This window comes from Microtus oregoni, unplaced genomic scaffold (genome assembly GCF_018167655.1).
Source record: "Microtus oregoni isolate MIOR12 unplaced genomic scaffold, Mior012 000012F_ref0000307, whole genome shotgun sequence".
NCBI lineage: Eukaryota > Metazoa > Chordata > Mammalia > Rodentia > Cricetidae > Microtus > Microtus oregoni.
Genome location: NW_024543071.1, coordinates 26,306,260 through 26,378,348, shown reverse-complemented (window position 1 = coordinate 26,378,348; position 72,089 = coordinate 26,306,260). Strand labels below are relative to the sequence as shown.

Here is a 72,089-nt window from a genome sequence, read left to right as displayed (position 1 = left end):
ATGTCACCAGGATGAATGAAGAGGTGTTGGAGAGGCGAGGCAGGAACGATGAAGAAACAAAGAGATTCTTTTGGCTTGGTTTTGCTCTTGTTTTTGTTTGTTTGCTTTGTTCTGTTTTGATTTGATTTTTTAAAATTTCATTTTGGGGGCGCTGCAGAGGGGAAGGGAGGATATGGGTGCACCGGGAGGTGAGTAGAATTAGGATGCATGAGGTGAAATTCCCAAAAAATCAATAAAGAAATTATGTTTTAAAAAATAATAAAAAGGAGGTAATTGTTCAACTCTCTGTGTGGTAAAGAAAGATGAATACAATCTTTCATTTTCCTTTCTCTATTTTTAAACTTCCATTCCAGTGTTTTATTATATACATTTACTCTAATAATAGGTCATAATACTGTTTCTAAGAATCTGTGTTAACAGAACATCCCTTCCATGTGGACCTAGGAGTAATGGTTCCCAAAAGCAGAAAGAGCACATGCTAGGATTAAGAACGAGGTGGGATTTGGAGTTTTAACGTCTATTGCAAAGGAGAGAGATGTTTTCACAGATTCATAAAACATTATTTTGATAGGAGAGTACCACTCAGCTGTCATAGTGTTTCCTGGCATACTTGAACCCAGTGCACATTAGCCACAGTTCGAATGTGTGTAAATTCATTGTAGAGGTTCTCATCAGTTTCCCCTGCAGCTGTTTCTGAGGAAGAGCTGACAGGGTTGAAGGATATGTGGGATAACAGATCTCAGTGGTAATCTGAAGATGCTTTGGCTAAAGGAACTGGGTACTGTTAGTGCAGCCATTTTCGAAAACAGAATGCTTCTTTCTGAGACAGCAAAACCTATAAATAGAACTGCCATAGTTCACCTGTCCCCACTGCTTGCCATTTCTAAAGGAAATGAAACCAGTAGTCCATAGAGATATCTGTATCCCATTATTTATTATAGCATCATTCACAACATGTGGAATCAACTATCCTGGTTGACAGATGAAAGGATAAAAAATGTAGCACATTCTATATACAATGGAATATTATCCATCTATAAAAAAATAGGGTTCCCATAATTTGTGTCAAGTGGAACTGAAGGATATTATGTTAAATTAAATAAGCCAGGCCTAGAAAAAGGAATAACATATATTTTTACCCACATGAAAGCTGAAATTATTCATTCATTTCATACATTGGTCCTAGAAACTAGGATGGAAAAAGAGAAGTTCAAATCACAGGCACTAATGCAGTTATAAGGGGTGAATATATTTTAGGGTTGTATAACACAATATGGTGACCCTACAGTAGAAAACTCTTATTAAATATTCTATTTAAAAAACTAAAAGTGATATGGACCGGCATATTGTTTCAGTAGGCTAAGGCTCTTGCTGCCAAGCTTGACAACCTGAGTTCACTTCCCAGGACCCTTATGGTGAAATGAGAATTAACTCAGCTATCTTCTGCCTCTGCCATCCACAGGCTGACCATTACATGAGTGAGCAGAGAAAGAAAAGAAGAGGGATGGAGAGACAGAGGGGGGTGTAACTAAATATGAACTAGAAGAGCTCAGAGTCTCCCAACACCAGTAAATGAATACGGAAGGGGAAAGAAAAACTCATTCCCTAGATTTAATCACTCCACTTTGTATGCACAGATCCAGCATCACCATTTACCTAAAATATATGCAACTACGAAAGAAAGGTCTGCCAGTCTGTGTTAGTGAAACAAGCATGGCAAGAGTGACTCATCAAGACCTGACAGAACTAATTTACACCTCCTGATACGATCTCACGGTTGCTCAGGACATTCTCAAGCTCACTTCTTTCAAAACCACCTTCAGAAGATTGTGTCTACTGTATATTTTTGAACCACTTCCCAGTGTATTTAAGAACTTCTTGTGGCAGCGGGACTGATGCATCGCCTGCACCTTTCATCCTGTGCAGTCAGGATTTATTGAATTGTGACTTGGGAACTATGTGCTTGAAACCCTCTGATCCTTATCCCTCCACTATACCCAATGGGTCTAACCTCTGCAGTCCACTCCACATATCTATGTTCTTTATGCTTGCCTGCAGCAATTCTCATCCATCCTAACGTGAACTCAGGCTTACCAGATGTTGAACATTTCGTGAAGCCCACCTTCCAGAGTGCAGCCTGAGCTAGACCTGCTGATGTTACTACATGAGACAGAGCTTCACTGAGACTAAATATTCACCGATGCTGTTTTCCATTCCCCAACAATAATAAACATAGAGAGAGGTTCTTCAGAGAGGCAAATGCGGGGGCATGAGGTGAACATAGACCCATAGCCCGTGTCTTTAACATACTTGTGAGTTTGGCTCTACACCATCTCTGTAACTTCAGTGTGAATTGTGAAAGATATGCTTATTTATTCAACAAATACTAACGAGTCCTTGCTATGAGTCAAGTCCTACTCTTGTCGGCACAACACAGAGGTAAGGTAGGGGATTTCCCCAGAGTTGACTGCTCTGTCCATGTCTCCCTTAGGAATTCCAGAAGGGTAAATACTTCATTCTTGACATCAACAGTGAAATGCTAGAAATCCCCAGCCCACTGCCTTTTCTTTTTCTGTGCTGTGTCCCTAAGTGTTCCAGGCTGTGTTCTGAAGGTGCTGCTGTTGCCCTAGGGATGTGCTGGAGGCAGAGCAAGAAGGGAAGGTACAGCTAGCTCCCTCTCACTCAACCATAAAAACTCCAGCTTTCTCTGGGTTTTTTTTGTTACATATTTATGCTGGATTTTTGTTAAGATAAGAAAGTTTCTAAAGCAATAACTTAACATAGACACATTTTCAAAATTTTATCTTCAATAAAAAAAAAAATCCGTCAAGTCTTTTTAAAGGCCAGATAAGCTATTGATTTAGCTTTTCTTTCAAAGTAGAATTTGTTTTTTACTTCTGTGGAGACTTCCTAATGTTGCGCGTGGTAGCTGCACTAATGGATCTTTCCACTAAATTAGAAGGTCTTTTTCCACAGCTCTCGTTTTTTATTTACCTTGTGAGAACAGAGACTTAGAAACCAGAATTAGGTGAAACCTCAAACATTTATGAACTCAGATTTTCTTTCAAAGCCCCTATTGCATCTCAACCACTTCCGATTCTTTTCTCCTGCTGTTAGCTCAGTTTTCCTGAACTCCTGTCCCATCTCCTTTATTTACCTAATTGTTTTTCTCAGGCTCGAACTCAGACCCTTCTGCAGGCCAGACATTGAACTCATGTTGTCTTCTTCCAACAGTTTTATAACTCAGAGAAAACACAGCCGATTGGTGGTTACTGGTATTAGACTCTTTCCTGACTCCCTGAACTCGGTCAAGGTGCTTATTCTGTGAGGATCTTGACACAGCAGATCACTGACTTTCAGAGAACACTCCAGCACTCACCAGGAAGAAGGTGTTTTGGAATATGGTCAAACCACAGCAGGAATACTTAGTCACATACCTTAATTCTCCCATTTCCTGAACACACATTGTCTTGTTCCAACCTGTTCCAATCTTATCTGGCCCGATTGTGATGCTTAGTCTCCTTTAAGATATAGGTGTTAGTCTTCTTGGAGATACAGATTAGCCCAATTTCTACTAAATTAAATGTCTTTTAATTCACTAAAAACTTTTTTTGTACATCAAGGCCCTTGTTTCAAATTTGTCCAGTTGTTCTCAGGAAACTAGATATTGAAAAAAAGGCAAGAAAGACCTTGCCCTGTTAATACCAGTTGATTGTGTATATTCATATGTGTGTTCCAATTTAGACACAAAGTGCTTACGCTCCCAGCAAGGACAGATAATAACATGGAAATCACAGAGAATACCCCCTGTGTGGGTGTAAGGACATATTTCTCCAAGAAGGTTGCTGTGTGTGGGTGCCTGAGCAGAGACAGCACATCCACACCGGAGTAGCGTTATCTATCTCTGCTGAGGAAAGTTCTTGTTACAGCAACTCCTAATTAACAGCAGCTGATACTGTGATGAAGACAAAAAAATATCTTAGAAAGGTCAGTTTCAAGATAAATTCACTGCCACAGTCTTGGCTTTATTCTACTGGATTAGTCATCCCCAACTCTTATTAGTAACTCGAGAACAGCTTAGGAGACTTTCAGTGCTTTTCAAGTTTATGATCTAAGAAAGCAAAGGATTTGGGTCTCCAAACAGCCATGCAGTTGTTCTTAGGTGTCCTTGAAATTTAGAAAGCCCAACTGAGTTCAGACTTTTATTCATTTTTGTGAACTTAAGGGTGTTTAACATTTATTTTATTGCTTTTTAATTTGTGTGCGTGTGTGTGTTGGGGATGACTCTGGAGTCTCAGAGAGAGAGTTAGAGTCCTTGCTTGTATCTAGAGTTACAAATGGATGCAAGCCACTTGATGTAGTGATAAGTACTAAATTTCAGTTCTCTGGAAAAACAGCAAAGTGATCTTAGCCACGAGCTATCTCTCTTACCCTGACATAGATATCTTGTCTGACATTACTATGCTTTGATTAAAAATCTAGCATTTGCAACAAGGCCTGACATTACTTGTCTATGCAACCTCCCGCATTTATAGCACGTCTGAACATTCCTATTTGTGAAAGTATTCTTCTAAGTCCTTTGTAAATACAAGGGTAGGTGCATTAGTTACTTTTATATTGCTGTGGTAAAACATCATGACCAAGGCAACTTAAAGAAGAGAGAGTTTATTTGCCCTTATACTTCCAGAGGGGTAAGAGGGTGGGGAAATCGTGGCAGAGAGGAGCAGGCAGGCATGGCAGCTGGAGAAGAAGCCGAGGCTCACACATTGAATTGTGCTTACACACAAAGCAGGGGGGAGGGGGAGAGGGAGAGGGAAACACACACACAGAGAGAGAGAGAGAGAGAGAGAGAGACAGAGACAGAGAGAGAGAGAGAGACAGAGAGAGAGAGAGAGAGACAGAGACAGAGAGAGACAGAGAGAGAGAGAAGATTGAAAACAGTATGATTCTTTAAGCTCTCAAAGCCCACCTCCAGCGACACAATTCCTCTATCAAGATCACACCTCTTAAGCTTCCTCAAACAGTGTCAACAACTGGGGACCAAATACTCAAGGGCCTAGGACTAAGGAAGACATTTCTCATCTTAACCATCCAGAATCATACTAATATTTTTGGTAACTGTTAATGAAATAATTAAATAAAATCATTAGCTTGGGCCAACTTAGACCATCGATCTTTTTAAATGCTGTGTAAATTGTCTCTGTTGTCTCATTTTCTTTTGTTACAATAGCCTTAGTTAACTATTAGCTAGTGGAGAAAGTCTTGTTTGGAACCTAGCATTGAGGAAGCTGGCTCATAGTGAAAAAATACACGTCTAGTTGAAAATTATTTCTTCCCTCTAATATATCCCTACAATCATATTTCCCTTCATATATAAAGGCAGGTCTTGCCCCCAAGGGCACAGTTTTTGGAAAATCAGCTGCTAAAATGTTTATTTACTAGAATGCTATCTCTATAAATTTTAATAAGGTAAGCATATATATGCATTTAAGCAAAATGAGAAGTTGATGGACAGAATATCTGATCAGAACACAGAGAAGTGCAGTGTAAAGAAGTTGTTCAATATGATGATGGGAGGATAGAAGCATGCTTTAATTGTTCCAGTCTTAGTGAGGCACAGCGAATATTTCCCCCAAGGTCATTGCTTTGGACAATGGGCAGAGAGTGAGAGACCTTGGAACACGCAGTTCTAAATGGGATATCTCTATCAAATCTTTCCCCTACAGAGCTCATGGAACCCTGAAGAAGAGGAGGTGGAAAGAGTGTAAGAGCCAGAGGGATGGAGGGCATCAAGGAAATAAGCCCCTCTAAACACAGCAAGAAAGACTAACACACATATGAACTCACAGAGACTTTGGTATCATGCACAAGACCAATGTAGGTCTGTGCCGGGTGGGGTCCCCATGCTGAGAGGAGAAGTAGACACAAGCAAGCCCAAGGTGGTCTGCTGTATTAGGCTGTGCTTGGTGTCATGGGGGAGCAACATAGAATAATCCAGGGTGGTCTGCTGTGCTGGACTAGCACAAGTGTCATGGTCATAGAGAAGCCCCACTAGAATAGGCCAAGCCAGTGGTCCAAACAATAAGTTCTGATCGTGAATCACCAGCCCCACTAGCTTCTGGACAGTTGCCCGCCTACCAGGACTTACCCTGTGACTCACACCTGCAGCCTGTTTTTAAATCTCTTTTCATCACCCTTCAGGAGTTTCCAAACCATCCTGCCAGAATAATGCAACCCATGCTTGCACCGTATGTGGTATATTTCTTTGCCAGCTTCTTTATTCAATTTCTCCCTTTCTCATTGGTGAACAATAGCTGCAGTGGCCCTGAAATCCGGTCATAGAGGATCCATCTATTAAGCTTAGGAGTGAATTATATGACAGCAGCTGCCTGTCAGAAGGAACCCTTGTAGGAATTTACAGTCTAGCTTCCTTCTAAGAATGTACAGTCCTTGAGTGAGGGAACTCATCTTTGTCTCACAGAAAGAAGAGCAAGTCTCCAAAGAAAAAAGGCAGAGTCCAGACTTCCAAGAGGTTGTGGACTCATTTTTTCCCTCTGAATTTAGGGAGATGTGATGCAGAATAGATGAGCTACTGAAGGACAGCCGAGCATGGTGAGGGTCGAGGTGGCTTCTGAGATCTGTCAGACTGTGTGGCTTGGATGATTACTAGCTGGTGGTGTTCCTGAACCTCTTTGTGCCGTTCATGAGGGATCAGATAAATGGGTAGGTATAAAGAGAGTCATAGAATTTAATACATTGGGAGTACTTGATGGTAGCTGTAGAATGAGACAAGACAAAAATGAATGAAAGCAGAAGTAACCCAACTGAAGAAGTACAGAAACAGAGATACCAAGCTGCACTGAGGAAAATGTTTGCCATCAGAGGAAGCCAGGCTGTGTGCTAAGTGGCTGTTACCGAGTGTTAAACACTCGGGGATGCCCAGCCGACTCCATCCTCCCACCTGCAAGATATATTAGGAAGTAGAGAGGTGTTCTTCAGGGGAGAAGGAGGTTTGGGTTTACAAGTAGGCACTGACTCTAAGTGACTTTGGGCATAAAATTATGGCTGTACTCTGCATTTAGGTTGCTATAAAATAGTTATCCTTGACCACCTTGGAGATCAGTTGATTCAGATGGGGTTTGCTGCCATGAAATAATATCAAAGCATTCTCTTCATGTTTAGCCTTAAACAACTATGTGGTCAATTGGCCTCCTTCACCTGTGGACCACTACTGTTCTGACCAGCACTCAGTAGGTGATTCTTCATTCTCCATTGATGGAAACCACCTATAACCTCCAAGATTCATTTATACCAGAGGGGTTTCCTCTCCAATCAAAAGACAAAAGGAAGCCAAAGTTTTCATGATGTGTTAAACACAAGAACCAGAAGGACATTTGGTCAACCAAGAAGTGGAAATCACTGGACATCATGACATCTGGGCCAGAAAGTACAGCAGAATTATGGCCCAGAGATGGAATCTTCCATTGAAAAACTCAGAATTGCCAAATGCCCTCAGAACACAACTTTGTCCTACTTTCTTTGCAGGGAAGTTTGTCTCTCTTTTGTCCTCCCTTGAAATCCACTCATCCCTCCTTGATTGGGCAGCTGGATGAGCCTCATCATTTTGGATGATGTGCTCATCACTTCAATTACTTCAGTTCTCTGGCTTACATATCCTATATTTCCACAAAATGGTTTATTTTTTCACACATAGACTAGATTTTTAGGCCAGGTTTAGAAAGCAGTGACCATAATTAAAACTTCATCTAATACAACCATAGCTACAGGGACCAGTATGTGTGGATTGTGTACGGACAAATGTGTGTGGATATGTGTGTGAGAGAGCGAGAGAGAAAGACGGAGAGACAGACAGAGACAGAGATAGAGATAGACAGAGACAGACAGAAAGAGACCAAATCTTCTGCCATATTTTTTACTGCAAAGTTAAGTCTTATAACATGAGGTCCTTGTGTTAATTTATCATCACTGCTTACATCATCATTATTTAGTATTACTGGTACATAATAAAGTACAATTCTTACAATTTGTTGATAGAGAAAACTTGACAAACCCATGCTCCTGTGAAGCCATTGGCACAATCAGGAAAGTATGCACATCCATCATTCCCCAAAGTTTTCCAGCATCTTTGAAAGTCCATGTCTGCACCTTTCCCTGCCTCCAAGTCACTATCAATCTATTTTGTCACCCTGGGTTATTTGATATGGGATTTCCCTCTGTATGCTATTATTACCATCAATGAGTAAAGAAACTGCTTTGGGCCTATAGCAGGGCAGAACTTAGCTAGGTGGGGAAAAACTAAACTGAATGCTGGGGGAAAAAAGGGTGGAGTCAGAGAGAAGCCATGGAGCCCCACCAGAGCCAAATGGGACTTTACCTGGTAAGCCACTGCCACGTAACAATACACAGATTAATGGAAATGGGTTAAATTAAGGTGTAGGAGTTAGTCAAGAAGAAGCCAGAGCTATTATGGGTCAAGCAGTGATTTAATTAATACAGTTTCTGTGTGATTATTCCATGGCTAAGTGGCAGGGAATGAAACAAGCAGCTTCCTACTATGTTTATTTGTATTTTATGTTGAGTAGTCTAATATATATTCTACCTGACTTTTTTCTGCATTTTTAAACTCATCCTTATAATTACATTATTAGTTTTTCATTCCTGTTTTTGCTGAGGGGTATTCCACTCATGGATGCTTTCTTAAACTGTTTAAACTGAACTTCTCTGAGTAAATATGCGACAAGATAGATTGGAAGCATTTCATTAAGATTCTACATGTTAAAAAAAAAGAAAAGAAAAGAAAGATACTCCATGTTAACCCAGCAGTTTGAGCAAAAACTTAGCAAACAAAGTGGATTGCAACAATGACTATGCAGTGTCCCATAATCACTTTTTTGACAGTCAACAGAAGTACGCACCCAGGGACTTTGGAAACCCAGAGTGTGGTTGGGAAGCAGCAGAGAGGATGAGCACAGGTCTTTGTGTCCCAGACCATCTGTGCAAACCAAAAACAGTCACTTCCTGCCTCTGCAACCCCAGTTTCCTTATTTATAAAATAGGGAAACTGGATAGGGTGTCTTGGCCTTAGCGCTTGTGGATTCTCCTAACTTGCCAGGGACAGCACGTGAGCTGTCTTCCTCTAGCAATGCTAGAAATGAATTGTGTCCAGTCCACAGCCTTCTCATGGGACCTGTACAGTAGGAGTGGCTTTGTCCACATGATGTCCAACTCCAAGAGGCTACATTGAAATCCGCTTTGTTGTCAATGTCCACTTCTCTATCACACAGCTGCCCTTGGCTTGAAGGAGAAGTAGGTCTTCCTCCTGATATAGTACCCTCACTCTATCTGGCCACTGACACAGTCTCTTGCTTCCAAAAGGACTACAGCTAGCCAGCCTAGGTGTCAGCTATAGTACCAGATCCAGCCTCTTTCAATTTGGGGTCTCTGTGGTGCCTACCCATTGTGTGACACTATTCTTAAAGAAAGATGAACAAATGTCTATTCACACCATACAACGAACTGACGTCAGACCAAGGTAGCAACACCACCAATGTCTAACTTTCTGAACCAATATGTTTATTGGAGTTATTTACTGTATATGGATGAAGAGTTACTTGCAGGAATGTGGATGACTCAAAAGCAGCTGCATCACCTAGAACATGCAATCTAGCATGGGTGACATCTCATCGGAGCTGCAACCCTGGCATTCTCTGCATTACTTAAAGGAAGTTCCACAGGTAAGGATATCTCCTCATATCAGGATCCCTAGTGCTACGCGTGGATGAATGTCCATCTCCCAGACTACCTTCCGATTCTCCAGGGAAGCGATGAAGCTGAAGATGGGGGATACAAGGAAAAGAGGCCAGAATGGAACTCCAGGGACAGCTGTTGAATGGCAAAGGTAGATCATCATGACATCAGGGATAGACAGAGGGAGAGTGGAATTTCAGATCATTATTTCTGCAGACAGGATCAGATCACTCAGTCAACCCCCTACTGCTTCGCCTCCTTTCATTGGCAGAGAAGTATTAGGAAGTAGTGAAGACTGCTTCTTGCTACTCTAACTTCCACCTACTTCACAGCGATAGAAACTGATGTTTTGAGTGATTTAATGACTGCACTCAAAGCAGATAATCAGCAGCTCAACCACAGGTTTCTCGGGCTCCCAGGCCTGTGACCTCTGAGACAGATAGAGAGCACTTTCCAAAATTAAGGCCCTCAAAGGAAAAAAAGAAAAAGATAAGAGACATAGTTCCTTCTTTCTCAGATTTTCCACTCCAGTCGAGAGAACACTTGCTTAACCTTTTTACAGTGGATGGTAATTACCTCTGAGACCCATATCTGATCTTGGTGTAGAGAATGAGATACTGCCAAATGTTCAACCTTATCTATGTCACAATCACCTCCGCCCAAATCTCCAGAATCTTAGGGAAGAGGAGGCAGAAATATTGAAGCAATGTTTTCTGGACACAGCAGGGAAGTTACACATATGAATTAATGGCAGTTAAAACAACACTCACCAAGACCACCAGCATGTGATTAGGCCAGACAAAATTACAGAATGAAGAGGAGAGATGGGCCCTAAGTCCCAGCCCTAGCTAAGGCAGTTGATAGCAGCTAGAAGAGGAAGAGTCAGTTTCCTTGAGGGTGCAGCCCTTGGTGGGTAAACCACCCTGCAGGAAGGCCACCCACCCAGGAGCACATGAACAAAATAAGCCATTCTTTATTTTTTTATTATGTCACTGAGGTCAGGTTTTTAGGGTTTATAGTCTCATCTCACTTAAAGTTTGTGTTCTCCTTCCCATGTGACCTCTCATCTTACTGCTCTTGTCACCTGTTCTTATGTCTCCCCTGGCATGACAGACTCTCTTCAGAAACCATGAGCCATGCTTTGGCTCATGGTGTTTTGTCACAGCAGCAAAGAAGTAACTGATACATCTCTTTACAGATGAGGACATTGACTCCTAGAGCATCCTCACTGATCACACAGTGAATATGCAGCAGAGCCAGAATCAAGACAAATGCCTGGGTCTGCCTCCTAATTGAAATAAGTACCAGTTATCATCTTACATATGCAGAAACACTTTTCTCCTTTGTTTAAAATGTGCCATCGTGCCTACCAAGCCCTAACATTCGCTTCTGGTCTGTTTTGCAGGTGATCTCTCACAACCCCTGTGACACGAGCAAGTGGGCACAGCACTGAGCAGTGTGATGGCTTAGGAAGAGGTAAGACAAACACTGCCTGCTGCATCCCAGCCCCAGTCCCTGGATGCCTTGACACGAATATGCCTTCAAGTTCCTATATGACTCATTCCGGGCCTTGAGCTTCCTGCTACAATTTCAATATGTCCAGTTTCCTCATCTCTCTGATTTTGCAACTGTCTGTCTCCCACTAGGTATCAGTTGTGCCTGCATCCCTGCTCTTTGAACCCATAAAAGTCTTCACAATTTGGGTCCGATGCCTCCCTCTCTTTGGGATCCCTCAGCAGCCTATTACTGTCTTCCTGATACTGCTTACCACCTCAAATGAGTGTAATGTGCTTATCTGACACTTTTCCAGAGACCTGTTATCTTCTCTAGAACAGGACTGTGCAGAGAGAGCATGGGCTGAGTAAAAGACTGAGTTTGTCTGGTGACGGAGAATGGAGAACATGAAGAAGCAGAAGAAGAAAGACATAACTGATAGCTAAGGTGCATTTCCTGTGTTTTCAGAATCCATGTCATGTTGAGCCGATACATATCAAGAAACAAGTGTCATTCTGGGAGAGGATACAATTAGTTAACCTAACAGAAATGGCTGTGTATGTGTATAAAAGAGGAGGAGAAAAGAGAAAGGGAAGAAAGAACAGAGTATATAGGTAGAACATATGTGTGTTTAAATATCATTTGTGTATATGTAGTATACATGCATAAATTGCATCTATATATAGCATGACTTATACACGCATGCATATATGTTCATATAACATATAATAGATTTATAATATATACAATGTGTTCATTTATGGTACAGATCACTGTACAAATGTCTGCATTTATATATATGCAATCATAGATAGATATCTATATAATTTGAGTACTTGTATGCATAGTGATATACAGTACTATATATTTTGTATATCTACACATATGGGTAGTATGTATGTATGCATGTGTATATGCTATAATGTAATTAATAGGAACATTTTGAGGTCATTAGGAGATGGGAGAAAGGACACTTGTTGTGCACAATACAGACTTTAAAAAAATGTGTCTGTGGTTAGAGAGGATCCACTAATAGGAAACAGCCAGAAAATTAAGCAGTAAATGCTTTAAAGAAACCTCACTGATGACAAGCAAGAATCACATTAAGAAAACACACACACACACACACACACACACACACAAACACCACAATCAATACAAGCTAAGGAAATAGAAAAACTATTTTATTGGGTTTCCTAATTAAGAATATTCCAATGCCTATCTCACTCCTACTCAGAAAATGATACTTTACCTATGTGGAATCTATTCTCCATCTACAATGTGAGCTGCTGGTGATGAGGAGAACTACCCTACCTCGCTTAGGGAAATGTTTCAAAGAGCAAGTAAAATAAAGTGTGAAGAAACATACCAATATGACCTGTTTGTCTTTCTCTTGTGGCCTTTCACTTAACTGAAAACCCCTCTTCTTCCTCCACAAGGCCTTAGCTGCTGAACAGGACTTGGAGAAAGTGTTCCTAATCCCGGCACTCACCATGTGCACAGTTGCTTCATCTCACTTCCCTTACAGGGCAAGATGACATGACACATTGTTACAGACTCTGACAGTGACCCGAGATAGATTGTTATTATGCCACATGGGTGGCATTGGGGTGCCTAGAGCCCTCACAGTAACCAACCGCTTTGCTAAATATTCCACATCTGCCTGATTATCGTCTTCTTTCCCCACTCACTGTGCGCGTGGCAGAGGTGATGAGGCATGTCTATTACAGCCCCCTCCCCGGCATCTTTTTTCCTCTTTTATAAATAAGTGAGATCTTTATGTCCCAGCCTGGTACGGTTGCAGAGAAAGGAGGAAGGAACTTGAGATCAGAAGCCAGGAAAACACATCTGAGTGAACGTGAGAAAATCGGCAGAGGCCGGGTACCTCTCAGCTGCATACTGCCAATCACTGGGAAGACTTGAAGATGTTTCCCAGGATTCTCCTTTGGCAGACAATTTTTTTAAACCCTTCAATAAAAACATTTAGGTTCATATACGATGATCCCACAATTACTTGCAAAGTTACAGACTTCTGACATCTCCCACTATAACTTTAGCCTATGTAAACTATGCCCTCAATTTAACATTAAAGTAACTAAGTGGCAGGTAGGCGGGATGGCTGGTAGTGACGTCTGTATGGCCAGTAACAGGGGATTGATTTTCACATGCAATCTGTGTCCCATCTCCTTTTACAGGTGAAGAAACAGGGGAGTCTCAGACGGAATTTTACTCTTTGGTAAGGAAAAAAAAAAGGTTTTTATATGTTTCACGTGTGTCTTCATTAAGAAAATAACCTATACAAAAACCCCAGGAGACAACGTTCTAAGGATCAGTTGTACCAGCTAAGAATGGGTACTGCCAAAAAGAAAAAAAAATGGAGCTTAATTGATCAGTTTCTCTAATGCACAGACTTGACCTATCAGGTTTGCTAACAACAAGGCATTAATTTACTTTTGATGCTCGGACTCTAAATTGGCCTCACATACCACCCTTCAGTACAATGTCTGATGTTAATCTCCTGTAGAAAAACAATCTGTAGAATATCGTGTACTTCTTAAGGAAAACAAAAAACAAAAAACAAAAAAATAGCCAAAAAGCATTCTGAATCAAAGCAGGCAGACCCAACCCACCACCATCACCCAACCCCACCCCCTCTTCCTACCACCCCACTTCTTCTCTAAACCCTTTCCCTCCCCGAAATAGCCAACACCAGATTTCCTTTGTCATGGCAGGGCAGATAAATGCTTCAAAGAACTCTGAGCAGCCCAGCCCCCCTTCCTTTTTTGCTGTCATGCATCAGGGTCAGCAGGAGTCGGTGCCTATTTAGTTTGTGCTCTTTTTATTTTTAAAATACAAATAAATTTTTTTCAACATAAATATATTATTTCACTCAAAAATAGAAAAAAAATGCTATAACCTTGGTCACTGCCCAGCAGGAACAGGTTTGATACTTAAAGAGTCAGAAATCAGGTCTTGCACGCACCAACACCTGTGTTTAGCCCAGTTCCAGTGTGATTTTTGTTTCTACAAACAAGTCATTCTAGAGATCATAGCGATTCATATAGACCACGCTGAATGTCTAGCTTGTGTCCCGAAGTCAAAGACATTGGAGTGAGTTGAAATTTGACACCAAGACTACAATTAAACTGATGTACAAACATTATATAAATTACTTTTTCCGATTGCAGAAACACATAAAATTTCACAGAGTTTATCGGCTTATAAATTACTTGCTTCTGAAAATAAAAAAATAGCTCAAGTCTGTTTCTTTTCCTGGTTCAAGTGTGAAGCGCACAGCTCTCTGGAGTCCGCGGAACGCAGGGTGCCCAGCATTTTGTCCCAGTGTGTGAAGTACGGAGCAAAGTTGCAGTTAAACTGAGAGTGATGCAGGTCGTGGTGAGCCACGCCTCCGTACCAGCCAAAGGGTACGAGTCTGTGAGTGGACCACGGGAAGTCGTAGCCTGAGTGGTCCTCCACTGACAGCCAGATGTTAACCACGTGAAAGGTAAGGATGGTGAGTGGATGACATTGCAGTATCGCGACGTTCAGCACGTCGAAGAAGGTCAGAGAAAACAGCTCCCAGATGCTCATGTATTGCGTGGCCAGCGCAAAGGAGGACGCGTTCTGGTGATGCACCTTGTGGAAGGCTCGGTACAGCCAGGGCACCTTATGATGCAGCAGGTGCCACGCGAAGATCTCTGTGTCGAAGAGCAGCAGGCAGATCAGGACGTGACTCAGGAGCTGCAAAAGCTCCGGAGCCTCCTGCGGCAGGAGTGCAGGGCTGCGCGCCCAGTGTAGTAGCGTCACCGGGAACACGAACACCAGGTGCTGGTAGAGCGTCTGTCCCAGGCAGGGCAGCAGCTGCCTCGCGGACGGCGAGAAGTCGGGGTGGATTTTGTAACGTCGTAGCAAGGGCACCCAGGGACACAGGACGTCCAGCACCACGAATGGCAGGCAGAAGCCCACGTAAGTGATGATGGAAAAGATGACCGGGAAAAAGGGTGAGCGCGCAAACGCCTCCCTGGTCCTCATGGTGTCCCAGAGGGGCTGTAGGAGCAGCGGACTGGAGCAGCCCAGGTCTTGGAGCTCTGAGCGGTTGTGGTAGCCCATGCTGAGACTGTGCCCCACAGCTGCAGTCTCCCCAGACCCGCTGACTTTTCATAGGACTGCGGCCCCGCCCCCAGTGATGTCAGCTGTCCTTCCCTCGCCTCCCTGCTACAGAATCTTGTTTAAATAGCCCAAAGTTGTGCATTAGGTTGATGTTTCTGTCCTGTTTCACAGCTGCATAGAATCGTTTCTTCCACATACATGCATGCAGCGGCACTTAAAGCCGGTCCCCAGGCATACAGCATTGTTTTTCTCACTTTTCCGGGACGTACTATTGATACAGGAGTGAGCAATCCTGGCTTAGAATAGTTCGCCCGCCATCGCCGCTACAAAGTAGTGTGTTCATCACCACCAGAAAGTGCTGTTTCGCAACCAAAGCTGGATTCTGAGTTTTAAAATTTCCGTTTTGACCGGGTCAAGGCATGTATCTACATCTTGGAGACCTTTGGATATAAACACTTCACCCCAATGCGCTCTTAATGGATGCGCTGCTAACAGTACAGACTCCTTTACAAAGGAAACCTGACATCGTACACAAAAGCTCCCAAAAGGAGCGGCCAGGCTCCAATTAGTGAAAATGATCCTCCCCTCCCCTTGAAGACTGGGTTCCCTGAACAGGAACCAGATCCTGCAAGGCAGTCACTGTCCGCCTTCGCCCTGGGAAGGAGAATCGAGGATGCTGGCCCTAACACCCACCGAGGGTCCCTCATTTGGACCACCGCACCTCATAGCCGGGCGGAGGGAAAGATCTGTGCAATCCTGCAGCCTTCCAGGAGGCCTGATAAGTGAGGGAGATGTCCATCTCCTCTGCCATTTCTTCGGAGGTTCTTTAGGCTCCGACTTTCCCCCAACCCTCATTTTTTCCAGGATTCTCAACCCCTCAACACCCTCTCAAATGCTGGGGCTGTGCGACCAGAGACTGAGCACTGGAACTCAGCACTGTGTCCTGGGAGAGCCCCTGGGGAGTCCAGCACAGAGACGCTACTCGCATTTCCTCTAGGTGGCTAACACTTGGTACAAGAGACCCCAGTGGGAAGCCAGGAGCTGTTCTTCCAGTTTTTCCTTCTTGTGTTTGTGTCCTTAAGGCAGCCCTTTTCCGCTGGCAGCCGACATAGTCTTATGCAAGCTTGCATTTTCCCGTGTTATTTTCGAAGAAAAAAACCTCCATAGAAGCCCTAGGAGCCTGCTGTAAGCCCTGAAGGACAAGTGGTCTACAGCCTCTGCTTACTCCCTGCCAGGCACCAACTAAGAGTGTTAACTGCGACCTCTATCAGCATGGAGGCAGTGTTCCCATTACTGTGCCTTCACAGCCCTAGATCTAAGGGTTTAACACACACAAGAGGAAAACAGACGCACATCATTTTAACTATGTATTTCACAGGTGACAACCAAGATATTTGATTTTTTTTCTTTTTTTTAATTATTTATTTATTATGCATACAATATTCTGTCTCTATGTATGTCTGCTGGCCAGAAGAGGGCACCAGACTTCATTACAGATGGTTGTGAGCCACCATGTGGTTGCTGGGAATTGAACTCAGGACCTCTGGAAGAGCAGGCAATGCTCTTAACCACTGAGCCATCTCTCCAGCCCCAACCAAGATATTTGAAATTAAAATCAAGTAAGATTTCTTTTTTCTAATAATTTTTATTACTTTATAAATAATACCATTCAAATTTTCCACTTCCTCCCCTCCTCCCACTTCCCTCCTGCTCCCCAACTCACTCTTCCCCCCACCTCCAGTCCTAAGAGAGGGCAGAGTACCCTGCCCTTTGGGAAGTCCAAGGCTCTCCCCACTCCATCCACGCTTAGAAAGGTGTGCATTCAAATAGAATAGGATCCCAAAAAGTCAGTATATGCAGTAGAGGCAAATCCCAGTGCCATTATCAGTCTGCCCTAATTGGCAACCACGTTCAGATGGTCCAGTTTGATCCCATGCTTATTCAGTCCCAGTCCAGCTGGATTTGGAGAGCTCCCATTAGCTCAGGCATACTGTCTCAGTGGGTGGACCAACCCCTGGTGGTCCTGACTTCCTTGCTCATATTCTCCCTGCTTCTGCTCTTCAACTGGACCTGGGAGCTCAGCTCAGTGCTCCGATATGGATCTCTGTCTCTATCTCCATCTGTCGCCGGACAAAGGTTCTTTCAGGATCCCTCAGCAACTCATGCAAAATTTCTTACAAGAAGAAAAGATAAAATGATATATTATAAGAAAGGAACACATACTGTAAAAACATAAGACAATAAATGGGCCTAACATAAACCCAGGAAATGTGTGTGTGTTATTATAAACTAAATATATGTGTGTATATACATACATATATATGTTATACACACAATAGGAAGTTCATAATTCAGACTTTCCATTTGCTATGTGTCCCACAGTTATCACTGATGGAGGATTATGTACCTTCTTCATTCATTTTAGTGCCCCTAAAGTGCAGTTTTTGTTCTTATAGAAGCCTCAGAAAAAGATGTAAAAACAATTTTATAAAACCTATTACAACCATTATGGAAATCAAGTGTGGAGATGTCTAAAAACAAAACTACCATATAACCCAGCTATACACTCCTGGTCATATACCATCCAGACCCTATTGATGTGAAGAACACACAGAGTGATAGGGTTGGTATTATAAAGGACTTACTAATAATCGTCTTAGAAAACATTTAGTCACACAAGCGGAACTTACTTAAAGGAGGGCTTTCTTAGAAATACTCCTGCAAGACATAAGGGGAATTTAAGATGCTAGAATATAATTGTTTATATTCTAGCCAGATATTGGCCAGTCGTTAGACTCTGGTTCCCATGACAAAGGAGACAGCTGGCTGACTTATGCCCAGTCATTAAGCCCGATTCCCATACCAAAGACAGACTTCTAAAGGATGGCACACGGCAGGTAGTATAAGGTCACACCACCAGTAAGTCCCAGTCCGCCATTAAGTCCCCTGTGCTCTCTCATCAGGGAAAACATAATTCTGTCGGGCGGGCAAGATGATCTTTGGTAACAACTACATGAAAAAGAACAATGCTGCCGTACTTAAAATAATTCCGACAATACGTAACATCTTTACTGTGTAAATCTCCTATCTGCCTAAGCAGCAGAACTTGTCAACTCCTGTCTCTGTTTAAATTGTTCAGCTGGAGCCAGATCTGACAGAGTTTTAAAGAGGCCAATATATGTAAAATGCATGTGCCTACACATATACAAGCTAACAAAATCTTCTGTTGGAGGCTGGCTCTTCCTTCATTTCTGAGTCTATGGAGTGATTCCTCACTAGGAAGTCATGTTATTTCCCTAAGAGTACCACAGAGATACCCATCCATCCATGTTCCTGGCTGCCCAATTCACAATAGGAAAGACCTGGAGCCGGCCTGAATGTCTATCAACAGGTGACTGAATGATGGAAGTGTGATATGTACACACTGGAATTTGATTCAGCTGTACGGAAAAATTAAATTTTGGAATTTTCGGGAGTTTGGATGGACCTAAAAAACATAATATTAAACAAGGCAACACAAACTCAGAAGACAGCAACTACACATTTTCCCTCACAGATATATGTGTGTGCAATATATATTGTGATATATTTATTGTAATGTATATGTGTGTGTACATACATGGGGATAAATGAAGGTAAACCCTAAAAACCTAGGAAGGATACAAAAAGAGGGTAAAAGGCACCAAGGAGGGTGTGGGGGGCAAAAGAATATATGTGATATGAAAAAAATAAAGGCTCTGGAGGTTACAAGGGAGATTTGGGAGGTAAAGAAATGGGGGAGATGGGAAGGAATTTACTAAAGTACACTTTGTTAGAAAACACTGCAATGATATCTAGTGTCTTGTATGCCAATGTTTTAAAGAAAAAAAATATAAACTCACTAAAGTTCTAGAAAATAAGAAAGGAAGGAAGGAAAAAAGAAAGAAGGAAAGACAAACAGAAAGGAAGGGAGGGAGGGAGGGAGAAATGGAGGGAGGGTGGGAGGAAGGAAGGAAGGAAGTAGGAAGGGAGGGAGGGAGGGAGGAAGGGAGGGAAAGAAAGGTAATAGGAAGGGAAAGGAAAGGGAGGGGAGAGGAGAGGAGGGGGAGGATGATAAGGGAAGGGGAGGAAAGGAAAGGGAAGGGAAGAGCCAAAGCTCTAGAATGCCATGGGAATGTTGCAATCCTCTACTGCTCTATATGCCATTGCTGAGACGGGGGTAAGAAGTGACTTTGAACTTCTTGACAGGCAATGCACGAAAAAGAAAGGAAAGATTTTTTTTTAAATGTCTTTCCAATGGGAAGCAGTAGCAAAAGAAGGGAGCAGAGGGATGCAGGTTTTTAGCCTCCCTATCGGTGCGTTTCCTCCAGTTAGACAGTCATCAGCTCCTTATTTCCTCTCACACAACCATGCTGTTTCCTTCTTCACTTTTAGGGCAACTTAGGAAAGTTCTTCTTTCTTGTCCCGGATAAATACAGCCCTTCTCTTGATGCACATCCCTGGGAAGAGAGGAAAATTTGGGATTTGTTGGGGGGAAGAAAAACAGTTAAAAACGTCTCCTTCACTTTTGGCCTGTTAAGGTCCCCAAGGGACCATTAGAGCGCATCATCTCAGCAGGCACACGTGTGAAGCTCAGCAGACTTCCCCAGCGTTCCCTCAGGCACACATTATTCTTCTGATCTCCCTTTCATGCTTGGGTGTGTTGGGTCTGCTTGCACACTATGAGGTAGGCGGTATCGCTTCATTGGCATTTAACTACTATCTGTGCTCTCAAGCCTTTGTGCTTCCAACACAAAACCAACCCTCTTCATTCTGTTTCAGTGTTTCTGTCATTATTGGTCTCCATATGCTTACGGCATCACACCCCCTGAAGCAAAACCTGGGATCCAGGCCTTCAGAATGTCCTGTCCCCATGTCCCTGCACCTCAAGGCATGTTGAAGAACAGCTCTCCTGAAGTCCCTGCACCTGAGGCTCACAAGACAGATAATTGTGTCCAACGCAGAGATGTAACCACCTCAAGGCGTCTCTTGGTTAAAGTCTTCAGAACCTGCTGCTGAAGAAGCGGGCATAATATAACAGACGACTAATCAGAACTTAAGGAACCAGAACAAAATTGAGTCCTGTATGGCATTTGCTAAAGTGGAGAGTTTTCTTGAATTTGCCAGGTGGATTTTCGGCAGACTCAAAAATGTAATCTTTTCTAAGTGAGTAGATCCTTTTAGAGTAAGGATCCTGGGAGTTATTCACTCAAAGCCAAGACCTCACACACACTCTTTCTTGCTTGCTCTCTTGCTTTTCTGCTGCCCCTTCCCATTATCTCCATGTGAACTAGAGAGGAACCTGGAGCCCAGTGCACACTTGGCATTCCCTTTGTCACTGACCTCCAGCTTCCGCCGGTCCTGAGCTTTATCCTGGAGGTAAAGAATGTTCAAAGGATTCTCCATGTTCATTTTAGAAGCCAGCAATTGAAATTGGAAGATGACAAGAGGTTTCTATATTTCTGTATTTATCAATGTCTATGTATTGATTGTGGAGCACTAGGAGATGCAGTATGGGTCTGACATTCAAGGACATTTGTCCACATGAGCGGATGTTTTGTGATTTCACATGTTATCAGGACTTTGGCCACGCTATGTCTTGTACTTTTCCATTTGATTTAGACTTTTCACCCTGGCTGGAGCCCTTGGACAGCCTTCAAGGACAAGAATCTTTTCCCCTCCAGTTATTCTCAGAGTCTGAACATAGTTAATTCAGTCTCAACTATTTTTTGATACCAACTCACCAAAAGTCTTCAAGTAGTCCCGCCAAAAGAGCAGGTAGCTAACAAAGTCTGATGTTAACAATATCTTCTTTTGAAAAATTAGTTTGGCAGTTTCTTTTCATTCCCAACTAGGAAAACGTATGCAGCTATCTGAATAAAACAGTTCTGCTTGGATATAAAAGATTAGCAGCAAGACCCAAAGAGGTTTAAATGACCTCAAAGATCAAAATATGACTTCACATTTCAAAGATGAAGGGTTAAAGATTCAATCTCAATACGTCAAGAATATCTACGTCTAAACAATAAATTACAGTTGAATCAAGAGACAGCGTCCACCTCAGTTCTCTCAGTTCTCAGTTCCCACCAGGGTTACTCTCAAATGTAACATTGAAACTGCTTCCATGTAGAACTTTTCAAAAGGCTCAGGAACCATTGATTATCCTTGGTAAGCAATAGACAATAGTAGGACATGCTAATGAAGAATCGGAGGATGTTACCTCTAGCTGCACCCCTCAAGTTCCCTTCATGACCCTGCCAGCTCAGATGCTGATCATATGATTTCGGGTTTTTTTTATTTATTTATTTATTTATTATGTATACAATATTCTGTCTGTATGCCTGAATGCCAGAAGAGGGCGCCAGACCTCTTTACAGATGGTTGTGAGCCACCATGTAGTTGCTGGGAATTGAACTCAGGACCTTTGGAAGAGCAGGCAATGCTCTTAACCTCTGAGCCATCTCTCCAGCCCCCATGATTTCGGTTTATCATGTGGTTTATAGGTCAGTGCTGTCCGTACTGCTGCACCTGTCGCCGGTCTCTCTGAAGCAGTCAGACATGGACACGTGTTCTTAATCAAAACTCTCACCAGCCCCTTATGCCTCCCCCACCAAATAGGCTGCCACAGCTGTCAAAGCTTTAGAAGGCTTTAAAACTCCAGAACACATAGCTTAAACCCCGCCAGGAACGAAAGTGTAATTGATACAAAAGGTTTCATTTAACTAGCTTGGAATTAGACTTGAAATCTGAGCCTAACACGATACAACAAATTCTGTTGAAGGATGACTGACAATTTTTCATCAGAATAATTCCTCCCTAACGCTGCCTTTCATACATCCCAGGAAATCAGAGTGGCTTCTATCCTTAAAAAAATCTATTAGTTATATATTGTAGAAAATATACTAAAGAATAAATGAGAGGAGCTGGAGGGATGATGGCTCAGCATTTTAGTTAGGGCTTGAAGAGGATTCCTGTTCAGACTGGGTTCAAAAGGCTGCACTCACGTGACCACTGACAACTGCCTGCAACTCTGGGTTTCAGGGTATCTGGCGCCCTCTTCTGGCCTCCTGGGCACTAACTATCTGTGAGGCACTTACATGCAAGCAGAACACTCAGACACAAAATAAAAACAATTTTTTTTTCTTTTAAAGGACAAAACATCCACTGGCTGTTTTAGATGTCTTAATTTATCATATCAACATTTTTAGTGGTCACAAACACAAAATAATCTTCATTATCTGAAATGAAATCAACAAATGTTGATACTTATTAGTGTAAGGCTTTTTCTACTACCTATTCAGCCAACTCCCACGCCCAATTTTTGTTTTCAAATCATATTTGGGAGGACAGCTATTCTGGGAGAACATTCTCAGATGTTATTTGTTATACAAAAATCAATCGTTATCCTCCTGGCTAGAACTTACCACATTCCCAGCCCCACCCATTAACAAATTCCCAACGGGCTCAAGAAGTTTCCCAAAGGCTCCTAAGAGGACCATCCAGAGAAAGCTTTCTTAAAAGCTATTGTAGGGGCTGGGCTTGGTGATGCAAGCATTTAGTCCCAGCATTCAGAAGGGGAGTAGGGAGGACTGCAAGTCCCAGGCCAGTCTGGGTACAGTGAGATTCTCAAAACCAAACCAAACCAAACCACAAGTGTGGAGTAGGAGACTAGCAAGGTTTACAAGCAAAGGCAAGAGCGCCCTCTTGTGGAGATAAAAACTGATTTTTTTTTTTTTTTTCTCCCCCTTCAGTCTCTATTTCTCATTTATTTCCCCACAAGACTACTAGAGAGGGATCACAAATAGCTAGGGGACAATGCAGTTGATCTCAGCCAAAAGGCTGCAGGGTAATAATCCCAAGGAGAAAGAATATTAACTTTGCCTCTCCATAGGCTGCAGGCTTGTGGAGATCTTTACATTGTGCTCAACACAGGACTTGGTAAAGCCAGTTGAGAAGCCAGGGAGTCCTCCCCAGCCTGTCAGAGAATTTCTAGTGGCCCCAGTCTCATCTCACAGATACCAAGACAAACTAAGTTAGTATGACCACCAAGGAGGGTGGGAACATAGCTCAGTAGTGGCGTACCCGCACAGAACACACAAAGGTAATCCCTAGCCCTGAATAGGGGAGTAGGAGGAGGCACGGAGTGGTGGCAACAGAGGCCTATCTATGCATCCAGGACAAGAGACCACAAATGGAAGCAAAAAGGCAGAAAAAACCAAGGTGGCAAAAAGCCACAGTAACTGCACCTCTAGACTGACCCACACACTTTTCTTTCAAAGTTCCCAGGGCACAGTCTGAAGACAGGTAGAAGGTATACTGTGCACCACTGTTCATCCTGCCATCTGGTGTCAGTAAGGAGGAAGTGGGCTAGCACACACTCTTGAGGACCCCTGGGAGGCCCTTCAATAGCAGCTGCCGTTGAAAAACCCAAGTCATGTATGGCCCTCCCTAGAATGCTCTCCACACATCTGGGGGAAATGACAGCTAGCAATTCCAACTCACTGCCTGTTGGGCCTCATGAGGCCTGGACATGAGGCCCAGTGTAATTTCCTAAGCCTAACGAGTTTGGTGAGGCCTAGTGTAACTTCCTGAGCCTAGCTCTAGTTTGGAGGCATGTTTCTGGCTACCCAACCTAGGCCGCCTTGGCCTAGCAATTGCTAGCATGGCAGAATATTATTGGCCCTTATTCCTTACTCTGCCTCAACCAATCCCAAACGCCTCCATCTCATCACGATACTGAAGAGTCCATGGGACTCTGGATGTCCAAAGATGAATGGTGGCATGCACTCTCTACTTAAGTGCATAGTCGTTTGAGCTCTCTACTGTTTTCTGGGATGTGAACTGTCTCTGTCAGCTCTATTGGCCTCCTTTATTAAAGGAAGGAAGTGACAGATAGCCCAAGGTTTTGCCTAGGGAAGGGCTTCCTTATTGCCTGGTCTGAATTCAGCACCCTGCTGATGTGGATTGTGCATCCAGTCCCAGCCCTCTTTAGGCTCAGGATCCCTAGCCCTTTTTCTTCCCCCAGATTATTCATGGACTGTGTGAGTGAAGTTTCCACGGGGGGGGAGAAAAACTCCTGAGTCCCGCCAAAAGAAACAGTACAGGCTAAGCCATTAAACAGCAAACATCACACGATTGTTCAGGCCTGGGAGGCTGAGGTTTATTTAAAAGTTTAAATATGATCCTTTAAAATATTACAATGTTGTATCATGCTGCCTGCATGTATGGGTCAAAATCGAGTAATATTGCTGCATCTAAGGTAACTAGGTCAGCAACCTTATCAACTAACAAAACTTATCAGCTGATAAGAGACATCGATGCAAGCAAAGCAGGCAAACCTGGGCATCCTGCACACGATATAGTGCACACAACACTGGTTTTCCAAATAGAATTCCTGAACTGAATGTTGATCGGAAAATACCCAATTCATTTGCGTGGAAATGAACCAGGCCCCTTGTCACAGGCAGCCAGCTTTGGCTTCAGGCAGGCGCCATCGTGGCAACAGCACTCACTGTCAGATAATTCATGGTTTGTCCCTCCACAGGATGCTTCTTCACCGAAAGGGGACTTACCTGATGGTCTGCCACACAGGGACACACACAGCTGAGTCTACCAAGTGTATCAGTCTTCAAGGTATTTGCAAGAGATTTGTTTTTTAATCAGTGCAATCTCCTTTCCAAGATTCTTGACTCTCCCCACACACACACACCTTGGCTTAGCCTGAAAAATCTGAATATTTGCTAAATGCTTGTTATTGAGGTTTGATGAAACTTAAGAGAGAGAATTTAGTTCTAAAAAGGCTGGGATACCACTGGATTTGGCTAGCGATTTCATAAAAAGCATGAAAAAATGTTGTTTAGACAGGTGAACACCGGAATGTTAGGCTGGGGAGCATCTAAGGCAAGAAAATGAGACTTGAGCACTTTGTTTTATTTGTCTTTGGTCTTTTGAGATAAAGTCTCACTGTCTAGAAAAGCCCTAAACCCACAGCAGTCTTTCCGTCAGTCTCCCAGGTGCAGGTTCGCGCTGCTGTGTCAAGTCCAGAATAAGGTACTTTCATACTGAATTCAAATCAGAGACAGATTTATTTTTGCTCACCAACGATGACTTGAAGTCTCCTGTATGTGCTCACATGTGTTGGGTGGAATAGAAAGGTAATCGAGAAGCCTTTATAGTACAGAGGGGTTGGGGAGGTGGCTCAGTGGGTAAAGTGCTCATTCCTAAAGTACAAGAACCTGAGTTAATATCCCTAGAACCAATGTAAAAAACACTGGGTGGGGCACCTTGTGCCTGTAAGCTTAGCACTGGTAAGAGCAAAGGTAGACAGGCAGATCCTGGAGGCTCCCTGGCCAGTCAGTCCAGCTGAAACGGCAAGCTCCAGATTCAGCAAGAGACCCTCTCTCAAAACATAAGATGAAAAGTATCTGAGGAAGGCATCCTGATACTAGCCGTGACCTCCACACAAGGCAGGTCTGGCCAGTGCATAGCACACGCATACACACGTCTATGTGGCACACATACACGAAAAGCAATTGTAAAAAGTAACAAAATGATTACAATGCCATTTCCACACATAACCCATACTCTTTAAAGACTCAAGAAGGCATCACTGGTGGTAACACCAGCCTGATAATCATAATTAGCATGCTTCTTACTGACTAGAGAGCATTCGATAGCTTCAAAGTCATCATCTTCTAGCATATGAAAAAAAAAAGCAAAAGATCTATCTAGGTAAGGTAAACACAAGTATTTTACAGAAATTAAGCAAATAATTTTTTGCCCTAGTAAAGGGTACATTTCTCAAGTCTGGCTTTCACTGGTATTTCCTCAGTAGACTGACTATTTCATTATACATCCTCCAGGGGGCGTCCAAACCCCAAATAAAATCCAGATGTTCCCACTCAGGAATGCGCTTGTGGTACACCAAGTTGGGGAGCTGAGTCAGTAAGATACTGATGTCAGCGGTGTCTGCCAGCCAGTCCTGGCCCCCGCTCCACAAAGCAGTGGGTACAGTCATGCCCTTCATGTCGTACACTGGAGGGTAACTCTATAAGAAAAAAAAAAAGAGTCATAGAAACATTTGTAATTGTTTTTGGTACAGATTTTAAAATTATAATCATTGCAATATTCATTGAAAAACAAATGTCTAGCAAGTCTGATCTACAATTAAAACCAACAAAATCGCACATATTTTGAGAATCACTTTCGTTATGTTTTCAGGCACTCATTACAAGGAAAGAATTGGAAACATGGAGATGTTCTGTCCCACTGTAGGGACCATTTAATCCTCAGCTATCGCCATGGTTATCCCCAGATGTGGATGCAAGGACCCAGCGGAGAAGCTCTGCAGGTAGATCCTCCTACCTTCTCCCTCCGAATCTGAGAGAAGCCGCACAAATCCTCCATGGATCAATTTTCTAAACTTTAAGCCACAAACAAGGGCTACTTCAAGAATTAAGAAACACAGGAAGATTTTTGTACTTCAGGGAACTCAGTGCTCAAAAATGGAAATTTTATTTGCACAGAGAAGAAAATGTTTAAGCCATGTAATGTCTGAAGTCCAGCAAGCCAACAACAGCCCAGGGCATGCGGATTCTAAAGCATATGCTTATGGTCCTACTGAATCTCAGTAGCCCCGGATCTACAGCCGGACAGGATGGGGACAGGAGACCTGTACCATTGCACCACTGACAGAGCTGGAGACATCTGAGTGGACTGAGAAAAAACATCCAGCCTAGCCAATTCTGTCAACAACATTCCCCCCGGCAGCCAAGCCCAGTCGAGTTATGGAAAACCAAGCTGGCTTCTCTGGTGAGTTTTCAAAGCTTGTTTTAAATGAAAAGTTTTACCTGGTTGTAATGAAAATAATTCTTGTCACTGCTTCCCCAGTCAAAAGCTTGAAACTTATGGTGTTTAACAACCTAAAAACGATAAAATTTGGAGAAAAAAGTTAGCAGACACTGAAGTCTGAGAAAATATCATTGGTTGCTAGTCAGTCAGGTCCTCAGAAATCAAGTTATAACCAAATCCAAGTTTATTCATCATTTCCAATACACACACACACACACACACACACAATTTCAGTATTTCGGTGGAGGGATTGAGACAGAGTATCTCTGTGTAACAAACAAGCCTGGCTGTTCTGGGACTCACTTTGTAGACCAGGCTGGCCTCGAACTCATAGAAATCCACCTGCCTCTGCCTCCTGAGTGCTGGGGTTAAAGGCATGTGCCACCACACCTGGCTCCAAATCATTATTTGAAATAAAATTAAAACAGCGCTCCGGTTTCCTTTTCCATACGACTGAATTTCTGACTGCACAGTTGCGAAAACAGCTATAACCAGAAGGGTTACCCCCATAAGATGAAATTTATCTGTCTGGACGTTTTTCCACTAAAATTTGCTTCTGTGGCTTTTTCAAGGAAGTAGTGATTTGACTTGGAGATATACATGCATACTGATGTTTCAAACTGTCATCAGCTACTGTATGTACAACAGGGGTCCAGTAAGGATGCACCACTACATGACATTATAACCATCATCGTTTGTGTTCCGTATACTCTATGATGTTCAAACAACAACAAAACTGCTAACTGAAACATTACCCAAAACATATACCACTCCTTAAGCAATGCCTTACTGTACAAACATATGATTGTTTGTTGTCTACCTTACTTATCTATATGTACTGTTTGCACAGATTTTTGAGAGTATACGTGTGTGTGTGTGTGTGTGTGTGTGTGTGTGTGTGTGTGTGTGTGTCATACACTTGCATATGTATGGAGGCCAGAGGTTGATTTGGGGTATCTTCATCACCAGTCTCTCTCCATCTTGCTTTTTGGTACAGGATCTCTCTGAACCTGAAGCTCACTGATTGGCTATATTGGCCAGCGAGCCCCAGGGACTTTTTCTGTCCCCCATTCCTCACAGTGGGATTATAGGCAGGATTCACCAAGCATCCTGATGTCATTAGATCCTCATACTTGTATGGCAAACATTTTTGCTACCTGAATCATCTTCCCAACCCCATTTGTTCATGTTTTAACGACTTACTAGCTGATCATCTTCAGACCTGGTACATAGCACTAATTTTTTCTGTATGACAACACAATTTTAACTAGTGGTACTATCATTGTGAAAGGGTAAGACTATAACATGAAGATAAAAACAAAAACTCATTTATTTGTGAAATTTCAAACAACACAAATTCATATGTTCTCTAACTGCCCAAATTTAAATGAATTAAACCCAAAATAAGAAAGCCAAAAGAACTGTAAATTGTTCATTTTGACCAAATGATGGGACTTGGCTAAGAAAAAAACAAACAAACAAAAAACAAGAACAAACAAGCAAAACCAGACATTCTTTGTCAGAAATGCTTTTGATTGATGCGAACTTTCATTTCTCATCAATTACATACACTTTTCTTTTTGATAGGATAAAATCAGTGTGAGATTGGACTCTAGAGGGAATTGCCACAGTAGAGATGTTTAGCATCCATTTTTTGCCATTGCGTATGACAGGTATTAAATACTTGTGACAGACTGAGCCAAATATAGACAGACTTATAGCACCTGTGAGTGTGTCCACTTCTATCTCTAACTGCAAGTGAAAACGGAACGCACATTTTAGTTTTCCACGTTCTCACACGTTATACTTGTGTATCAGGCCCCAGGTGAGTGGGAAAGAGATTGATGCTCAGCCTGAATTTAGTGTGCTCAGAGTCATTTGGGACTTCAAGCTACCAGCACCGTTTTTAAAAAGTTAATTGGGGCTAGAGAGATGGCTCAGCGGTTAAGAGCATTGCCTGCTCTTCCAAAGGTCCTGAGTTCAATTCCCAGCAACCACATGGTGGCTCACAACCATCTGTAAAGAGGTCTGGCGCCCTCTTCTGGCCTTCAGGCATACACAAGACAGAATATTGTATACATAATAAATAAATAAATAAATAAATAAATAAATAAATAAATATTTAAGAAAATAAAATAAAAAGTTAATCAAATGTACATTTTTTTCAACAAAAAGCAGCAAGTTTCAAACAGTGGATGAGATCAGAATGATCTAAGGTAGTTATTAAGATGCAGATCCAACGAACACATTCAGAATTCAGATCCTGGATAGATGTGGGATAGGCCCAGAAATCTATTTCATCAATATTCTCAGAGTAGTGAGGCTAACACTGTAAAGTTTGGTGAAGTCAGGCTTCTTCCAAGGGGATTAAGTCCCCAGGATCTGGGCAGTGGTAGGGAGGGGAAGAGACAAGCATGGGTTTGGTTAGTGGGAACCTTGTCAGATTCTGCCTGGAGGCTGATGTGGGTTACCCTGATTGTCAATTTGACTAAATTCAGAATTAACTAAGAGACACTTGTAGGCATGTCTGTTTCTATGAGGATGTTTCCAGGCAGGCTTATCTGAGGAGGATGGGAGAAAAATGAGCTGAGAACCAGTATTATTTCCTGAGGCCATCTGACCACAAGTATCAAAGCCATCTCACGTGCTCAACAGGAGAGCCGCAGCAAGAAAGCACTAGGAAAGGATTGGACAAAGTAACTCCTGTATTGACAGAAGGACATCACAGCGAACAGAAGGGCAAGGGGCACAGTGCCCTCTCCACTGAGTCATGGATTTGGAAAAGGCTGAAATCACAAGGTCATGACCAGAGATCAATGCTATGGCCCTCAGTCTGCAGTCTTTGACCCTGGTCAGCTGCTTAAAGAGGCAGATGAACAGGGCTGGAATCAGAACAGATGCCAGGGTTACAGTCAAAACAGCTGCTCTTCCCCAAACCCAGGGCCCAGTGGGGGCCTAGGACACTGAGGATGAAGGAAGACCCTACTGTGATGATGACATAGCATGGTCTCAGGGCAGCCACAGTTTCATGGCCAAGAGCCCCTGCAAAACCAGAACGAATGGTTACTTGTGATTTGCTAAAGCATATGGCATACCACACATGGACTGCTGGTGGCCACTAAGCTGACAAAGAGCTCACTACCTGTCTTCAACGTGCCTCAGGCAGCCGGCAGCCATCTTTGAAAATGCATTGATTTCTGAGGTGACAGAAATGGGGCCTTTTTGAGCTATGTCCAATGGGAGAAGCAAAATGTTCACATGTGTTGGGGGAAGAGGTTAGTATGAGAACATATGAGGAAAACAGATGTTCATAAACAGAAATATACTTGAGAGTTGTGCAGACTGAAGGAAGGGAATTTGTGAATCTGAGTGCTTCCCGAGGCCTAAAGCACTGGTCAAGGGGTAAGTGTGTTGCAATCAAGGCACAGACAGCTTGCATTCTGGGGACCACTCTTCTAAGCCCCAGTGCTGTCAGCTGACATTTAGCTTTCCTGACACAACAATAAGGAGTGTCTCAAGGAGAGCCTGTGAGAGGGGAGCTCTTGTTAGCCAGTGTCTCCGAACACACTTCTTCAGTCAGGGCTCCGAGGCAAGGGAGGTGCACACTTGGCTAGAGGAAGAAACTGGTGGACAAATTTTCTAAAACTACATATCTTTATGAATAAAAAGGACTGAACTACTGACAAATACAACAGGGATCATCTCAAAATAATTATGTTGGGAAAAACAGTCAGACCAAAGCAAACAAAAATGTTGTATTATATGCCTCTATTCAAATGAACCCTAGGAAAGGCAAAAGAAAAGAGATTGACAAAAAGCAAATCAGTTGTTGTGGGGGAAGGATTTATCTGGGAATATGATAGAACTTTTAGAGGTGGCAGCTGTATTTCCTGTCATACTTTAGGCAATGAAATTATGGTCGTGACAAAATGTATCAAGTTGTATAATGTAAATTGTACTATGTCACTTATATCTCAATAAAAATGTAAAAATAAAAACCCAAAGTACAGATTCTCCATTGAAAATGAATTAGACTCTCTGCGGACACAAGAGTCTGCTTTGATTTGTCTGTAAGCTTTTGTTTATTATTCTTGTGTGCACATGGAGGCCGCATGTGCACTTGTGAAGCGCAGAGGACAATGTTCTGTGAAGTTGGTTCTCTCCTTCTCCCTCTGTGTTCTGAAATTGAATACACATTGCACAGCTCCCACAGCAAACACTTTAGTTGAGCCATCTTCCTGATTTTTTATTTTATTATTATAAATATTTTATTATTTTAAATATCTTACTTATTTTAGTTTACTTATGTATGAAGTGTGTGTGCGTATGTGGTCACACACACACATGTACAATACACATATAGAAGTCAGAGGACAGCTTGGAGTGCATTCTGTTCTTAGACCTTGTAGGTCCTAGGAATCAAACTCAGGTCATCAGGCCTGGCAGAAAGTGCCTTTATCCACTGAGCCACTGCCTAGCCCCATGCGCTTCATTATTAAAGGTCAGTGTGCAAGCTCGCGTCTTACTTTTATTTGAGAGGTGTAATGCTTAAGGAACGCAGTGTTTCTCATGCAACTGTGTCTGTGCGGTACTCAGAAGCTGCTATCTAACACGCCTTTAGAGCATCTTGGTTTAAAGCGTAAACAGCCAAGCGTTTGACGTTTGAGATAAGGCTAGCTGGAAAAGACCATTTTCATAACCATGCTCTAAGTCCTTTTTTATTGTCAGGTGGGAAAGGGAAGCAAGTTGTAAAGTCATTATTAGGGAAAAAAATCTCCTTCTACATCAAATATTCGACCTATAACTGCTTCTTTTTGAAATGATTAAACAAAAGATACCAAGCAAATGCAGAGACATTTTCTACCTCAAATATGTACTTATTATCTATATGGGATTATTAAAATACTTTTATTTTCATTTTAAGAAACCATTTTTTGATCTATATGTGAACTCTAAATGCTCTAGAACTGGCATACATGCTTATGTGATAAAATGATCAAAATTTTATTTTAAACTGATGACTTTGGCTCTGGTTTATCCACTGATGTTCCAGGCACATTGTGTCTGTGTGTTAGTGTTGAAATGATAGCTTCTTCCCCTAGAAAATCATATTTTGCCAAACATGAAATAAAGTAAATCTGGTACACAATAAAAAATAGGAAGGAAAAAGGAAAGGGGCATAGGAAAGAGATATATAAATCTGAAGTGGAAATAAAAGAGAAAGGTGTGGGGGAAAGAAGAGAGAAAACCTTAACCCAGATCACTGCCGGATGAGCCCATGCCCAACACAGTGTATATCATGGATGATAACTGAAGTGCCCCAACTCAGTGACAAGCACCCAGGACTGTAGGAAGAACCAGAGCCCATCTGTTTGAAGGGAACCCACGGCTTGGCCAGTACCAACTTTACTCAATTCTATCATTACATGTGCCCAGCTGGACCCCTGGCGTGCTTACCTGGGTCCAGTGTAGTAAGTTTTGCACAGACGTTCCCGCGGGACTGTGTGTTGTATACACATCCACTCTGGACTGAAAGATGAATATGATGGGTTAGAGAATGAAAACAGTGGTAAGGTGATGTTCATTAACACAATTTTGCTCTTCAAAGAACAAAATATAGAAATCTGTACATAGTTTTTCAGAATATTAATCTCTCAGAAGTCAGAATATATCTGACTACAAATACATCCAATAAGCACAACCACACCTGCAGAGCACGGAAAAGCAACAGCGAGGTATATGCTACGGGCACAGGCGGCGGCCACAGCTCATTAGCTACAGCTTGTGTCTGTCTCCTTAATGCTTTCCTAAGCTTCTAAACTTCAGGAACTTAAAGTCTTCCTTTAATCATTAGGAAAAAAATGAAAATATCATTTTTTCCAAGTCCCTACCACCTTCATTACAGAATATTCTGTGCAGACTAGGATCTGACTAGACAGCTCAAACTTGAACTCAAGATCCTCCTGCCTCAGCCCCCAAGGGCTGGGGTTATAAGAATGCAGGGATGGGGTTACAGTAAAGGCAACCACACCTGCCTTTACTCCAGAATTTTAGAGCCTGTTTTCAGAACTCAACATTCCAAAACACAAATGCATTTAGAAGCACAAGTACACTGTAAGCCAGAGATTTACACCTCAGAACAAACATGAATACATATGTATAGACAAATGAGTATAATATATATCTCTGTGTATATATGTATATGAGATTCCAGGTTTAAACACACATAGCTTTTTTATAGAACACACTACTAGAATAAGTGTTATAAAATATTATGACTATGTCTGATCCACACATTATTTGCTTCTATATGGGTTCTATGTAGAAGGGACAGGAGTGAGCCCGAAGGCAGCAACAGATGGGACCACTTGCTAAAGCTGACTGTTGTGTTCTTAAAGGCAGGACTCAAGTGTAGATAATAACTGACAGCTGCGGCCAAGCCTCTGTGCCAGCGAACATACCACATTTAAGTTCTTCTCATTGAAGCCACATATAAGAAAGAAGACATTTGTGCAAAGCTCCTCCATGATGACGTGGGTGCAAACGTGAGTGCTCAGCCACTTCATCACCGCACTCTGGGGAAGAAACTGTTTATGTCCAAACAAGTCCTGCAAGATAAAAAGAAACCCAAGGACGGTCAGCATTGCAACCTGGTGTACCTGCTTCAGCATCCCTACGTATGTTGCCTTCTAATCCAATTATTGCCCAAATCCAGTCCCCCTGTAGGCTATTTACTGCTTGTTTATTTCAAAATAGGGTCTTGCTGGATAGCTCTGGCTGGACTCATAATTTCTGTATACATACATATATACATGCATACATACACAGACCACACACATAGCACAGGCTAGCCTCAAACTCATGAGATTCCTGCTGCCTCAGTCTCTCAAAGATTGGGATTATAGGTGTGAGCTACCATGAAGGATTATTTTTAATTTATTAAGAAATATTTTTATGGTGATAAAACACTTAACATTTATTATTTGAATCACTTTTTACTGTTCAGTTCAGTGGCAAGCACATTCACACTTGGGCGATTATCCCTGTGACGCATCTTCCGAACTCTTGCGTCTATGCCCATTAAACAATTACTCTGAACCCATCAGATGGTTAATTACTTCTCACTTCCTCTGCCCCCAGCTCCACATGGTTCTGTCAGTTTTATTGGAATCTAGTCACTGTCTCCGTTTATGAATTATCTGTGACTTTTATAGACAGGAACAGTCAACAGAAACCACTTGGCACACAAGGTCAAACTCACTTGCTCTCTGGCTCTTTGTAAAAGAAGTTTCCCAGTCCCTCGTTTCCATTGTCCCTAACCAATAGTCACTGAATCTGTGTTCCAGTACAGCCGGGACCATCACTACTATGCAACAGGAGACCGCTCTTCCTTATGCTGAACTCAGATCTGTCCCTTTGGACTCTTGCACACACCCACCCATGCTAGGACAAGCAAGACCGGAAAACCCAAATATCTACGAAGGCAATGTTGTGAGTTGCGCCCCCTTAAAAGAGTGGCATTTATGTGTGCACTGTCAGTACTTGAGAATGGTCTTTCTAGTGTACTTTTAAAGAGGAGGATTCTGGCCACAAAGATGGCCATGGACACTTAACTGAAGCTAAGATCAAACAGCAACTGCCGAGGAAGGCGGGAACTAGGATGATGCTTCTACAGCCAAAATGGCCGAAGGTCACCAGCACACCACCAGGAGGGACAAGACATGCCACACCTTTGCCTGTAGGACCTAGGAGAGTAGCACAGGGGATCTGCAAACACAAATGAATGCAGCCTCCCATGCAGCCTGCTTCTCTGCCTCTGATTCGGGAATTCGGGTGATTCGGGAATATCAACTACGTTGACAAAACTGAGTTCTTGCTGAGCTTAGCAGCAGACGTAACTACTACTTGTTCTGACTTATCACTAATCCGCAGATGGCAAAACATGGCTTCCTTTTGCCTCCCTTTAAAAAATGTCAGTTATCTGATCTGCCGGGTAAATATCTCACTAGTTTAAATGTATACTATTGTATTCTAGCCTCTTCAAGAAAACTTGGCCATCTATAGATAGATAGACTGTGACCTCTGTCTAAGTTAGGATTTCTATTACTGCAGTAAAATACCATGGTCAAAGCCTTTTGGGGAAGAAAGGGTTTATTTCAGCTTATAGCTCTATATCATAGTCCACTATCTAAGCAAGCCAGGGTAGGAACTCACACTGGGCAGCAACCTGGAGGCAGGAACTGATGGAGAAACCATGACAGTGCTGTTTACTGGCCTGCCCCTTCATGACTTGCTCAGCCTGCTTTCTTCTAGAACCCAGGACCACCTGTGCAGGGGTGGCACCACCTGCAATGGGTTGCTCTCTCCAGCATCAATCACTAACTAAGAAATGACCCCCAAAACTTGCCTACATGCCATTTGGGTAGGGGGTATCTCTCAGTTGGGTTTTCTCTTGCTAAACGACAGTAACCTGTGTCAAGCTGACATAAAAACTAGCCAGCACTCTGTCAAGTCAATCTTCTGTTGGACAATGTATCAAACCTGAAAACACACATCAGGCCTAAATGATCTTCGCCCAACAGCTGCACAAGTAGCTGAAAAGGACCAGACATTTTTCACACCCGCTTAATGCAACAGTTTTAGGAATATTTATCTATTGGGTTTGTTTGCTTGTTTGTTTTGTTTTTACTTTCCCGGTATGTGTCAGAAAGCACTCCAGTCTGAAACCATGATTCCCAAGTGCCAGGCCCATAGTCTTCACCAGAAACCATAGAGAATGTTTTGTAAAAACACGGATCCCTGATCTCCACTCCAGATTTTACAAAACACCATTTCTAAAGAGGGATGGGAGAAGTGTGGCATTTTCTGGTTTTCAAAGCTAACTCATAAACTCTAAGGAACAAGCTAGATTTATGACACGCACGCCTACACCAGGAGCTCCTACAACCACACTCCCCTGTCCACTCTAGAGCTCCACCCCCCAGCCTGGACGTCTACCACAGTAGTACCGCTAATTAACAACAAATCTTCATCATCAAAAACTGCCTATGCCGCAGTGAATAAACAAATCGGTTAACAGGCTAGCTCTCCGTGGGAGAAATATGCAATCTGCAGAACAACTTACAGAGTTGGGTACCATCTGTGCTGAAGCAAACCAATATATTTCTCTTGCTGCCTCTCTATGTGCATAAATTCACATAGGGGGTCTATAGGAAAAGATCCCCAAACTGAATAATTCTAAAAAGGTATTAGGGAGGAGGCCTAGTATTCAGGAACTACTTGTAATTTCTGAAGTGTTTGTACTGTAAATGAATACTTCTACTAATGGAGACAGTCAAAATAAAATTTTGCCAGCATGTTTGCTGATGCGATGAATTCCTATCATAAGAGTCTGATGAGCGGTAGCTCTTTGTAACCTAAAACTTACTGTACCGCAGTTACAAAGACAATGGGGCACAACATTACAGTTGTTCTACCTCATCGAGGGTCTCATTAAGAGCATGTATGTATTTCCCGTAAAAGACTTTAAAATGGCCAGCCAGAGAGAGGAAGAGAGAAAGCCATGTTACACCCACCTCTAAGTAATGAGTCACTTAATAGCAGGGGTAAGTTCTAAGAGTCAAGTTCTCAAGCAACATTATCATTGTGCAACCATCACATAGTATGCTTACACAACTCTAGACAGTGTAGGTCAACCACTTGACACAGACCCTTGACAAAAATCAAAAAATGTGATGAACATGAGATTCATGAGGCCACTGCTGGCACATCATGCCACATGCCTTTACAATAAGCATTTTTGCGAGATGAAGGAGAACATGCTAAAATTATGATTTAAAGGATAGGGTGGACATAAGCCAGTGATGGTTATTTTCATGATCAAGAATGGCATTCTGTTTCACTCCTGCTGTTGTTGTCAAATACTCCAAACAAAAGCAACTTGGGAAAGAAAGGGGTTTATTGCCTCCAGGTCACATGCCATCTTAAAGGGAAATCAGTGACGGAACTTAAAGGGGAGGAACCACAGAGGTTCTTGCTGGCTCACTCACAGGCTGACATTTTCTTATAATTAGCTTTCTTATACAACCAGGACTACTTGCACAGGGATGATGCTGCCCACAGTGGGCTGAGACTTCTTGTACTAATAGTCAAGACAGTCTCCCACAGACATGCCACAGGCCAATATGACTGAGGCCATTCCTCAATTAGAACTTCTTTCTCAGATGACTCTAAGCTGTGTCAAGTTGGCGGTTAAAGCCAACGATAACAGAAATACTATGCATAACTATATACCCTACACTTTCATATAACTCTTGTGACCATAGATTCTTGTGTGGGAGCTATATGTTGGACTCTCACTGATAGGAAATTTTCAGTTTCACTGTAACCTGTTGGGATCACAATCCAATGCATGATTCTCTTGTCAAAAGCCCATTACAGGGCAGGACTTATGGCTCAGTCATTAAAAATTAGGCTCACAACCAAACCATCAAAAACCCATGCTGTATAGTATTTCGTGTGTGTGTGTGTGTGTGTGTGTGTGTGTGTGTGTGTGTGTGTTTGTTTAAAATATATAATGCAGGACTGTCCATTCTTAATGAGCTTAAACTCCCCCTCATGAGTGCTGTTTCCCCTTAGAATGGCACAGCTTTAGGGCTCAGCACAGATATGTTTAAGGGCCCAATAATGTCTTAGTTCACTTTCAGTATGGCTAGGGACAGGCACATAGGAATGGCATATTTCTTCTCTCCTATCTCCTGTCTATTCCTGTGCACCCACTTGCCCTGTGGATAAAAAGCAACTCTATGAATGCTTAGGTAAGTTCCTTTTTCAAAGATTTCCTTCTATCTTCTTTGTATATTAGGTAGTGAGCCTAACTAACATGTTAACTATGAATACATGCAGCTGTATGTCTAGTTAAGAATGCGGTTCCCTAGGCGCCTCTGCAGGAGGAGGGGTGAAGGCAAGTCCCTCTGTGCATACATATACAATAGGTACATTCCAGCAACAGCACATACAGAGAACACTGTCGATTCACCTCCAATGACTAATTTCTCAGCTCAGAAGAGAATATCTGAGAAGAAGGGAGGGTGGGTGCAACCCAAGTACCTCAAAAAGAATGTCTGGCAACCGTCCAAGCTTGACCAGAGGACTCAAGGCAAAATTGAGAGACACCACGGGGGCCAGGGCAAAAAACATTTTAATCTTCTTTGCCAGCTCAGGCATGTGCGAGAATGCTATAAAACCTATGGGGCAAAAGAGAGAATTAGAACATCTAGTGCTTCCAAAAACACACACACACACACACACAAGAAAGGTCACCCATTGTGCCTACAGAGGAAGCCCACTAACGCACAAGTGCTACTGGCTTCAAACACTTGAACAGAGCTTCTCAAACATTCCGGCTCAGAAACAGAACTTAGGTCTAGATTTCAGCCTATAATTCACATGGGAAGAAGGCCAGGGTAAGATATTCACAAATCCTCCCCTGTTTCAGTAGCAACATGAATCTCTACAGCTCCACCCGCCACTCTACCCCTCTCCCTCCTCCCATTCCTAATCTTCAGAACACCAGTGACTCCAAAGCCACAACAGACTCCACTGACTGTAAAGTACCTTTTACACTTCTCTCAGATCTCCCCCATGCTACTTGTCCCGGGAACACTCTAGAAACACGCAAGTCACCTAGTCACAAAAGATGTAATTAAAGATGAACCGCAGCTCCGTTTTCTGGAGGCCGAGGCAATTCAGTAACGTGTTCAGACCCCGAAAAGCCCCACACCTTTCCTCTTGTGACTCTCCTTACAGAATGTACTCTATACAGATCACGAGCCACGAACATGTGAACCCCAAATGGCAGAACTGAATAAATTATGGAACATGGTCCTGGCCTCTCAGAGAAACTTGCCTGTTAAAATTAATGCTAATCTGTATTTTTTTTAAAACTTTGCAAAATGTTGTACTTTTCTTTAAAATTAAAGCATATTGAACTGAGACGTTAATTCATAAAGGGCTGGCCATACAAACAAAGCCTGAGTTCAGTCCCCAAAACCCACATCACACAGCCAGGTGCGGTGATCTACACTTTTAGTTTTAGCACTGGGCCAGCAGGAAGAGGGGCATCCTGGAGGCTGGCTCACTGGCCAGCTGGTCTAGCCCAATCAGTGTCTAGCTAGCCCAGGCTAGTGAGAGACTCAAAAGAACAAGGCAGGCAATGCCTGCAAAGGACTGAGAGCGAAGGTTATCCTCTGATCTCCCCACACTCACATACATGCCCACACTCACACTTACACTCACAAACACACACACAGAGACACACACACTCACACACACACGCTCATGCTCTCTCACACATACAGACAGACACGCTCACACTTATACTCAGAGACACACACAGACACATGCTCACACACACATACACACTCACACACACATACACACTCATGCTCTCTCTCTCACACACACAGACACACATGGTCAGGCTCACAGACAGATACACACAGACACACGCTCACACACACATACACATACACACGCTCACACACACAGACACACGCTCACACACACAGACACATACACACGCTCACACACACAGACACACTCTCACACACATACACACGCTCACACACACACACACGCTCACACACACACACGCTCACACACACACACACGCTCACACACACAGACACACGCTCACACACACATACACACGCTCACACACAGACACATACACACGCTCACACACAGACACATGCTCACACACACAGACACACGCTCACACACACATACACATACACACGCTCACACACACAGACACACGCTCACACACATACACATACACACGCTCACACACACAGACACACGCTCACACACACAGACACATACACACGCTCACACACACACACTCACACACACATACACAGACACACGCTCACACACACAGACACACGCACACACACACACACACATACACACGCTCACACACATACACACGCTCACACACACAGACACACACACTCACGTTCTCTCACACACGCACACACATACATACACACACTCTCTCACACACAAATACACAAACACATGAAAACATATTACTTTTATAATCAACATAAATTAAAAATGCAAATGGCTTTTCAAACCTGAGTCTAAACTGTCATCTCAGTTACTTATATTTCGCTTACCATTATTTCTTTAGTTACTGATTTATTTATTTTCAGTGGTGCTAAGGGATAGACCCTGGGGTTCAAAGATATGAGACAAGCACTTTCCTTTGAGCTGCACCCCAGTCTGGCACTAAACACTTAAAGTATATTTTCCTTTAATGAGTCTCTGAAGTTTCTCTTTTTTGGGGAGGTGCGGCGGGGGGGGGGGGGGGGGGGGGGTTCAAGACAGGGCTTTTTTTTCTTATGTAGCCCTGGGTGTCCAGGAACTCACTCTGTACACTAGACTGGCCTCAACTCAGAGATCCGCCTGCCTCTGCCTCCCGAGTGATGGGATTAATCTCTGAAGTTTCTGACATTAGAAGACTTCCCATTTTTCTAACCTCTCATATCCCTATGCTGCTTAAATTAGAAAACACATAACAAGATATAGCTTACGTCAATTCTTTCAACTTTAAGATACTTGACGATGTACAGTAAATTCTGAGTTTCTGTAGATTATTACTGAAAAATCCCTGCTCTGTTCATGATTTCTGCTGGACATTTAAAAAACAAAGAAACCTGTATTTGAAGTAACAACATTTTTGCGTAGCATCACTTCCCTTCAGAGACAACCACCTTTTCCCATTTTATCATATACATACCTACGGTGGTGCCTTGAGAATGACCCAGATAATACACTTGTTCTTGACCAGTTTTATTTATAATGTAGTTAATTGAAGCAGGTAGGTCATATTTCGCCATCTCATCAAAACTACAATTTAAAAAACAAAGGACTGTTCAATTGAAATAGCACACAAAAGTAGAGCGGCATAGTGACTTGGCCTGAAGCACACCGGCACACACTGAGCATGGCTAAAGAATTATTTGAGTATCCATTGTTCTAAACAATGTCACAATAAGCATTCTCTAATAAATGCCTTTTTGGTAAAAGTTCCTTCTTAAAGCCTTCTATAATACCTGGTACACTAAGCTGTAGTCTTTAACAAGGTAGGTAGATGTGTCTGTGTGTGTGTGTGTGTGTGAGAGAGAGAGAGAGAGAGAGAGAGAGAGAGAGAAGGACAGCAAAATCCAATGGTTGGAAAGTACTTAGAATATTCCAGGCTCTGCAGAGACTCCTTCTTCAAAGTTACTTTAGGCCCCAGTGAGTGTATGAGATAGGACTTTATTATCCCCATTTTATAGATAAGGAAACAGACACAGACAGTTTATAGCTGTGCCAAGTGTCACTCAGCAAGGAGTAAGAAAGAGATGAGAGAGTAGTCAAATGAACCTCTGAGTATGTGTGTTATGAGGAGAGAGGCTGATTTTTAACCTGCCAGCTCCTCCCCAATGCCAGGGATGTTAAGAATAACTTCAGAATTCCAAACTGAGTCTAATCACTTATGCAATCATTTATATATATTTACCTTCACATTGCTTATTAAATTCCTGATAAGTTTTAGAACTGTTCAAAAGACGCTTATACAACCTCAGAGTCACTCCTGAACCTGCCTTCCAGCTAAATCCCCATGTGTCTACCTAAAGGATGCTAAAGATACAGGCCTGAGTCAAAATCGACTGGGATATATACCTGAAGGCCCAGAATTCATCCTGAGAAACTGAGAGAGTCTTGTGTTTCCGAGACCAGGTATTTCCCCTGCTGTTCCCCATCCACACATCAAACCCAGCATCTGCCAGGATGAAGCCCAGGCTGCTATTGTCAATGTTCGTGACCCAGTTACTCGAATCTGCCAGAAAGCCATGCTGAAGATATACGACTGATCTGGGACCTGGAAAACATTGATGTTTAGGTGTTATTCTCATCTTCTTAGCAAATGTGATGTCCTGCTAAACAGTCAACAGTTGAGAGGAACCAAAGCAAATGGAGCAACAGAAACAAATTTAGAAGCTAAGGGGCATGCTTCCTTTAAACAGCACTGACAGGGAAGCAGCAAAGCTGCACCTTTTGTTTTGGTTTTTGTTTTGTTTTGTTTTGTTTTTTCCCATGTCTAGTAACAAACCACTGACTTAAGCATCAAAATAAAATTTAATTTATTTGGGGGAACTTGCGAAATGTTGCTATAATTTGCTCCCAATGATTCCAAACAAAATAAACTGGGAGGAAAATGTTACACACAACAAGAGGCCTCTATACACCAGCAACAATGGCTGAACCCTAAACAGAGATAACAGCAATGAGATGGCAGAGACACGCATGAGTGCCCAGGGAGGCAGCTTTGCTCAACATTTCTAACATTTGAACAGAACTAAGTATAGATGGAAAATGACAGGGGTGTGTCAATGTGCACAACGTAGGGTGCTCATAAAGGATGAGGCCGTGCACGTACAGGAGCAGAGGCATATGGGAAATCTCTATCTATTGATGTCTATAGCACATTTATTCACTGCCAAAATATGGAAGCCTTGGTTTCTCAACCCTGCATCTGCTTAATTTTGAAGTGATTCTAAGTCCGTTATTTAAAAAAGCAAAGTCTAATTTTAAAAATTTATAATTGCAGAACAAAGTCGTACAGAAGAAGAAGACATGAATTTGAGATGGGAATCTGAAAGGGGAAAACAGAGGAACTGTGGGGATGGGGGAAGGGAAGGTATCATAAACGTGTACATGTTTCTGCACTAAATCCTCAAAAATGGTAAATAAAAATATATACACATGAATCCAAAACGTGTATACAAACTTATCATCGATTCACCTCTTCCTGAGACAGTTAAACTGCAAGAAAAACAAAGACTCGGAAGTACAACCCATCCTCCCCACCCCGAGACAACCTGACCTCCAGAAACTTACAGGGCTGACACTTGATGCAGTAACTCATCAAGCAAACCCCTATGCAGCACCAGCAGTGTGACCAGGCCTTCTTAGCACTTCAGACACAGCAGGGAGCAAAAGCAAAAGCAAAGGAAAACACCTTGGAGAAAGATGGAAAAGAAAGCGGGCCAACCCCGGGTCCATTAGCTTCTTTGCTTCCTAACGGCACTTTAGGCTACATCAGCAAGATCGAATTTATTGCAAAGGAGCTCCCTTCAAGGTACTGGGCTAGATGTGCCTTTCCTGCCTTCAATGAAGCCTTGGATTCCTCTTGGGAAATATGAAAAATAATCATTAGGAGTTTGAAATGATAACCAGAGTGACAACAATTACAGAATTTCCTGCATCTGAGAGCTAATCCAAAAAAGCTGAAGCATCATTTCATAGTGAAGAACAGGCAAAATAGTCATCCTGGTCACCTAAACAGCTACCACCAAGCAGGCTGGGACAGAAGCCCCATGGTTGTACACTGTAATGCTGCCTTGGGTGAAGCCAGGCCTGCCAATGACTGTGGTTCACAAGAGGAAGATTTGGTGTGTGGGCGATTCCTCCTGCCTCCCAAGACACGAGTCTGCATGGGAAATCACTTCGCTCCAAAAAGTCATGGGGAACCAGCTGAGGTCTAAGGGGGAACCAGCTGAGATCTAAGGAAGTAATAAAATCAAGCGCAAGGAGGCCAAAGTTGAGCATGTCAGCGTGACACAGAACCCCGCTTTCACTAGTCATGAAGTCTCACTAGATTGACTGAATCTTATTACTGATAGCCAGGGCCAGTGAGGGATCTTAGACTGCCAGGGTGAGGTGGGCCTTGCAGTTCCTAGGGAAGGTTAAGACCCCAGCACAATGGGACCCACCTCAAGGAATTAACTTTAAACGGTAGAATTCTTTGCCTAGCCCAGGAACTGCCAGGTCTTCCGCAGCCTGACATCTTAAGTTCCTTGCTAGCTTGGGAAAAGCATACACCTCCCCCCCATAACAGGATTGTGTATCTTTCTACAAAAGCAGATTCTAAACAAAACAGTAAGAGAGACCTTGAATGTGATATGTACCCATGTCCATGGTGCTACACGGGGGAGTATAAAGCTAGAGCCACCCTTCAGCTTACATCTCCTAGAACTGGCCACATAGCCCACCCAGTTCACAGGAGCTCAGCAGCCAGTCAAGTGGGACCTCTGCTGCAGACAAACTCAATGTCCAAGGGTTAGCACAACCATCACTGTGATAGACCTCAGCCTAAGAGCTTTGTGGGCAACTCTACACACATAATAACCCAAGCAAGCTTCTACAGTCTGGATGGCTCATCGCATTAAACTGTTGAAACAGGTACCAATTATAGTCAAGGCATCATGTTATATACGGCTTACATTTTTACATCCATATTAAGGATAAGGTGACCTACATGTGGAGAAAACAACTGTCCCTAGAACACTTAGTCAGCACTGTGCCAACACTGAGGTCCAGGTCTATCTCACTTCAAAGCTTTTGCTTTTAGCCAGTGATCGAAAGGAAAAGTAATTTCAGAAACTGAAGTAGAGAAGAGGTACACACAGAAATGTTAGCTTTGTCTCTGGCTAACTCACGGCAAGCCAAGCATCCTATGCCAAACCAAAGTAGAGAAGAGGTACACACAGAAATGTTAGCTCTGTCTCTGGCTAACTCACGGCAAGCCAAGCATCCTATGCCAAACCAAAGTAGAGAAGAGGTACACACAGAAATGTTAGCTCTGTCTCTGGCTAACTCACGGCAAGCCAAGCATCCTATGCCAAAACTTGCTGTATGTTGAAACAATCCTGACGGATTATGAAACAGACCCAGCACTGGCTCCGGTCCTGATCTGGAAAATGAGGAACTCCACACAAAGAGCCTGACCTCAAAGGCCTTGTTTTTGAAGCTCATTTGGCTCTCAGCCCACCAGAGCTATATTCAAACCTACTAAAAGGGAGTTATGGCCAGACACTTGATTGAGCAAGCTGGGCCAAGAAAGAACGAGTTGCCTAAAATGCCCAGGAAAAAAACATAAGACATAGATACTCCTCCCCAAGCTTCCAGGGGGGGAATCCTTGGGGCCTCCTTCTCAATTATTAGTAAGAGAGAATTGGGAACTGATAGCCCTCTGGTACAGCAAAGCCTAGCGTGTGTGAAGTCCCAGGCTTGCTCTTCAGTTCCACACAAATGAGAAACAACAACTGGGTTTTCAGTTACCCAAAATAGGGGTTACTAAGTAAAATTTTATCATCTAATTCTAGTGTGAAGAATTGGCCTTAAAAACATAATAGTTAAAATACTCTAGGTTTTTTTTATATTTATTTATTTATTATGTATACAATATTCTGTCTGTGTGTATGTCTGCCGACCAGAAGAGGGCACCAGACGTCACTACAGATGGTTGTGAGCCACCATGTGGTTGCTGTCCCTAGTCTGTCGTGACAAAATACCTAAGAATGGCTAATTTATACAAGACAGAGATTTACAACTCCCAACTCAAGGCTCAGAAGTCTGAGGCTGTCCTTTCCTTCATTAGCCCAGGTCAGAAGGTGAGAGAGTAAAGAGGCCCAGGGCAAAGGAAGAGGCCTCTCTGGAGGAAGAACTGGGGTGGGGCTTAGGGCCAATGTACAGAATGAGAGAATGAACAACAGACTCTGATAAGTAAGTGGCTTTATCAGGGACAACACTGCACCCCAAGGGCTAACAAGGAGGGCTGAGTGGGAGGGAACAAGGCATAGGAAGCTTGTCTTTAGTCATCCAGCTGTTTTATCAAGGAAAATTACTTAACCCCCATAACCTTTCTTTCCTCATTTGTGAAACAGGCTAACCCAGAGTCCTCATGATTTATCTGATGATTCATGTGTGACAGGAGGCACTTAGCTTGTCCAAAGGAAGCAATTAGAAAGCGATGTGGCCTTTGTCAGTGTCCCGGCCATTGGACTCACATTGCAAAGTCGCTCGGCAGGAAAGGCAGCCACCTGCACTGCCTGAGCAAACAAAAGACCCTGCATCACCGGGTCCCATCTCTAACACCAGTGCTGTTCTCACACCCCTGGAGCAGCAATGGGACCCACATCCCTCACTGCTAGGCCTGGAGCAGAGATCACGTGAAATGGCAACACTTTCCTGTTGTTGAAGGTGCTGACTCCCACCCACCCACAACGTGAACCACCCTGTCCACATTGTGTACACGGCCCACCCAGCAACCACTTCGCATGTAGCTGTTCCAACTGCAGATCTACTGAAACAGTCTGGCTGTAGTAATGTTTAAGACTTCCTTAATAATAGCTCATAGCACAAACTAACAATGCCAGCAATCTTATTATAAGACACTGTGATCATTGTTCTAGTATACTATAACTCTTGCCAATTTCCTACCAACTCTAGCGTACTGACTAAACTTTATCATGGATATAGCTGTATTTAAAAAAAAACAAACAAACAAACATAGTATCTGTAGAATTCAGAAGCATCCACTGGGGATGCTGAAATTCATCACCCACAGTTTAAGTGGAGACTTAACTAGATACAGGCGCAGACAGAGCTACAGGTACTCCAAATGCTCCCTATAGAACACTGTGTTACAGAGCTCACCACACAGTCAGAATGGAGAGACACCCTTTCTATTATTCTTCTTTGCAGACTGAATCTTGAAGAGAAGACCAGGTCCCCTGGTCACACAATTAGTATATGGTAGATAAAATCTATACCGCACAACATCAAGGTGCCCATCATCCCATCCCTGTCTTGAACTGCCTTCTTGCCTTCCGCTGCCCTTCCAGATCCTCAGAGAAGCTGCACATAATCATGACATGAGCTCACAGTAGATGAACGTTGGGAGATGATTTTGCTCTGGAGGGAAGGAGAGGGGCTCACAGAGGCAGCATCAGCAGGGAAGTATACACAGAGATGATAGCACATGCACCTGACTTCCGGGTGGCTCTATCCACTGTTTGCATCTTAAGGGTCTTCTGCCCACAGTAAATAAACTTAGACATCTTTCTGGAAACTTCCTTCTCTCCCTCAAGTTTAGGATACACTCCCTGCCACAGAAGACCGGATCCTAAGAAAGCAGGGATTGGAGATGATGGTGATGTTTGAAAGATAAAAAGAGAAGGTTCGGTATCAATCTGTTCAGGCTTAGATGCCTCACTGTGCAGGGTTAGGTGCCTCACAGTCCTTATGACAATAATGGGCTGAGTATTTATTTTTCTCATATAGCAGATGAAGAAACTCAAACTCAGAGAGGTTAAGTAATCTGTTACCATCACATGTATACTGGAGGCTGGTACTTTCAGTGTGCTCACACTAGGTGACACAACCTCTAGCTGGACACCCCCCCCTCCACAGTAAGCCCATAGATTTTGTCCATGTCTGCCTCTGAGTCTGGAAGAAAGGGAAACCTTGACCCAAATGTGACGTAGAACAAGGAACATTCAGAGTCTCAGTGCTTTGCTCGCCCCAGTCCCCAAAGGGCTAAAGAAGTACTCAGGGATACTCAAAGTAAATGAGTCATAGAAGACTTCGGCCTGTTCAGGGCTCCCACTGCACTTAGCCCCGTGGGGAAGGCCGTATTTACACATGGCATCATCCATGTGAGCTACTGTTGATCCAGCTGCTGTTAAACAAACACAGAAGATACAGCCCCAGGGGCCTGAGCTCTTCTGAGTGTCTGGGGACATCTCCCAGATACACGGTATTTAGCAGCATCTAGACAAGAAGAAGGGGAGCCGTGCGCGGAAAGGAGGGGGCAGGCGAGCAACAGCACAGGCTCCTCCCCTGCGCTACATGTCCTCTTTGCCCCAACCTCAACCAGGGTATGGGCGGCAAACCGTGCAGCTACCACTATGACGTTGCTGAGTTCCAAAGATCCAAGTGCAATCTTCTATCCAATGCACCGAGCAGGAGCTCAGCAAGCCTGGGCACGCGCTCAGCTCAACCTGCATGTGCTCGGTGCCTCTGGCACAAGGAACTCCATGGCGCAGTATGTAGGCCTACTGAAACTGTGATCATTAAAAATTAATTAATTAATTAAATCAAATAAAGCCAGAAACCCACAAGTGATTTCTTTCAAAAAAACGGTTTCTCTAAGGAAAGAAAAACCTAGGATGGGTCAGGATGCTAACATAGATAACCAAATAAAAACCAAGGCCTGGAGGCTTTTCTGTGGAAGACAACTCACAAGTCATAATGTGAACTTTCACCTATGACTCAACTGGCTTGGGGAGCAACCCCTGGGGAGACCGTGCCCAGGCCACAGTTGAGAAACCTGCTTCTGAATGTCGCCTGTAGTCTCCAGGTCTTCAGGGCCCAGGACGCCCCTTGCGAACCAGGCCAGCAGATGCAAAATAAGGTTTCAGTTGCAAATAAGGTTCTCTTTAAAAACTTGCTGGTTTCTCAGTTAGGTACTTAGTGAAAATATCTACCTTGTTTATTTTATTTCTAATGCTGGCACAAGTAGTAATTCCTTGTTGTAGCTAAATAAAGTTTATATTATGCTTATCATGGGATCAGCTTGCTCAATACTTATTAATAAGGGCACACTGTCAATTCAAGGAACACTGCCTCTGCAGTCAAAATGCCCAAGTGAGTGCCCTTTGCCTTGGCTGTCCTGAGCAGGAAATGAGTGTATAGTTCAAGAACACAAAAAAATCTCGATATCTTGAAGTCTGCCAGGAGTATGTTATAAAGGTACAAGCTTTTCAAATTCTTAGTCCAAGCATGAAATGAGAGCCTTGGAGCATTAGCACTCAGCATGAAGGTTGAGCAGATACAAACAAAACCACTTCTCTGTATGATATTTCATTTCTGTATTTCAGTTCCCTTAAGCACTTAGCAGAGTGGTGGCTGAACGGCTGATAAGAACAGCTGCTTAAGAGTGGGAAGATGGCTCCGTGGGAAAGGGTACTTTCTGTGACACTGTGAGGATCTGAGTTCAAATCCCTCACCACCTGCATATGAAACCTAACAGAATGTGAGATGGAGACAGGAGGATTGCTAGGACTTGCTGGCTGCCAGGTTAGCTCCAGGCTCAGTGAGAGACCTTGTCTCAAAGGACGAGGGTAGGGAGTGACAGAAGACTAGCCAATGTCTCCTCTGGCATTCCCTAGGACATACACATATGCACACGCACGCACGCACACACGTATGCACACATCAAATAAATGTACTTTAGATGGAAAACTGCAGGCATCTCTCCAATAGCCACAAATACAAAAGTCTTGCTCTGGATGGGGTGAAAAGTGCAGACAAGTGTATCTTCATCTACTGGATTCATAAAGACTGCTGCCTCACAACATCACACACTAGTGGGGCTTTAAGAAACTTCATCTACAGACCCTACATAGGACAGAGGAAGACATAGAGGTTGGCACAGGAGGCAGCAGACAGCAGAGCTGACAGTCGGACACGGGCAGAACCCTGTGTTCACACAGAACCTGACACCCCAGTGAAGCTATTCATACTGTCTACAGAGCCCACTCGTCACTTATCTGTAAAGGAGTGCTCCCCAAGAATGTCACCTCAATAAACAAATATTTTTAATGCATCTTATAATTAACTGTAAATAATAAGGCTATATATATGAAATTACTTTCCATATGTTAAAAGCAATAATTTCACAAAACATAATATTGTATTTCCATATTCCTGCTTTGAGATTCTTTTTCTCTGGTACATGGGGACCCCACCCCCTCTCCTCAAAAAGGTGAGTTATTCAAGATTCTCTCAGTTTCTGCCCTGTCTCAGGTGCCTATCTGAATGGCAGCACGGGCCATTCAATGAGGTATGGTCAAAACAAGGGAGAAAGGAATTAACAAGGGAAATTTTGTGGGTGATCTAGAAACCATGCATCAAGAACGATTCTCTACGGGCTGTGGATATAGTTTGGCAGTGGCACTTGCCTAGTATGCAGGAGGACTTGGGCTCAACCCCCAGCCTGCCAAACAAAACGAAAATGACTTTGCAATTTCATGTCTAGGTCATTGGAAGGACATTGGTGCTATTGATAGTACGTCAGAAGGGAAGTGGCATTCACGAGATTGGTGCCATTTGGGGGACTGTGTATTCTCTTCCTCTTTTTTGACTTTCAACATGGCAGATTAACATCCCTGCCAGCACACTGGTCCTCAATAGACATAAGAAAGAGCTGCTGTCCTACTGGGGCTTGGACTACAGAGAGCAAACCATAGGGAAAGTATCTATACAGTTCTTGGGAAAATAACGACCCCTTTAGAGAACCGAGTCACAGAACTCGGAAAACCCCCTCTGAGGCTCACTGGTAAATACTCATATCACTGACCTCCCCAGGGGAGGGTGGGGGCTCCTCCGAACTGTGAAGGAAGATGGGAACCTAAAGCTAAAGCCAGATTTGGCCGAGAACATTCTCAGTCTGTGGTCCGAATTCTGAAGACAAGAGTATCCACTCTCCCAGCCTGCAAGGGACCAGCCAAGGACTGCAGTCTCTTTATTTGAGGGAACACCTTCCTTCACAGGAAGCATCTCCACCTGATGCAGTGTGATGTGTGCACAAGGCCAGAGCCCGGTGTGCTTTAATTACAGTGGAGAGCAGCGTGGAGACAGAAGTGGGAGTGAATGGAGAAACAGAGGTGGTACATTCTCTCGGCATGGTTTGACCTAGGACCTCTGAACAATGGCTCATATTAGTAATTACTAACTGACTAAGTACTTTCTTGGAAATAATATCCATACTTATTTGCCTTTAGATGACGTCTAAAACCTGTGTACGGGCACAAAAACAAGGGAAGGAAAGATGCTCACGAAAATTCCATGCTCGCTCTTGCATAAAATATATACTTTATGTGTTTGCGAGCAGTCAACACAGATTAATGCATTCATCATTCATTCTGCAAAAGATTCACGAGGGAAATACGATAGTATAGAGCTATAAAACACTAAAGCATAATCACCCCCATAGCCACATGAGCATTACTTAGTGTCTTGTGATAGGCAGAGCCTGAGGGGAAAGACAATAGGTATAGCATGTGACCCAGGAGAAGCGGAAGGCAGATGTTGATGCAACGCTCACATTCGACCAGGATTTGTTATCTGCCCTGAAGAATCCCTTGAGAAGTATGTGAGGCTAAGAATATTCTCTGTCTGGTAAAAGCCCTAACAGGAGGGACAGCCAGCCAATGACCTTAGCCCAGACCTTATTTTTCCAAGGCTATATCTCAAGAGATGACTGATGGCAGACTATTATCTTGATGGCTGTTACCACTTTCAGGTAGTTTGTCTAGAAATGCCATCATCTACGTCGTGACCACAGTTTTGCTTCTGTTGTAAATTGATCAAAGAAAGATATAAATATATGCCAAGGTCCATATGTTTAAAGCAAATCTATAAGAACTTTTATATCCTCCTAACAAAATTCAGTCAATACACGCATCCATCGAGAGCAATTTCCCCAAAGCCTGTCAAAAACACAATTCACATATCTTCTGACTTCAAAGTTCTCTGGTAAAAAAATTTACCTTCTAAATAAACTTACACAATATATATGCTTGGTTTGTTGTTTTGTTTTGTTTTGTTATTTTCAGCAGCAATATTTATTAGGTGAAAATTCAAATTAGCCCAAATGTTCATTAACAGAACACTTGTTAAGCTAATGTTAACTTAAACACTTGTTAAGCAAATCAGGATACAAACATACAATGGAGGGCTGGAGAGATGGCTCAGAGGTTAAGAGCATTGCCTGCTCTTCCAAAGGTCCTGAGTTCAATTCCCAGCAACCACATGGTGGCTCACAACCATCTGTAATGAGGTCTGGTGCCCTCTTCTGGCCAGCAGGCATACACACACAGACAGAATATTGTATACATAATAAATAAATATAAAAAAAAAAACATACAATGGAATACCCTTATCTTCAGGTAAGGGTTCTATGAATTATTGTGAAGATTTCTGTGATGGTAAATAAATCCAGCTTTTGTGAGCCTGCTGACAGCAAATAAATCAATAAATAACCAAACACTGTGCCCTTTATAACAACTTTTGAATAAATAATAAAATACTATGCCCTTTATAACAACTTTTGAATTTAAAAGGTGGCAACATAAAAACAATCGATACTGGTTTCTAGTGAATGTCTGGAAGGTACAAAGATTTTAAATGAAGATATTATATAAGAACGCTTTAAAAAACAGAAAGTAAGATAGAAAAAGAAGGATTTACTGTATATTTTTTATTTTCGCATATATTATTTGTATATTATATATATGTTACTTGAATATATTACAGAATTTGAATATATTACCTTTTCAACAAATTCAGTAATTTTAAAATTGCAAAATGCATCTTTTTAATGCACAGAAAAGTTCACTAGATAAATGGTGCCTTGAGAAACAATGGAAGTAGAATTTTGACACTCTGCATGGAATCTGACCTTTGAATCCAGTACAAACTATGAAATTAGGCAAGCCAGCCTGGCTTAGCTGGTAATTTGGCTTCCAGTCTGTCCTGTAGCAACATTATCAAATGAAGCCTGAATTCGGTCACCAACTCAGACAATGTGGTGATTTCCAAAAGCTCTTACATCTTGCCATAGAGAACTCCATACCTCTGTCAGAATGGTTGCTCCGCCCATGAGGGATTCGGTGAAGACTCAGAACATACCCGTCCTCTGTCTGGACCACGTGCTCCTCACTCGGGTAGCCCCAGTACGTGATGATTTCAGTCTGAGGAGAGAAAGGACAACGGACAGTCTATGCTGGACTCTGTTCTTCAGTCTTCAGAAATAACAGACACAGGAGAAGACAAACGCAATGCCATTTGTTTTTAGCTTTTTAAAGGAAATCATTGCTACCTGGGTCTGCTCGATCTAGTAGCCAAGATCCCATCCCAGGATCCAATCTTCTAGACTCACAGGTATCTCATTATTGTAGCATGTTCTATACCAACTGTGTCAAATTTGGGGCCTTATTGCTTCTAGCGTGCCTACCAGGTACAAATAAACACTTGTTTTGTAAGCATTTTTCATGCTTCATCCAATTCCTGGCCTAAGCAATACGAATAAAAGAAAATTCATTTTCATCCCTGGAGCCAGAAGCAATTCGTTAGAACGTCAAGGTGAGGCTAAAGAAAAGCTGAAAGACGGGAAGCTGTCCTCAAACTCACTTCTCCTTTTCCATGGAAAGTGTTGCTTGGTGGGAAAGCATAAACCAGTTACTTGGAAGACTGAAGTGTTCATTATCCTCTCTGCCACAAATACCTGAAAGACTTTAATTTCATTATTTTCTTAGAAAGGAACTGTTGAGGGTAGGTGCCAAAAGAAAGCTTAACCTTGTCCTGTATCATCCCATTCTATCTTGTCTCCTGGGAATTACTCTGTCTCTGCAATCACCAGATTCTTCAGCTGGGTCGAACCAGTGCCTGTTTGAAAGCTTCCATTTCTTTAATAACATATATTTTCTTGCTATTGTGTTTTTATGCATACTTTTCCCAGTTTCACTGTTTACTGAAGATTACTAATTTTAATATTAACATCTAATATTTTCACAGCTGTATTGTGCTATGTTCCCTAGACAGTCTCAATCTCAGCCCAAGTTCAGCACTTGGCAAAGGCATTCTTCTAAAGGGCTTACACAGTTTTCTCAGTTTTAAAGAATGTTTAAAACGATTTAAAAATGAAATGACTAAACCACGTTATTTAGAGTAAGCCCTGTATTGTGTCCAGCAGTCTAATGGAGCTGTTGTGTCAGCGGTAGCTGGTGGGGAAAGTCCTAGTGGGAAAATGACATCTGCAGTTCAGGAAAGTGAAAATCATAATGAGCCATAAAGAGATTGGAATTCTGGCTTCCTACAGTTCATATAGCTCTATTTAAGAAATTAACACTCAGCACTGTTGCATTTTAAAAGTATGTAACTTTTAGAAACTCACCACATTCATATTTGCCTCGGGGTCCATAGCTGAGACGGACCCCATGGGTCCCCCAAAAAGCAGGATTACAAGGATGACATAGGCCACCATGCCTAAGGGCTGCATCTTCTTCCCTTTAAAGCAGCCGGCTGAATGAACACGCATTGACAGAGCAAAGCTCTCTTTAAAAATCTTGAACCAAGTGTGGATAGAATTTCACAGGGAAGACAGATCTGAAACAAACGGCTCGAACTGTGTCTGGAAGGAGAAAACATGGATTTGTTTTTACTAAGAAGCCTCCAGAACCATCACACCTCACCCCGAGTTTAACTCATGTTGCCACGCACACCCACTTACCACTTCCTCTCAAAGTTAAACAAACTATTCCTAGAGAAGTGACATGGAGGGGATCTTAGACAGGATAAGAAAAGGGAAGAGCCACAGAAATCCCCTCTGCTTGGGATTTAAACATATTTTCAAGTTCAGCCCACATTAGTTCTTACCTGCCACTGTCTGCAGTTTTTCTCTTTCCCAAAACTCTATGTTGGGTTTCAAAACTGTCCCTCAAGTGAACAAAAATGAAAAGAAAGAAAAGAGAAACTCTCCAGTCACCAAGCAAGATCACCCCAATGATGACTCAAAATTACAGTGTAGCAAAAAGCTGGGGACATTAAGAGTCCAGTGGCACAAGTCTCTAACAACATCCAGACTAAGGCTGAAGAAATGCTCGGACTATAATCCAGGCTTTTAAAAATGCATGCAGTCTTCGGGCTGACGAGGGAGGGGGACTTGATTGGAGGAGGGGGAGGGAAATGGGAGGCGGTGGCGGGGAGGAGGCAGAAATCTTTAATAAATAAATAAATAGAAAAAATGCATGTAATCATTTTAAAAGATGAATGCACAAAGCTGGAGTGGTGGGGGCAGAGTGGGGGTAGAGAGCCAAAGCAAATGAGTGAATGGATAAACAAATTACATTATACATATAATATATATAGAGAGAGAGAAAGAGAGAGAGAGAGAGATACATAATTCAGCAATGAACATACAATATGGACAGATCTCAAAGTAATTATGCTCTATCAAAGAAGTCAAGGGATGGGAAGAGGTGAGAGGGAAGTTATTGTTCCAATGCAACAATTTCTGAAGAAAATGTAACTAGTCTATACTGTCAGAAAGCAGATCAGTGTCTGAGAGGAACCGGCAGGAGGCCAACAATCCCCAAAGATCAGCATCCGGCTCTTGGGGGTGGTGCCTACCTTTGTACTATTGAATATACTAAGTTCACAGGTATTTGCACATGTTAAAACTGGGTCCTGCCGGTTTATGCTAATACCTCAGTACTGTTGTTTGAAAATAATAAATAAAGACTCTCTTAAATCAAGTATTCCACATTTCTGGAAATTGGTTCAAAGAAGATTGCAAAGGAGATCTGACTCCCTTCAGTAGATACAACCTCTCCTGAAGTTAATTTCTCCAAGCATCGGTGAATCTCAGCATTCAGGACATAAAAGGACATTAGTTTGTGTTTGTGCTGGCCAAGCGAGCCTACTGCTTTTAGTTACCAGTGTGGCTTTACATAGGACAGCCTTTTATCTTCTTAAGGACACTGTCCCATGGGTCCTTCAGCACTAGAGAACCCCCCCTAAAAAAGAAAAAAAAAACTGAAAGGGGAGGGTGTGAAAAAAACTAAAGGTTCTTAGCATAGCTTAAAATAAGCAGCTGGCTTTACAGAATGCAGTCTGGGGCAAAGGGCACTCACTCCAGAAGGAAGCTGAAGATCGTCCATTAGACTTTTTAGATTTTCCTTCCTCACAACACTGTGGCTCAATAAACTTGACAAGAAATTCTCATAGAAGAAATTCTCATAAGGCTCTGAGCTGGGTTTGGTGTGATATTCTAGGCTCTTAGAACGCCTTTATTACACTATTTATGGCTCTGTAATAATCCAATTCATTATCTGTCTGCCTTCCCTTCACCCCAGAAAGGGGGAAAGGCAGAGCTGAAATCTAATTCAACTTTGAATCTCCAGGATTCTGCCAAGTCCTGCACAAACTAAACATACAGGTGTTGCTTTTGAAAAATGGGTTGGGGCAACTCTGCAATTCAGTGACAACAGAAAATAAAGGCCCAATATAGTTTTCCAATAACAACCAAGCTATTGGCAATGCCCAACCTGCAAACAGGGCCTCCTACAGTCTACTCCTACCAACTCAACAGTACTAGTAAGTCCATCATGAAAACACCAGTCAAATACTGTAAGCAAAGAGTTAGCTAATTATACTGAGGTTTTAACCAGGACTCACGCCCAAGATTGCTGCTGAACCTGTGTTTGGCTAACACTTCCTAGGAGAGATAACGGGAGGAATGGATGAAGAAGTCTGAGAAGCAGGCATTCTATCTGTTCCCAAGATCAGGAACTCCGGGCAGGTTCCCTGATCCGCGGTCGCCCCTGACCAAGAAGCGGAAGGGCTCTCAGGGAAGGAGAGATTGCTTCTTGAAAAGACCAAAGGCATCACCACCCTCAAAGTCCCTGCAGATACCAGAGGTAAAACGCGCCCGGCAGCAGAGCAACTGGGGGGCCAGAGACCATGATGGAACCTCCCCTATCTGTCCTAGAGACCCGCAGGACACCAGCTCCCGAGCCCCCTGCACCGGGCCAGACCAGAGGCCATCACTCACCCAGAGCGATCTTCCAACCTCTGTCTCCAGGCGCTGAGCCCACTACAGCCCAGGCAGACTGGCCAGCCTGCAGCCTGTGTAGACCTGGTGGGAGGGCCGAAGCTGCCGGGAAGTGCCCTGGTGACTCCACCCCTCCTGGCCGTCTGCCTAGCCATTGCAGACTCAAAGGAGCATGCGTCTTCTGTCTACCCCAAGGCCCAGCCCAGCCTGGCCCTGCTCCAAGCCATCACGTCAGAGCTTCCTCCCGCTCCAGAGCTGGAGGGTACCCCGTTCACAAACCACTTAACAGGGCTCCTAAACTTTTCCCTCTCGGAACCCCTTTTCATTTCAGAGATTATCTTTCAACCTCTACTAGATAGGTATACAAAATAGGTACATAAATCAATCATGTTTTGATGATAAATCACAAAGAAATTTATTTTAAAACAGTTATTTGGTTAATGTATAGACATATTTATATCTCTATATATAATTATATATGCATAATTTTACCATTTGGAAACAAATTTGTATACTAGAAACAGGTGTACTTATTTTTACATAAAGAAATCTTGACTGAATACGTGTTACCGCAGGATCCGTTCAGCAGCATCCAGTTTTCATGACGGGTTGGTATTTTGATGTTATAACTGTCGCGTGGTGAGACCACCGCAGCACATAAATAAATACGCAGTGAGAATGGCAGAGGTATATTTAGAGCCATTTCAAACATTCCTAAAGTTCTATTCTAATCTCAAGCCCAATTTCAGTTTATGACTTTTATAAAAGGCAGTCAGGAACCCAAACAATAACATTTAAAATCAAACATTGTAACACAATAGAATCCAGAGGTATGCCAATTTTATACTGACATGCTGAGTAATGATGGCAGGAAAATATTAAAAGCCTTGGCTTCCATAATTTAACTATTATCACTATATAAAGAGCAGAAAACTTTGTATGTGCAGTACAAACACCGCAACTCATAGCAGAGAGTGGTCATTAATGTGAACGAGGGTGCTCCAGGCTGTCTGTGATGCACGCTGCCACACACAGAACAAAGCGCACATGTTGCACGTTCAGAGCCATGACTACAGTGATATTGTGAAAAATAACACGGTACTGCTAGAAACACATCCACACTGCTACATGCTTGATTTGGGCTTCTCTTTTGGTCACTGCACATTCAGGAGCCTTTGTGTGTGTGTGTGTGTGTGTGTGTGTGTGTGTGTGTGTGTGTGTGTGTGGTCAATTTTTTTGTGTGTGTGTGACAGCCGCATGTGAGGTTCTGACTTACAGTTTAAGAACACATGAGTTTTATAAATAAAAACAAATCACAAGCATCATACAACATACTTAGTGGGAATCCTGACATGAAGTACTCACTGTACAGGGTATGCTGCCTAAACCCCTGCTCTACTCTTGTTCTAAGGGGAAGAAACACACTAAGAATAAATAAAATGGAAGGTGCTAGTTAGCTTGGGGATCAGTGACCCAGGTGCTTTTTTTTCCCTTCTAACCAAGAAAACAGTTAGTGAAGGTTTTTCAATAGAAGAGGGTTAACAGAATGGTTACGCTGGTAACTGAAGTCAGCTGTGGAGACGAGACAATCAGAGACTATTGAACTCCAAAGAGAGTCCAATCAAGAGTCAATGGTTTGGACGATGGTAGTGATAGCAGTGGAGACAGAGAGCTGTCACCTGTGGGGATGCTCATGAAGAAACAACAGCACTCGCCAGTGATCTCAACAGAAGTAGGAGAGGGAGGAAAGAGCTAAGGAGGGCACTGTCTCAGGGAGCAAAACAGCAGTACCAGGAGCTAAAATGGAGGTAATACCAGAAAGAGGAGCTGAGAAGCAAATCAAGCTTGTTACATAATAGATGTGTTGATTTTGAAATGCCTCTTAAAGAATTCCATCAGGTAAGGCCACATCAGAAAAGGAAATCGATGGGGTTATGCCAAACACAAGAAACTGGTTACAAACATAACGGCATCACTGAAAAGCTGAGCCGGGTGTGCCCAGGTGCCTGAGAGGTTACTAGTGTCAGTGGGAATGGCTGGGGCACAATAGGGGAAGACAGTGTCAGCTGCAGCCTCTGCCACAGAGTCCTGAAAACAACAGAAGGATTAGAAATGTCGGACTTTTCATTTCTCTGCCCTGGCATCTGGAAACCTTCCTGTTAATGAAAAGCAGGCTGAAGCTGGGTATCACAGTATTTATGAAATGCCGCATATGCAGGGTGGACCCTAGGCCCACTGCAATACAGGAGAGATCTGGGAAGCACCGGAAATGAGCTGGGACGGACAGAAAAGCATTTATGTGGATATGCTGATGAAAACCAAAATATTTAGGGCTAGAATTCAAAGTCAAGTTCCAAGCTACAGATATTGTTTGAGAATAAGTTTAGATATAGAATTTAAGACCGTAAGACTAGATGAGATCTCCCATGAAGTCAACCTAAATAGCAAGTACTTGGAGAGTGAGCAAATAGAAAGGCTGAGAAGATAGCTGGAGACCTGAGGATGTTGCTCTTGGCACCAAGAGGGATGAAAGAGTCAGTGATGGCTCCAGTGAGCAGAGTCCTGCCACGGAACAGGATTCATTGTCATGTGAAGCCCCTTTCCGTGGGGGTCTCAATCCTCAACAAGACCTTTGTACCTCCATTTTACATAAAGAAAAATTGAGTGTAGGAAGGTTATTTTGCCTCATGTCACTGAGCCAGAAAGTGGGGCCACCCAAAATGCAATCCAGGAAAATTAACTTCACATCATACTGTGTGAATGAATGAGCAAACAGCCCATACTACCAAGGAGTTTCACTGTTCAAATGAGGGAGAGCTTGCACACTTGGCTTTAGGCTGTTAGAACCCACAATGACTAGTAACTCACCCAGATGTTAACTTTGAGAGGAAGCAGGTGGTGGAGGTGGTAATGACAGTATGTGTCAATGCCCTCAAGGTAGGCTTGTGTGGTGGGGGGTGAGAGTCATGGAGACAGAAGTCAAGGGTTCATATATGCTAGGTGTCATGGTTAGCAGCAGTTATCAATTTGACATCTCTGTGAAAAGGGAACCTCAACTGAGGACATCTCTCTATCATTTTGGCCTGTGGGGATGTTTGTAGGAACATTTTCTTATTTGCTAATTGGTGTAGGAGAGACCTGCCCACTGTGGGCAGCTCCATCACTAGGCAATTGGGCCTAGGCTGTATAAAAATGCTGACTGAAAAAGTCAGAGGAAGCAAGTCAGCAACAACCAGCATCCTGCATAGCCTCTGTTTCCATTCCTGCCTCAGAGTTTCTTCCTTATGTTCCTGTCCTGAATTCCTTTGATGACAGACCGGAATCTATAAACTGCAACAAACCCTCTCATTTGCAAGTTGTTTTTGATCAGTGTCCTGTAACAGCAACAGAAAAGAAAATAAAGCAAGTATTATACTAGAGAGCAGTAATGTCATTTTCTGAAAATATCTCTAGCCTTAAGAGAGACTGAATTTTTGCCAGACCTTGAAAGCAAGTTGATAATCTGTCTTGAGATCATTTAGAACTATGTAGTCAATTTGATGTACTACTGTGTACTCAGCCGGCTTAACTTAATCTGCCATGAAGAACATATTTCAACTAACCTGACTTTGTCTTCTGCTTGTGTGTATGTGCGTTATAGTAATGATTTCTGCCAAGAGGTTGATAGTAGTATTACACAACAAACATGCACATGCACCATAAAGATTGGAAGCAACATGTGGATGTTTAATGACATCTGTGTGCAGTTTAAATACTCTTCTTTTTTTTTTTAATTTATTTTTACTTAAAAATTTCACCTCCTCCCCTCCTCCCATTTCCTTTCCCTTCCCTCCATCCTCTTCCCCCCTCCTCTTCCCCTCCCTCTCCAGTCCAAAGAACAGTCAGGGTTCCCTGCCCTGTGGGACGTCCAAGGTCCTTCCCCCTCCATCCAGGTCTAGGAAGATGAGCATCCAAACAGACGAGGCTCCCACAAAGCCAGTACATGCAGTAGGATCAAAACCCAGTGCTATTGTCCTTGGCTTCTCAGTTAGCCCTCCTTGTCCGACACGTTCATTAAGTACTCTTCTGTATCAGTTGAAGATCAGTAAGGTAACCTCTTCCCTTGAATAATTCTGTTAAAGAGTTTTGTAAAAAATAAAAATAAAAAATTCTCATTCCCTTCCCATACCACACTTTTTGGACTGTTCAATAAGCACAGAGCAACACCCTTGTTAGGAATAGCAAGACAGACAAACAGCAGCAATAAATCAGACACACACAATAGAGAAGCTGTTGATCGAAACCATGCCAAGGGAAAATCTCTTTCGTCATTCTGTCATGTGACACTCAAGCAGTAGAGCTACAACCCCAGCCCCAGGATAGGTGCTCTACACTATAAACCAGATTGGCAAATACTTAAACAATAGTGCTATTAGAAATTCTACTTGCAGTCATGATAGGATAGCAATGGCCAGGTTTGCTCTCCCATCTTACATAGCCAAGAAAAACAGCAAGTGATGAAACAGTAGTTTCCTAGTGGACAACACACAGGGCAGGAGAACAAGCTCCAACAGAAAGAAAAGAAGTGAAATGAGCCCTGCAGAGAACTCATAGTTACAGTCCAGGGTAGCTGAGCAACAACAAAAACCAAAACTACATAGCCACACAGGTGGCGCAGAGGCTAAGAGCCCCTACCGCTGTTCCCGAGGTCCCGGGTTCGAGAACAGTTCACTGCTCTATGTAAATAATAGGGGAAAAAAAACACAAAACTACAAACTTCTTTCTCCTGTAAGCTGCCTTGGTTGTGATGCTTTTGTCACAGCAAAAAAAAAAGGCTCAATGTCTCTTCTGATACTCAAGGCAATTTCTTAATTGTAAATCCCTGTAAAATAAAAAAAAAAAACCAAGCAATTATAAACTCCCAACATACAAATGATGTAGAATATACATTATCATTCCAAAAGGGAAGAAGAATGGGGACATAGTCAGTCAACACTGGACCAAAGCAAAGCCAAAACTCAGTAGGGTAAATAGCAAATCCTGCAGCTCCATGAGCACTATCAGTGGGTTCAGATGGCTCCGCCCCTCCAGCTTTGCTGTCTGCACAGTCAGGCTCTTTAAATACAACACACACACACACACACCATAAAAGAGGAAAGAACAAAACATTTAAAAGATCTTAAGAAAGCACTTTCTCTTCAAAGGGCCACCTGTGGTGACAATGAAGTAGTATTGCTTTAAACCTACAAGAAGAGCCATTATGTTTTTGACAGTAGCAAATGTTGATGAAGAACAGAATGACTTTGGACTCTTGCACACCGCTGGTAAGAAGGTAAGGTGGTACAGTTGACTTAGAAAACACTTTATAGTAAATCCCAAGCTAGAAGGAGCTACACAGAGAGACCATATCTCATAACAGATGAAAGCAAATAACTAAAATTCTCATACACTTTTGGCAGGAATGTAAAACAGTGTGAGCATTATAGAAAATAAAAGTCACAAAGACACTTATTTTTTTGACCCAAGTACTCTACTCTTTAATATTTACCCAAAGGGATAGTGAGTTTGACACCAACTTGGCTACAGAATGAGGCCCTATGATGGCTGGTTTGATGTCAACTTGACACGTGCTAGAGTTATTTGGAAAGAGGGAACCTTAACTGAGAGAACATCCCCACCAAAAGATTTTATTTATTTATTTATTTATTTATTTATTTATTTATTTATGTATACAACATTCTGCCTCCATGTATGCCTGCAGGCCAGAAGAGGGCACCAGATCTCATTACAGATGGTTGTGAGCCACCATGTGGTTGCTGGGAATTGAACTCAGGTCCTCAGGAAGAACAGTCAATGCTCTTAACCACTGAGCCATTTCTCCAGCCCCATTTTCTTAATTAATGATTGGTGTGCAAGGGCCCAGTTCACTGTAGGGGTTACCATCCCTGGGCTGGTGGCCCTGGGTGCTCTAAGGAAGCAGGCTGAGCAAGCTGTGAGGAGCAAGCTAGTAAGCAGCATTCCTCCATGGTCTGTGCATCAGCTCCTACCATCAGGTTCCCACCTTGAGCTCTTGACCTGACTTCCAGCAGTGATGGATGGTGATGTGGAACTGTAAGCTGAAATAAATCCTTTCCTCCCCAAGTTGCTTTTTTTATTACAGCAATAGAGATCATGACTAAGACAGAAATCCCCATCTGGAAAATAAAATGAAACAATCTAAATTACCTAAGAAATATGAAAGCCTGTGTACAAATAGCAGCTTTATTTATAATGACACCAAATAGGAGCAACGCAAATATCCCCAACAGGAAAATAGAAAAATGTGCTATATCTATAAAGTAGAATATTCTTCTACATGAAAAAAAATTAATAATCATTTTACTGATAAACCCAGCTATGTGAATGGCTCATGGTATATGCATGATTTCCTTTACATAAAAGTTTAAAAATGTAAATTTACTTCAGTAGCAGAAAGATTAGCACCAGGCAGTGGTGGCGCATGCCTTTAATCCCAGCACTCGGGAGGCAGAGGCAGGCAGATCTCTGCCAGCCTGGTCTACAGAAGGAGTTCCAGGACAGGCTCCAAAGCTACAGAGAAAACCCTGTCTCAGAAAAAAAAAAAAAAAAAAAAAAGAAGAATGATGTGGAAGTGTCATATATCAATCTGTTGATTTTATTGGTTAAGAAATAAAGAAACTGCTTGGCTGGCCCTCATAGGTTAAAACATAGGTGGGAGGAGTAAACAGAACAAAATGTTGGGAGGAAGAGGAAGTGAGCTCAGACTCGACAGCTCTCCTCTCGGGAGCAGACGCCTCAGAGAGATGCCATGCTCTGCTCTCCCGGGGAGACGCGATTCAGCTCCGACCCAGGATGGACGTAGGCTAGAATCTTCCCGGTAAGCGCACCTTGGGGTGCAACACAGATGATTAAAAATGGGCTAAATTAACATGTGAGAATTAGCCTAGAAGAGGCTAGATAGAAATGGGCCAAGCAGTGTTTAAAAGAATACAATGTCCGTGTAATTATTTCGGGTAAAGCTAGCCATGGGGGCGGCCGGGTGCCAGGGACGCAGCCCGCCGCTCCAACTACAACAGAAGAAGAAGAAGAAGAAAGAAAAGAAAAGAAAAGAAAAGAAAAGAAAAGAAAAGAAAGAAAAAAGAAAGATTAGCTTAGGCTATCTGCAGAGAAGATCTGGGGATGAGTGAAAGTGGAGGCTGATTACCAAGGAGTAAGAAGGTATAAGAGCACCCTTTCAGAGGGGAAGGTTTTGTTCATTGTCTTCATGTCATGATGCCTTCCCGGGTAATGCCTATGTCTAGACTCAGCAAATACGCACATCAAATATGTGTGACTTCGCCTGCAGGAATCCTAGTTAATCCTAATACCATCGAAAAATACTATTAGACCAGCGAGATTGCACAGCAGGTAAGGAATGCTTATCACCGGGCCTAATGACCAAAGTGTCATCCCCAGAACTTACCCAGTGGAAGGAGACCTCATTCTATAAGTTGTTGTCTGATCTTCACAAATGCATGCACATGTGCATGCACAGGCATGCACACTGTGGGCCCATATTTCGATATGGCACAAAAGCCATTAGCCCTGTCCGAGCTGATCATGTAGCTCTGCAGACAAGCTGTCTCTGCTCTTAACAAAAGCCAGGATGCCTGCTCCTAGCTTCTTTTGTTAAAATGTGGATTACCTGAGAAGAGATGTTTGACTGAAGCTGATGACTTAAGAGTTCAGATGTTTGGTGCTTCCTTCCTTTTGTAATTTGGAAGGTGTCTTATAGAGATGCTAATTCAAGGCCTACCTGATTGCTAGATGCGGATGTGACTTGAGCCCAGGCACCTGGTTGCCTAGGTGATAGCATAATGTGTTTTCCCCCCTCCCCGCTCAATTTGTGTGGGTATATAAAATGTTTGGACAATAAACGTGGGCAAGCTGGCCATTTCCATGATGACGATGTAAGCTGTGTCGGTTCTTTTCCTCGCGACTCTGTTCCAGCTAGGTTAGGGAATCAGAGAATTTATGTTGGACCCTTACGGGCCACGACAGCACACACACACACACACACACACACACATATGCATGTGCATACACACATAGGGAAAGAGTGCAAATAAATAAATGTAAACATCTTTAAAATAAAAAATACCAATAGTTACTACTTACTGAATACTTCCGTGAGCTAGATGCAAGCCCACGTACTTGATTCATGTTGCCTTACAGAACCAGTATCCCCCTCAACAGGCCTCTTTCCCCTCTGCAGATGAGACACACAGTCTAAGACTGAACTGAGCTGAGCAAGACTATCTGGCTCCTGTCCACAGAGTATTGTGCTGGGGGTATGTGGGTCCCAGTTTCCCACAGAAGTCCTCTCTCCTGGCCTGCACAGGAAAGTGTGGAGAGTCACAAGCTGGACAGGCAGTTTTCAGAGATTAAATGGTTGGGTGGAATACAGCACCACTGGTGATATTTTCACACATACAGGAGTTTGCAGCATGCATAAACCCCTGAGTTCACTCCCTAGGACTCCCCAAACCAGGCATGGTGGCACACATCTGTCATCCCAGGACCCAGGAAGCAGAAGCAGGAGGATCAGAAGTTCAAGCTCACATCCTCCCATGAGCCTAGGATGCATGAGACCCTGACATCTCTCAGAAAAGTGGGGAGAAGGATGAAAACCAAATCAACCAAACCAAACCAAACCAAACCAAACAAACTGCTTGAATATCATCTGACCATTCCATCAGAAAAAGGCCAAAGTTTCCTCAAGAAGACTCTGGCTCTTCCTTTGAGACTCAGAGACATCATACTCCACCCTGGTACCCAGAGATCTTGTATCTTACCTAAGACCATGGCTTGCCCACTACTGCTCCCCATATCCTTCAACCCCACATATATTTCAGTGCTCAAGAATCCAAGGCACACCATCCCCATGTGCTCCAAAAAGTTCTTGTGACTGCCCCGCTTCCTGAAGGGAGGTATCTTGTTTTGTTTTCTTTCATTCCTGTTGTAAACGCTGATGAAATTGTTCTTGGCGTCTAGTTGAAACGACCAAGGAAAACAAGTTAGAGAGCGAACATGATGTGGTGGGAGGGCCTATGACGGAAAAGTGGTGTCGTGGAAGCCAGGACTCTCCAGGCAGGAAGCCAGGGCTGCTTCCTTGTACTATTCTGGCCCTTGCAGTTAGTTGCAATGTGTTCTAGTTAGTTCCTGTAGATGGCGAAAGGCATGGCACACACCAGCACCAGAAAAATTTCTAGACATTTCAGAATAAGAGCCCATTCTCTTTAGCATCAACAGTGAGCGCACACTAAAGATCTAACCCTGAGCTGATGCGCAAGCGTGTGCCTTCCGTGACCTTCCACATAAGTGTGACCAAGAACCATGCCCAATCCAGATAGCATACCCAGAGGCCCTCGGCTGTGTTTCAGGCACCAGTCAAGCCTTTAGAGTAGTCTGGAAATGTGTATCTAGCATTGTATTTAGCTAATTATTTTAGCATTGTGTACATATACTCCTAACCTTCAATATACACATATAAACCATCTCATCCTAACTTCTCTTAAAAATACATGAAAGGAGATTGGGGCCTTGACATGACGTCACTGTCAACATGTCACTTTGAACAAGAGCTCTGAGGTTCTTGCAAGTGCCTCTTCCGCTTATCATACATACATTGTTTCTGTGGTCCACCATCCTTCAGCAGGATGCCTGACTGCTTCTGCCCATTCCTAGGATGGCTGTGTCTGCATGCTTTGTTCTCCTTTACATCTTTTTTTTTTTTTCTGGTCAAATGTTCTCTCCGGCCCTAAACTGCCATGTCTAATAAGCTTCAGCCCCTAGGAAGCCATCCCTTCTATCTATTACGGCCTCTATTGGAACATCTCCATCCATGCTACACCTACTGCCGAGCTCCCAGCCCGGTACACACCTGGTCCTCCTCTAAGATTTATCTCAAACAGGATTTCTCCATGAAGCCAGTGTCTCCAGTTTCCCGTGCCCTTTACCACACCTGCATACACTGACTCCAGATAAAACTGGCGAAAGGCAAATTGTTAGAACATGTGTCAGAAATAATAATTTCAGCAGCTTTTTAATACACCAGTAATTTAAAGGGCACTGTGCGGGTTTTTCCACAACAGTTAGTGCATTTCCTTTCCGTGGCATCTTTCCTGTAAGGTGGAGATTATGATTCTTAGGAATGCTAATGAAATGTTTATTACCATATGTGCCAGTTTGAACAAAAATGACCCTTATAGGCTCATAGGGAGTGACATCATTAGGAGGTGTGGCCTTGTTGGAGGAAGTGTGTCACTGGGATGGGCTTTGAGGTTTCAAAATCTCAAGGCAGGCCCAGTGTCACTCCCTATTCTTGCTGCCTGCCAATCCTGATGCAGAACTCTTGGCTACTTCTTCAGCACCATGTCTGCCTGCTTGCTCCCCTGTTTTCCACCATGACAATAATGGACTAAACCTCTGGGTTAAGAGCCAGCCTCCATTAAATGCTTTCCTTTATAAGAGTTGCTATGGCCATGGTATCTCTTCACAGCAACAAAACCCTATCTAATATGTCATGCATTATATTTAAAAACATGAGATGACTCAGTGGGTAAAGACTCTTGCCAGCAAGCCTAATGGCTTTAGTTCAGTCCCCTCAACCCACATAGTAAAATGGGAGAACAGACTCTGAAAAGTGGTCTGGCCTCTGACCTCTACATGTGCTGTGGCACACATAAGTACACATAAACACACACACACTATACATGACAAAAATTTTGAGGATAACAGTAATAAATAAAAATACTAAAAAAAGTGTTTAAACAATTTCTGTAAGTGTCCAAATGTTACCTGTTGGTGCCTGTCATTTAATTACATGCAACAGACAAGTCGAATAATTGGATAAAAATAAAAAAGCATTAATGCAAACAAAATATACAAGAAGTTTGCCAACAAAAGAAAAATCTCTGGAAACAAATATATATATGTATATATATGTGTGTGTGTGTATGTGTGTGTGTGTGTTCAGATCAATTTTGACATTTAATTACTTAATTTTTATAATAACAAAACATTTTGTGTATAAGATGTTCAGTCCCATTTCTTAAGATTATTATTTTCAGGATGCTGAATTACAAGAGTCATTACCAGACTGGTTTGTGAAAACTAGAATTCTCTCAATCATTAAGACCTGTTTACAGAACATACTGATTCCAGCAACATTACCTATGTTGCTTGCTTTTTGCAAGTGATACTTGATGTAAAGAAAATGCCTGACACAGGTCCCAGTTTGTTAACATTTCAGACTTTAGCTGCTGCCTCTAAATGCACATTGCTGATATGTGACGTGAATAAAGGTATCCAACATCAGCATTCCTGATTTTTGTCATCTGTCAGTTGAGGCAATAACTAGTACATTTGTCCAAGAGATTCCATGGGAGACTCATTCCTGAAGCCCTGATGAATACCAAAATTTATAAATGTTCAAATCTTTGTAAAATGCATAGTATTTGTATATAACCTAATCAACTGGGTCCTTCCATAAACTTTAAATGCTGTCAAAAGTATTTATAGACACCTATCGCCATGTAAACACTTATATAGACAGTTGTCATTCTGCATTGTTTAGGAAATAATTGAGGGATCAGGGAAAACTATACATGTTCAGTACAAATGCAGTTTTTAAATATTTTTAATCTCTATTTGGTTAAAAATACTGTTGTAGAATACACAGAAATGGAGACCTGACCATAACTTCTCCATCATAACGTTATTAAAAGGACTGCCCAGATCCCACGCAAAGCAATACAGTGGTTCCTGGCACAAACACCCAGAACTTTGGCTCTCATCAATGAGATAGCCCTAGTTTAAGAAGTGCTACATGATAATAACCCGAAATCCTCAACCGGCTACAGTTAGGGCTACCACACAACCCAGCACTCCTACTCCTAAGTACACACATAAGAGAACAGAAACATGCATGTCTGAGGACCTGTCTTTGTACATGCGTGGCAATATTGTTCATACAATGAAACTTGGAAACTGCCCAAATGCCCATCAATTTGATGAACAGAAAGCTGCAGATGGTATATTCATGTAGTAGGTATTTGGCAGTAAAAAGGGGACAAAGTGCTAGCCCATGCTACACAGGGAAGGCCCTTGAAAAGTTCACATATTGCCTTGATTCCATCTCTGTGAAATGCCCAGAAGAGGTGAGGCCATAGATAAAGAGAGCATATCATTGGTTACAGAGACTAGGGTAAGAAAGAGATGGGGATTGACTACTAATGGGATAGGATTTGTTTGGAGAGTAATAAAAATACCTTGGAATTAAATTAATTAGACAATGGGATTATTAAATCACACTTCTTAGAAAACTAAAATCCACTGAACGGAGCAGCTGAAATGGCTGTTTTATGACATGTGGTTTAAATCACAATCAACCCACTTAAGAAGACAGGGCCTTGAGCAAACTGGTGTGAAAAGCCCTAAGCTGTGATTCACATCCTGGTGTGGTTTGGCAGTCTTTCCCTGTAATAATTTGGGGTTTGCTGTTGCAATTTACATTTCTTCTGCTCTTGGTTTGCAAAATCACTGCCAGAGGTGGGGGGACAAAGCGGGGGAAGTTGGCTGGGATGCCATCATGTGTAGCCTCCAAAACCCCTATGACAACTTTGCCTTTCATGGATGTGAAAATGTTTGTGTTTGTCCTTTCATTCATTCATATATTTATTCATTCATTCATTCGTGTGTGTGTGTGTGTGTGTGTGTGTGTGTGCAGGTATATAACGTAAGTGTATTCGCACATGTATGTGTGTGTAAATACTCCCGTCATGTGTCCATGTGTGGACACTAGTAGTCAATGTCAAGTGTCTTTCTCAGTCACTCTCCACTCATTTTTGAGGCAGCTCTCCCACTGAACTGACCAGACCCACTTTTCATGAATTTAAGGAATCTGCTGTCTCCAAATGTCCCAGGTCTTCCAGACTTGTGTGCAGGTTTTCAGCTGAGTATTGGAGATCTAAACTCACATCAGCTTGTCTGTGCAGCAAGCACTTTCCCTACGGAGCCATCTCTTAGCCTGTGCTATTTTATCTTAATAGATGGCTATTGAGGAATTGGTGTTTGTATTATATATTTATACGATATTTTAGGACTAAGGTACATCTTAACGCTATCCATCCCACTATAATTCCCGTTTCTGTGGGTGTTCTTTCAGCATCCTACCATCTGAAGAGGTTTAAAAGCAAACAAAATGCTTTTTGTCTACAGTGTTCATTTTGTTATAGATGAGGAACAGGAGAGAGGGTAGAGATTGGGCCAAATCTCTGAGACCTCTGCAAGGAAATGAATGAAGCACAATGGCTTATGGACCCAGGAAGCAGATCTGCTTCTCCCACAGCCCCCCCCCCCCCCCCCCCCCAGTCCATGAGCACTGGGAATTGGGAAGAGGAGTTAATTGTAACTCCCTGCCAACTGTAGTTTGCTTGGCCAGCTGCATGACTACAGTTTCCAATCATTCTCAGAACTGGAGGATTTACAGAATTCCCAAAAGCACACAAGCAAGCTTTCAGCTTATTGCTTTCTTCCTTGTTCTAACTTGTGCGTCTGATGCTCATTCACACTGAACAGGTTGAACTTGTTGGGATGCATCCACCAAGAAACAGCCCTCTTTCCTACTCTCTGGGGTGCTGTTTCAGCATTCCACACCCCATCTTTATAGAGTCTTACAGTGATCCCTTACCCTGCCAGGTTAGTCTACTCCCGACTGCCACTTCACAGTTTGTCTACCCTTCTTCAGCCTAAACTTGGTGTGCAGCCCTGGGAAAGAGGTAGGTTGCCTTTTCATGTCCTCTTCCCAGGCCTTTCCCTTTCCTGGAGTTCCTGTACCCAATCCTTGTTTGCCTATTGAGAAGTAGCAGAAGACAAGATGATCAAAATGGGAGTTTTAAGGCCAATGTTCACATCTGGGGCTCTGTTGTCTCCACGGGCAAGCATTATCAGTAACTCTCTCATTTAGGACACACACCACGGAAATAGAGCTCAGAACACACCATCCGAGCAAACCACTTCACGAGCAGTAAGGTATGAGTTAAGTGGGACCGGGCCTCTGACCGACCTTTTCCTCCACTGACCTCAGTATAGCCTTAGACTCTGGACAAGCTGTGCTCATGGCCTCTCCATTCTCCTTTCAGCACTGGCTAGAGTCTCCTGCTCCTAAGACACACACCAATATGCCCGTACAGTAATACTCCCATCTATCCCTCTGGTGGTCCTGGAATTTCAATAGTTTCTGTTGTTGTTTGTTTTTGTTTTCTGTTTGACTACCAGCTTTGCCAAGTATGCATTCATTTTCTCTTATCTCCTTTCTTTAGATGTCCTGAGACCAACTGGGGCGTACAGATATTTGACACTGAGACATGACATCATTTACAAAGTTCTTCTCTCTCTCTCTCTCTCTCTCTCTCTCTCTCTCTCTCTCTCACACACACACACACACACACACACACACACTCACTCACTCCCTCTCTTTAAATTATAATTTTATTATGTGTATGAGTTTCACCTGCATGCATGTTTGTGCTTTGCATGAGTGCTTGGTGTCCAAGGATTCCAGATGAGGGCAGGTAAGTCCTTAGAACTGAAGTCGAAGGCAGTTGTGAGCCACCCTGTTGGTACTGAGAATCTAAGCCAGGTCCTCTGGAAAAGCAGCCGGTGCTTTTAACCACTGGGCCATATATCCTGGCCTTATCTTTTTGCTCCTGACCCCCAGTTATGCATCTGGTTGACCTTGTCCCAAGGCTGATCATTCTCATGGGTTTTCATCTCTTGTAGTTTTCCTTTTCTCCCTGCTTTGTTCTATATATTTTCTACTGACAACTTCTTCAAATTAAACAATAGAATTATGCAGGGTTATATACATGCTCATGAACATATACAATGTAATTTGAACACACTCTTCCCCATATTCCACTGCCCTCAGAAGGTTTCACCTCTACTTACAGCTGACCTATCTTCTCATAAGGCAACCTCTGATCTCGTTTGCGCTATCTACCTACTAGCCTTCCTAGCTCCTGCCTCCCTGGGTTCTGTGATGGTCTACTTTGATCACTCACCATAAAGTACCCGACTATGGCTTGTCTAGTCTAACACAGGAGACTTGTGTCAGCAAACCCTTGACACCAAGCTGAATCTCTCCCCGTAGAGGGTGATTGCATTGCTCTCTGAAAACATGAAAAAAGAAACAAACAAACATATGGAACAATAAATATAACCACACTTATAGATGGGAAACAATAGTTTAGTATAGCAAAAAAGATACCCCGTAGAAATATCTTATAAAGAAATG

General features: G+C 42.8%; 2 protein-coding genes across 2 annotated transcripts; both read right to left on the bottom strand.

The window, feature by feature from the left end:
* Positions 1-14,100: 14,100 nt before the first annotated feature.
* Ch25h (cholesterol 25-hydroxylase) lies at positions 14,101-15,380 on the bottom strand. The gene has a single exon (XM_041661992.1). It carries the CDS (start codon positions 15,370-15,372, stop codon positions 14,518-14,520), a length of 855 nt encoding a protein of 284 aa, XP_041517926.1. The 5' UTR covers positions 15,373-15,380; the 3' UTR covers positions 14,101-14,517.
* Positions 15,381-24,523: 9,143 nt separating this feature from the next.
* Lipa (lipase A, lysosomal acid type) lies at positions 24,524-56,888 on the bottom strand. The gene is made up of 10 exons (XM_041662049.1): positions 56,756-56,888; positions 54,098-54,334; positions 52,778-52,895; positions 41,977-42,175; positions 41,048-41,157; positions 38,350-38,486; positions 33,702-33,848; positions 32,698-32,769; positions 27,240-27,311; positions 24,524-26,437 (listed from the first exon to the last, which is right to left on the bottom strand). Exons 2-10 carry the CDS (start codon positions 54,239-54,241, stop codon positions 26,204-26,206), a joined length of 1,233 nt encoding a protein of 410 aa, XP_041517983.1. The 5' UTR covers positions 54,242-54,334; positions 56,756-56,888; the 3' UTR covers positions 24,524-26,203.
* Positions 56,889-72,089: the final 15,201 nt, after the last annotated feature.

Excerpts from the sequence above, each read along its gene's own strand:
- Ch25h (XM_041661992.1), bottom strand. The coding sequence starts at position 15,372 with ATGGGCTACCACAACCGCTCAGAGCTCCAAGACCTGGGCTGCTCCAGT.
- Lipa (XM_041662049.1), bottom strand. The coding sequence starts at position 54,241 with ATGCGTGTTCATTCAGCCGGCTGCTTTAAAGGGAAGAAGATGCAGCCC. Across the intron at positions 32,770-33,701 it reads ATGAGAAGAACTTAAATGTG|TCCAGAGTGGATGTGTATAC; the intron begins GTATGTTCGCTG and ends TTCATCTTTCAG. Across the intron at positions 27,312-32,697 it reads ACTTACTACACTGGACCCAG|GTTGTTAAACACCATAAGTT; the intron begins GTAAGCACGCCA and ends TATCGTTTTTAG.